Source organism: Bombina bombina, chromosome 4 (genome assembly GCF_027579735.1).
Source record: "Bombina bombina isolate aBomBom1 chromosome 4, aBomBom1.pri, whole genome shotgun sequence".
NCBI lineage: Eukaryota > Metazoa > Chordata > Amphibia > Anura > Bombinatoridae > Bombina > Bombina bombina.
In genome coordinates this window covers 697149378-697221466 of record NC_069502.1, presented here as the reverse complement: position 1 = coordinate 697221466, position 72089 = coordinate 697149378, and the positions used below count along the sequence as shown (strand labels likewise).

The 72089-nt window shown below is 36.8% G+C and overlaps 1 protein-coding gene across 1 annotated transcript; it reads left to right on the top strand.

Moving 5' to 3' along the window:
- Positions 1-38701: 38701 nt before the first annotated feature.
- HS3ST5 (heparan sulfate-glucosamine 3-sulfotransferase 5) lies at positions 38702-47597 on the top strand. The gene is made up of 2 exons (XM_053709151.1): positions 38702-38808; positions 46667-47597. Exons 1-2 carry the CDS (start codon positions 38702-38704, stop codon positions 47595-47597), a joined length of 1038 nt encoding a protein of 345 aa, XP_053565126.1.
- Positions 47598-72089: the final 24492 nt, after the last annotated feature.

The following is a 72089-nucleotide window of genomic DNA, read 5'->3' as shown; positions in this document are numbered from 1 at the left end:
TGGTGGGGTGACATTGGATCCCTGGAAAAATTTGTTAGAGAGGTAAATTCATCTGTTCAAGGTCTGGAGTTGACTATCACTTATAGTGAAGAAAGTATAACGTTCTTAGACACTAAGGTTATAAAAGCTGGCAATATATTAGAATTTGATTTGTATACTAAAAATACTGATAAAAACACCTTACTTAGATTTGACAGCTTTCACCCAAGACCTTTGGTAGAATCTCTCCCTAAGAGCCAGCTTCTTTGTGTAAAAAGAATAGTGAGTAACACCCAGAAATGTAATCAACGTATAGATGAAATGGCACACAAATTTATTGAAAGAGGCTACCCAGCAAGGTTAATTGAAGAAAAGAAACATGAGGTATTAAAGCCACATAATAAGAATAATACCACTAAACAAAAAGAGAACAGGATGGTCTTTGTTTCTCAGTACAGTCACTATAGTAAAGAAATTACTAAAAGCATAAGAAAACATTGGCATATACTTAGTGACTGTAATGACAAAATACCTATCTTCAAAAATCCTCCCCTAATGGCCCACAGATGTGTAAAAAATCTGAGGGATCATTTGGTAAAATCTGATGTGGGTCCTAGCAGAGGTAGTATTCAAACCCACATAGGTAGTAAAAATTATGGCACATACCCATGCTTAAATTGCATGAGCTGTAGCTCTATAATTAAAGGCAAATTTTTCCATCATCCCCATAATGGTACAAGATATGATATCAGAGGTTTCTATACGTGTGATACTACACACGTTGTATACTTAATTAAGTGTCCATGTTCTCTGGTTTACTTGGGAGAGACCACCCGTAAAGTAAAAGATAGGATGAGCCAACATCGCTCTAATATACGCTGTAAAAACAAAGAGGCCCCAGTATCTAGTCATTTCATAGAAAAAGGCCACAATATCAGTCAAATGAGATGGCAAGTGATTGATCAGATAAAACCCCAGAGAAATGGCCAAGATAGGGAAACTTTATTAAAGCAGAAAGAATCATGGTGGATTCATAAACTAGAAACATTGGCTCTTAGAGGCCTAAACAGAGAACTAGATCTGTCAGTTTACCTTTAAGTATGCTATAGTATGTTCAAATAAAGGTTACACTATATGGGCCCCATAATAGTTTCATCATCAGTAATATTAAACTAGTCATATAATACTCCTATCCAATATAATTTAATAAAATAATTTTCATAAGATAAATTAAGAATTAAACTTTTATCTTAGTTTAATATTGGATCAGTACATAATAGATATCCTTCTATAGCTAGAAATTTCCTTGCTTACATCTCATGAATTATCTTTTTTCATTATAACAAGTGTACTATCTAAATGGTTTAAGATCAACCATGTGAACTTCTTTAAAATTCAAAAAAGATACAATCTTGACTTGTTTCATCAGTAAACATACAATTTCTATAAGCATCCTATATTATAAAAGACAAGAGTTTGTCTGAAGCCGTCATGCGCAGTTCAGACAAACTCTTGCAGCTGATCGCACGCGCACCCACCCGGCAGCAGCGCGAGGACCCGGCAGCACAGCTGCTCAGTGAAACAAAGCAGCGCGAGGACGAGAGAGAGAGAGAGAGAGAGAGAGAGAGAGACAATTAAATATAACACAACACGGCCCGTGTGAACGGGCTTTAGGACTAGTGTGTATATAATTGTGTATAAATGCTTTTTTAATGTAATACACAAGAACACCAGCAGGTGTCACTATTTTTAACAGGTTGTGGGCCCTGTGGCGCCAAACCAACAGGTATATAAGGTGTGATAAGTTTGTAATAGCCTATGCATGATTAAGAGGCATTAGCCTCGAAACGTCGCTATTTTGTCCTAATAAAGAAATTTTCTAGCATTGGAGAGCTGTGGACATTTTCATTCTACTATATTCATTTGGTGAAGTGGCAGTTCACCTGTCTTCACGAGCACTCCTGTCCTCTAGTGCTGTTCCACATTGAACTGTTTAAGTTATACAGTAAATACACAGTATAGCACTTTATTAAATATCAATATTGTATAAATAAGCTTTTTCATGTTGTCATCTAAACAGCAAAGGGCTCCAATGCACTTCTATATATGTATACATATGCATTTATGTGTTTATATGTGTATATATGTTAATCTGTTATCTGTTATCTCTTAATACATATATACATAAATAAATACATACAGTATGTACACATTTGTAAACACCTGAAACCTCATATCAGTAAACACACAGTATAACACTTTATTAAAAACATGTTTTCATCTACTTGAAGGGCTTAAATGTTCTAATTAGTTAGAGAATGTCATTTTAAGACTTTTGACCCTGATTGGATCAGCATCGGTTTCTGCTCGCGACTAGCAGTGTTTCTGGGCGCTACGTTTACTTTCTGTTTAACCCCTATGTGAGGGTTAAACACACAGCATTGTGGGGTCGATAGAGTTTGTGATTGAATTTGTGACTTCATAAATAAATCTCTTGACAGGTATCTTTGGTAACTTTTTATAAAACTTTAAAGGCTTGGAGCAATAGATATTTCAGTGGGACCTAAGATACAAGGAATGCACATCATATAGTAAAAAATATAGTAAGGGCAATGCATTTAAGCAGAATGAATATTCTTTCTAAAAGGTTGCATGCACAGAATATAAAAAACTGCTAGCCTGAGGTATGTATATGTTTTATATTAGAGTTTGCTTCTTGTATGCCAAGTACTCCTTATACCATACATAATAAAATATGACTTAAATATACAGGTTGATGCAAATGGACGTGAGTATAACTGGTCTAAACTACGAAGTGAAATAAATTATTCTAGAGGAGTAAATAATTCAAGTGGGTACTTTATAGATAATAGTTTGCACATAAAGAAGACATAAGGGTAGATTTATTAAGTTTCGGGTGGACATGTTACGCTGTAGCATACGCTGTAAGCATTTAACATTGCACAAACATTTCTGGTGAAATGCTTGTGTAATGCCGCCCCCTGCACATTCGTGGCCAATCGGCCGCTAGCAGGAGATGTCAATTATCCTGATCGTATCTGATTGGGATGATTGCTGTGGGTGGCGGATGAGCTAAGGAGCAGCAGTCTTACAACCCTGCTTCTTAAAGGGCCATGATACCGAAATGATGAAACACTTGAAAGTGCTGCAGCATAGCTGTAAAAAGCTGACTAGAAAATATCACCTGAACATCTCTATGTAAAAAAGAAAGATATTTTACCTCAAAAGTTCCTCAGTAACTACATCCCATTGTAAAGGACTTCTAAGCAGCAAATCAGTATGTCTGTCCCGGGACAGCTAAGGGAGTGAGCTTTCGTGCACACACATTATTTCCCTATTCAGTTTAAGGAAGTTTACTATCACAATAAAGAGTTCATGACCTCAGCACTGTTGATGCAGATTGGCTGTTACTCATTTCTTCATTTTTTTTAATTTTTTTTTACCTGCAGGTGAGTATAACTTTTTACACAGAACTTACTCTGCTGAGCTGAGGAGATTGTGAGGTAAAATATCTTCCTTTTTTACATAGAGATGCTCAGGTGATATTTTCCTGTCAGCTATTTACAGTTATACAGCATCAGTTTCAAGTGATTTAGCATATGAGTATATGTCCCTTTAACTTATATTTGAGCCTTAAGTCTCGCACGGAAACAGCTGCATGTGCAGCATGTTAAATTGGCCCCATAGAATTCACATTTCTTTTGGCTCTGTACTACCTTATAAGACTCTCTGAAGCTAGGTAAATTGGTTTGTTTGAGAGACAAAAATGTTTATAAAAATAGCCAATATTTATCATACTTAGAGCCTCTATTTTTATAGTTCAGCACTTTCACAGCATAATTAGCAAATGCCAGAATTCACTCAGCTATGATACTTTATATCAAACGTGCATTCAATAGTAATTGAAACTGGCACTGTATTAATAACAGTTCTGTAATTTCCATGCAGTGCATGAAGTTTATGAATTCCTCTCATAATCTGTCAAAAATGCATTAAGCTTATAATGGCAAAATAGTGATAAAAGCTGCTCTCTTTTTGAAGTACAGTAAGCAGTTATGTGTACAAAAGTATGTAACATGCCAGAAAACCAGCTTCAGGCATAACATGTAAAATAATACAATGTTTCTGCTCGTCAGAATTTGTAATTGAGAACAGAATATGTTTTTCTTTCCCTCTTGCAGTGTTTAAAATGTGTTACAATAACCGATTTCAGCTTAAAAACAGAATTCGGGATTGTAGTAAAAACAGTCATTAAAATAATTTAGATGGACTTTATAATGCAAACATTACATGGGCTAATTTGTTGAAACATGTAATTATCACTTTAATAACCCTAACGCACAATGGCATAGATTACCAGTAGAGCGCAATTGATAGCGTAGGGTGCGTTATCTTGAGCTCATTCCTACGCTAAGAATAACACAAAATGTTATCCAGAGAATCCCAATGTGGACAACATTTTTTTAGCGTGCCTCTGAATTTAGTTAAAGGCCCATGAAACCAAGAATTGTAATTTAATGAATCAGATAGAGTATAAAATGTTAACCCTTTGAGTGCTAAGCACTTTCCCACCTGGGTGCTAAGCTTTTTTTAAAAAGACTTACACTGTTGGAAAGGTTAGGCGATTACCTTTCCAATGGTGGGTCTTGGGGGTCTGTAGCTGCTTAGATGCCTGAGATACAGGCTTCTAAGCAGCATGCCCCCCGCTCCTATATTTAACATTGTTAAGAATAAATAAAGTTGTGCGGTGACGTCATCACGTTATTGCGCGTGATGCCACCACGCAAAACGGGAAGCCCCGGCGATGCCTGTCACTCTACAGGCATGATTGCCGGGGTAGGAGCGGGTGGGAGCACCCAGATCTCCCTCAAGGTGGGAGAGTACTAGTGACGGCTCTGAGCCGTCATTAGCACCAGAGTGGGAAACTCTGTGACGGCTCAGAGCCGTCATTAGCACTCAAAGGGTTAAATAACTTTCCAAATCCTTTCTGTTGTCAAATTTGCTTAATTCCACCTGCATAACAAAGATGCAATGTACTACTGGAATTTAGCGGAATCTGGTGAGCCAATGAAAAGAGGGATATATGTGCAGCCACCAAGCAGAAGCTATTTCCCAGTAGTGCATTGCTGCTACTGAGTCTTCCTAGGTATGCTTTTCAATGAAAGATACCAAGAGAAGAAAGAAAATCTGATAATAGAAGTAAATAGAAAAGCTGTTTAAAATTGCATGTGCTGTCTAAATCATGAAAGAAAAAATTGGGATGTCATGTCCCTTTAAGTGTTTTAAGTAATCATTGTAATATAAAATATTGCTGAAAACATTTGTGCTTTTGGAAACATGAGGTAAATCATTATCTCTTGATAGCATAACAAAACACAAGAAAATTAGACAGAAATCAATTGTTCTAATTTGTGTATATATGTACAGTATGGGGCTGATTTATCAAGCTCCGTATGGATCTTGATGCCCCTTGTTTTCAGCGAGCCTTTAGGCTCACTGGAAACAGAAATTGTGAAGCATCAGTCTAAAGACCGCTGCTCCATAACTTGTCCGCCTGCTCTGAGGCCGCGGACAGAAATCAACCTGATCGAATACGATCAGGTTGATTGACACCCCCTGCTAGTGGCCGATTAGCTGCAAATCTGCAGGGGGCGGCATTGCATCAGCAGTTCACAAGAACTGCTGGTGCAATGATAAATGCCGACAGTGTATGCTGTCGGCATTTATCGATGTGCAGCGGACCTGATACGTTACATTGTATCATGTCCGCTCACACATTAATAAATATATCCCTATGTGTGAAGTGTAAATTGTATTTAAATGCTATAGTACATAACTATAAATATATATAAAAAAACATATATATATATTTATTTATAAATAACAACCATCTTTGTTAGAACGCTTAGATTTCAAGTGGCGCGCTAACATTTGCTGGTTGGAATATCGGGTCCACGTTAATTTGCGCTCATTTTACAAGTTGAAAGTAAACATGTTCACATGAGTGCAATTAAATTTAAGACCTGGGTTTAAAGGGTAGGGATAAAGTAAAAGTTACACCAAACACAACACAAATACATTAAAATATACTGTTACACTCATATCAACACATTCTTATAAAAATTATTTACACATTTTTTTTATAAGGGTTAAAAGGTATACAGTATATATATATATATATATATATATATATATATATATATATATATATATATATATACACATACATGGGTCTAAATAGGAATTCTATAATAATATTTAATAATGTGTTTTACTGTGTATTGACTGTATATATATAAAACATTACAATCTTCACATACAGGGAAATTTTATTTTTATTATACATATATATATTTATATTATTATTATTATACTTTATTTATGAAGCGCCAACATATTCCGCAGCGCTGTCCATGGATACAATTCATTTAAATAAAACAATACAAGACTTGTAAAAGACAGGACAAAATTTACAAACACATACAGGAGGGATTGAGGGCCCTATTCCCGTGGGAAGTTACAATCTAGATATATATATATATATATATATATATATATATATATTCTGTATATACCTATACATTATCAGATGTATAGATGTAAATTGAAATATATATTTAATAATAAAAATGGCATTTCTTTTTATATGAAGAACATTAGAATGTAAAATATGCGTAACACACTTTGGGTTGTGTGCTTTAGGTCTAAAGCAGTGTTGGGTTAGCGCATAAAAAGAATGAGTTATCTTAAGACGCGTTTTGAAAGACATTAAATATAAAATATTTTAAAATAATAAATATTATAGATACTGTGATATATATATATATATATATATATATTTATTACATTATTAATATTTACATTAATTATCAATATTTTTAACTATTTTATATTTAATAAATACATAACACACCTTAATATAACTCATGGTGGGTTAGCACACATGAAAATTTAGTGTACTCCAGTGGGGTTTGCGCGCTAATTCTTCATGTGCGCTTACTCAACATGAGTTATATTAAGGAGAGTTATGTATTTATTAAATATAAAATATTGAAAATATTCATGTAAATGACTACTATAGATGTACTAATATATATATATATATATATATATATATATATATATATATATATATATATATATTACAGTATCTATAATAATTATTATTAATATTATTAAATATTTTATATTTAATAACCGGGCACTGCTTTAGATCTAAAGCACGCAACTCGAAGCATGTTACGCACATTTTACATTCCAATGTTCTTCACATAGATTTTTTTTTAATTTTCATTATTAAATATGTATGTCTATACATATATGTGATAATGTTAATGTAAAATATACTGTATATCTTTATATATATCTATGGGATCAGATATATAGATATATCTATATATAGATATACATAGGAAAATATATTTAATAATAAAAAATATTGTTTATGAAGAACATTGGAATGTGAAATATTAACTCCTATATGGTTAGCGCGTGAGCAGTAAGTGTTAGTTGTTTTTAATCTGCACTCTAAGTGAGCAAGGTTGTGGTAACCGAAGTCCTTTAGTAAGCGGGCGTTAGGTTTTGATAGTTTTCGCAGGAACGCTAAATAGCCTGCCACTTGTAATCTAGCCATTCATTTTTAATATTCAGCTCCATCATGTTCTCATTTTGTAAATACTACACTTCCTTAACCAGGATTGCTTTATTTAATCACAGCTTCTCTAATAACCCCAAAACAATGGACTGTAAGACAGGTAGAAAAAGTGACCAGAATAACACACTGGGTAAATTGCCATCTCCAGTAGAATTGAGGACAGAGTTCAGAGCATTTTCTAAATCACAAAGTCACAAAAAAAATACTAGTTTTAATTCACTTTGTTCAGTGCATACAATGTGTTGTTGACACTTCTCTGTTCATTTTATTATATTGAATGCCGAGATACAGATATCTGACAACTCCGAATTTGAAATGTATGGATTTCTTTCATATTGCTTCTTTGTAAAACATGCTCTTTGTGGTTATTATGATCATGTGTTGAGAGCTGTAGTGCCTGTTTTGCACAAATATGATTTTAAAATAGGGGTCTCCAGGCTGAGTTTGAGTTTAATATATATAACATATTATGTGAATATTACTCCTATAAAAATTCTTCTGCGTAAATCATGAATAATATTTATTCCTCAGTCTGCCCCAATAATGTATTTTTTAGAGGGGGGGGGGGGAATTCAGCCCTTATTTTCATGTTGTCCCTGGAGTAAAGTATCTTAGACTTTGTTTTTAATAAGGATTGTATCTTATACTGGGTATTTTTTTCTTCTTTCCTGTTAATCACAATTTCACAGAAAATATGCCTTGGGAATAGTCACTTATTAGTAGGAAATCTGCAGACTGCATCACTTTAATGGAATAATTAGTTCTCAAACTCTTTAGCTACCAAATTTTGTATTAGGATAAAATAAAGATGCAAAAGTTTAACCCTCTAGCTACCTGAGAGTTTGGCAACAGATTTCTACACAATATGCCATAGCTCTCTAGAGAAGCAATGAAGATAACACTCTGAGTCAAAAGGTAAAGAGGCAATAATTGTTTAAACATATTAATTGGATCACTGGAGCATATTATGGTAACATATGCTTTAAGCATCTTGGCAGCTCAGAATTATCTAATAATATAGAATATTAATGCATTAGGAATACTATACACACTAAAAAATAATGGATAGCAACAAACCATCGGCTAGATTACGAGTTTTTTTGTTTTGAGCTGTGCGGTGCTAACGAGCAGTTTTCTCTCACTGCTCACTTTCCTACAGCGCTGGTATTACGGGTTTTTACAAACCCGGCGTTAAAAGACAAGAAGTGAGCGTTGAGCAAAATTTTGCTCCTTTACCGCACTCCAATACCAGCACTGCTTAAGTAAGCGGTGAGCTGGTCGTACATGCTCGTGCACGATTTCCCCATAGGAATCAACGGGGAGAGCCGGCTGAGAAAAAGTCTAACACCTGCCAAAAAGTAGCGTAAAGCTCAGTAACGCAGCCCCATTGATTCCTATGGAGAAATAAAAATTATGTTTACACCTAACACCCTAACATGAACCCCGAGTCTAAACACCCCTAATCTTACCCTTATTAACCCCTAATCTGCTGCCCCAACATCGCGGACCCCTAAATTATATTTATTAACCCCTAATCTGCCGCTCCGGACACCGCCACCACCTACATTATAGTTATGAACCCCTAATCTGATGCCCCCAACATCGCCAACACCTACATTATATTTATTAACCCCTAATCTTCCGCCCCCAATGTCGCTGCAACCTACCTACATTTATTAACCCCTAATCTGCTGCCCCCATCGTTGCCACCACTATAATAAACATAACCCCTAAAACCGCCGCACTCCCGCCTTGCAAACATTAGTTAAATATTATTAACCCCTAATCTGCCGTCCCTAACATCGCCGCCACCTACCTACATTTATTAATGCCTAATCTGCCGCCCCCAACGTCGCCGCCACTATACTAAATGTATTAACCCCTAAACCTAAGTCTAACCCTAACCCTAACCCTAACACCCCAAATTCAAATATATTTTAAATAAATCTAACTAAAAATTCCTATCATTACCTAAATAATTCCTATTTAAAACTAAATACTTACCTATAAAATAAACCCTAAGCTAGCTACAATATAACTAATAGTTACATTGTAGCTATCTTAGGGTTTATTTTTATTTTACAGGCAAGTTTGTATTTATTTTAACTAGGTAGAATAGTTATTAAATAGTTATTAACTATTTAATAACTACCTAGCTAAAATAAATACAAAAGTACCTGTAAAATAAAACCTAACCTAAGTTACAATAACACCTAACACTACACTATAATTAAATAAATTAACTAAACTAACAACAATTAAATAAATTAAATAAAATTAGCTAAAATACAAAAAAACAAAACAAATTACAAGATATTTAAACTAATTACACCTAATCTAATAGCCCTATCAACATATAAAAAGCCCTCCCAAAATAAAAAAAAACCTAGCCTAAACTAAACTATCAATAGCCCTTAAAAGGGCCTTTTGCGGGGCATTGCCCCAAAGTAATCAGCTCTTTTACTTGTAAAAAAAAATACAAACAACCCCCCAACAGTAAAACCCACCACCCACACAACCAACCCCCCAAATAAATTACTATCTAAAAAAACCTAAGCTCCCCATTGCCCTGAAAAGGGCATTCAGATGGGCATTGCCCTGAAAAGGGCATTTGGATGGGCATTGCCCTTAAAATGGCAGTTAGCTCTTTTTCGGCCCAAACCCTAATCTAAAAAATAAAACCTACCCAATACACCCTTAAAAAAAAAATAACACTAACCCCCTGAAGATCGACTTACAGTTCTGAAGACCGGACATCCATCCTCAAGGAAGCGGCAGAAGTCTTCATCCAACCGGGCCGAAGTCCTCAACGAAGCCGGGAGAAGTCTTCATCCAAGCCGGGCGAAGTGGTCCTCCAGACGGGCAGAAGTCTTCATCCAGACGGCATCTTCTATCTTCATCCATCCGATGCGAAGCGGCTCCATCTTCAAGACATTCGACGTGGAGCATCCTCTTCTTCCGATGACTACCCGAGGAATGAAGGTTCCTTTAAGTGACGTCATCCAAGATGGCGTCCCTTAGATTCCGATTGGCTGATAGAATTCTATCAGCCAATCGGAATTAAGGTAGAAAAAATCCAATCAGTCAATAGAATGCGAGCTCAATCCTATTGGCTGATTGGATCATTTTACAGGTAAGGGTTTATTTTACAGGTAAGTATTTAGTTTTAAATAGGAATTATTTAGGTAATGATAGGAATTTTTAGTTAGATTTATTTAAATTATATTTCAATTAGGGGGTTAGGGTTAGACTTAGGTTTAGGGGTTAATACATTTAGTATAGTGGTGGGGACGTTGGGGGCGGCAGATTAGTGGTTAATAAATGTAGGTAGGTGGCGGTGATGTTAGGGACGGCAGATTAGGGGTTAGTAATATTTAACTAATGTTTGCGAGGCGGGAGTGCGGCGGTTTAGGGGTTAATATGTTTATTATAGTGGCGGCGACATTGGGGCAGTAGATTAGGGGTTAATAAGTGTAGGTAGGTTGCAGCGACATTGTGGGCAGCCGATTAGGGGTTAATAAATATAATGTAGGTGTCTGCGATGTTGGGGGCAGCAGATTAGGGGTTCATAAATATAATGTAGGTAGTGGCGGTGTCCGGAGCGGCAGATTAGGGGTTAAAAAAATTATTTTAGTGTTTGCGCGGCGGGAGTGCAGCGGTTTAGAGGTTAATATATTTATTACAGTGGCAGCGATGTCCGGTCGACAGATTAGGGGTTAAAAACTTTATTTACGTGTTTCCGATGTGGGTGGCCTCGGTTTCGGGGTTAAAGGACCAGTCAACACATTAGATTTGCATAATCAACAAATGCAATATAACAAGACAATGTAATAGCACTTAGTCTGAACTTCAAATGAGTAGTAGATTTTTTTATAACAATTTTCAAAGTTATGTATATTTCCACTCCCCTTGTACCATGTGATAGCAATCAGCCAATCACAAATGCATATACGTATAGTCTGTGAATTCTTGCACATGCTCAGTAGGATCTGGTGACTCAAAAATGGTAAATATAAAAGACTGCACATTTATTTTAATGGAAGTAAATTGGAAAGTTGTTTAAAATTATATGCTGTATCTGAATCATGAAAATGTAATTTAACCCGAGTGTCCCTTTAATAGGTAGTTTATGGGTGTTAGTGTACTTTTTAGCACTTTAGTTATGAGTTTTATGTTATGGGGTTGTACCATTAAACTCTTAACTACTGACTTTTAAATGCGTTAGGACTCTTGACGGGGTAGGGTGTACCACTCAATTTTTGGCCTCCCAGGACAGACTCATAATACCGGTGCTATGGAAGTCCCATAGAAAAAAGACTTTACGAAGTTTACGTAAGTCGTTTAGCGGTAAGGCCAAAAAAGTGTGCGGTACACCTATACCTGCAAGACTCGTAATACCATAGGCATAAAAAAGCTGCGTTAGGACGTGTTAACGCTGCTTTTTTACCCTAACGCACAACTCGTAATCTAACCGCATGTTTTTTTCAGTTTATAAGAAATATATTTCTGTTTGTGGAGTTTTGAAACTCACAGTATTCACCAATTCTAAGAATGGAACAACAATAAAACCCAATAATATTGTAAGCAACCATAATATATATTGTTGCATGAAGGTTCTTTATGGATTAAAGATAATTGCTAAAATCCATATACTTTATATCTGGTCAATCTTTTATACATCATTAATGAAGTATAATGTAACCTTTAGATTAGTTCCCAGAACTGATATTTGTGTGCAGCAGCGTATTTAGAATCTAACATTTCAAACACATTTACCTTTGCTTTATTTTGTTGGATGTGAACCGAATCATTATTTATTTCTAATGAATATTATACAGCTGTTATAATATATTCCAGATGATAATGTAAAATGGCTGTATTTTATGAAGCCATTTGAAACATTTTGGCCACAGAACATGTAGTCTTCTTCAGACTGACATAATCACTTTTCAATTGATCAGAGCTGTATTGCTGAAGAGCAACATTTATCATCTTACTGTCAGATATGCTACCCTCTTGAAGAACAGTTGCACTATACCTCCTCTCCATTAATTCTAAAGCATTTAGCTAACTGTGGATAGACACTAGTAGAAAATTGTGACAATGCTGAATCTCAGAACTACAGTATGACACTTGTGTATGATATATCCTCATCTGAATAACATTAACATTTGTTAAATGGGAGAGCTGATTTCAAGTGTAGAAAAAGATCTTAAGGTCTTAAAGCATATTTATTTCCTATGAGCTGATGTATCCTCTAAGAATAATGTCAAACGGACCAGCATCCTAATCAAGAGTTGCTAGTGGCAATATGTATATTTTAAAAGCTTCATGGGAGAAATATTTCCAAGAGGACACTGACAACTATCTAGGAGATCATTTTATTGAAAAGTATTGTGAAAACTAATTGTTTTAAATGATGGCCATTATTTCAAGTAACTAATTCCACTGGAAAAACAGAAAATCAATCTTAATAGTAAATAGTAATCAGACAACTGATGTAGACTTCCAGTTAAAGGCATAGGAAAGTTAAAATTAAAGGGACATTAAAGGGACACTGAACCCAATTTTTTTCTTTCATGCTTTAGATAGAGCATGACATTTTAAGCAACTTTCTAATTTACTCTTATTATCAATTTTTCTTTGTTCTCTTACTATCTTTATTTTAAAAGCAGAAATGTAAATCTTAGCAGCCAGCCCATTTTAGGTTCAGCACCATGGATAGCGCTTGCTTACTGGAAGATTACATGTACCCACCAATAAGCAAGCATAACCCAGGTTCTCAACCAAAAATGGTCCGGCTCCTATGCATCATATTCCTGCTTTTTAAATAAAGATAGCAAGAGAAAGAAGAAAAATGATAATAGGTGTAAATTAGAAAGTTGCTTAAAGGGACATAATACTCATATGCTAAATCACTTGAAACTGATGCATTATAACTGTAAAAAGCTGACAGGAAAATATCACCTGAGCATCTCTATGTAAAAAAGGAAGATATTTTACCTCACAATCTCCTCAGCTCAGCAGAGTAAGTTCTGTGTAAAAAGTTATACTTCACCTGCTCCCTGCTGCAATAAAAAAAAAAAATGAAGAAATGAACAGCAGCCAATCAGCATCAGCAGTGCTGAGGTCATGAACTCTTACTGTGATCTCATGAGATTTGACTTAACTCTCATGAGATTTCATAGTAAGCTTCCTTTACCTGATTGGTGAAATAATATGAGAGTTCACGAGGCTCATCCCCTAAGATGTCCCTGGACAGACACACTAAAATGCTGCTTAGAAATCCTTTACAATGGGATGTGGCTACTGAGGAACTTTTGAGGTAAAATATCTTTCTTTTTTACATAGAGATGTTCAGGAGATATTTTCTAGTCAGCATTTTACAGCTATACTGCATCACTTTCAAGTGTTTAAACATTTGGGTATTATGGCCCTTTAAAATTGCATGCTCTATCTGAATCACTAAAGAAAAAAATTGTATTAAGTGTCCCTTTAAACTGCTGTGCACAACTACAAAAGAATAGAAACTATGCAATATATTATTGCATTGTATCCTGTTCCTGTAGCCCATTTTAGTTCAGTTTATCCATTTTAAAAGCTTAAAGGTTTGGGATACTGAAGCTCCGCCTCTTCATACTGGGCCACACCCTCTTGGAGCTCAAGTATTCTCACAGCCTGTGACAGAAGCAGTGCCCCATCACAGATCAGTAATAAATGTCCTCTTTTTTACAGCTGTATTATTTGCTTGGAGTTAGTGTGCATGATACATTATTTGAGCTTTATTTGTTTGCATTTTTACACAGTTTCACAGTTACAAAAAATATATTTTAAAAAGCACTCATATAGAGAAATGCAGCCACAGCAAAAAGGTACAGCTCCTGTTTTGTATCATGCACCCTAACCTGAAGCAGATTATACAGTTGCCAAAAAGTCGACAACCTCATTGTTCTGTAAATACACACTGCTTCTGTTACAGTATGTGAGAATACCTGTGCTCCAAGATGGCAGCCCCCAATTCAACGAGGTGGAGCTTATCCATTGGACAACATTTCATGGGTTAAAATAGGAACACAGCTCTAAAAAGAGCTGCAGCAACACGAGGGAAAGCAATAGCATAGTGAGTGGTAACCATTCTAGGGCAGTTGTGCTCAGCAGTTTAATGGGACATGAAAGCCAACATTTTTCTTTCATGATTCAGATAGAGAATACAACTTTAAAGAACATTCCAATTTACTTCTATTATCTATTTTGCTTCATTCTTTAGATATCCTTAATGAAGCAATAACAATGCACATAGGTGAGCCAATCACACGAGGCATCTATGTGCAGCCACCAATAAGCAGCTACTGAGCCTATTTAGAAATGTTTTCAACAAAGAGAATGATGTAAATTAGATAATATAAGTAAATTGGAAAGTGGTTTACAGTTGCATGCGCTTTCTAAATTATGAATAATTGGGTTTCATCTCCTTAAATCTTGCATGATTCTGACAGACCATACAAGTTTAAGACACTTTCAAATTCCCTTTTATTATGACGTTTTCATTGTTCTGTTGTTGAAAAGCATATGTACATATCCTCAGTAGCAGCAATTCCCTACTGCTAGTTAGTGATTTTTTTGGCTACACATGTGTCTCTTCTCATTGGCTCAACAGATATGTTACAGCTAGCTCCAAGTAGTGCATTGCTGCTCTAGAGCAGGTCTTAAACTACTGTATCTATTTAATCGCTTTGCAGATTTTAAACACATAGTTATATGCAAACAATAGAGCAATGTCTTTTTATATCCCTTTTACCTTATTTAAACATGTAGGTTTAATTAAAGGGACAGTCAACACCAGAATTGTTGTTGTTTAAAAAGATAGATAATCCCTTTATTACCCATTCCCCAGTTTTGCATACCCAACATGGTTATATTAATATACTTTTTACCTCTGTGATTACCTTGTATCTAAGCCTCTGCAAACTGCCCCCTTATTTCAGTTCTTTTGAAAGACTTGCATTTTAGCCAATCAGTGCTGACTCCTAAGTAACTTCACATGTATGAGCTCAATGTTATCTATATGACACACATGTACTAACACCCTCTAGTGGTGAAAAACTGTCAAAATGCATTCAGATTAGAGGCGACCTTCAAGGTCTAAGAAATTAGCTTATGAACCTCCTAGGTTTAGCTTTCAACTAAGAATACCAAGAGAAGAAAGCAAAATTGGTGATAAAAGTAAATATGAAAGTTGTTTAAAATTACATGCCCTATCTCAAAGGTCAAAGTATTTTTTGGACTATACAGTCCCTTTAAGTATAGACTAATTTTACCAAAATTATAATGAAAATAATGCTGCCAAAAAGCAATGGCTGGTTTGTGATTGCGTCAATATTGTAAATGGTTCATCATCAACCATTAACATAATATGTATAATCAATGATAGATTATGATTAACCACTATGTTACCCAGTAAGTAGAACTTCCAGGAGCCAGGGACCTGAGTGTCCTTAAATCTTACCCCTGGATACTATCATTTAGATTATTCTTTTTACATATCTAAAGCTTCCTTTATTTCCTAAAAAGTTGTGTTAGTTTAATTCTCATGCTTGCTCTGAATTATATTATCAATGTATCAGGCCTTCCTATAAGAGAATATTGACTCTGACATACACAACTACTTATGTACAGTACGCAAGTAAACAGAGACATACATTGGAATATCACAATATATAAAAAACACTATCGCCTAGATTACGAGTCTTGCATTAGCCTTAAAAAGCAGCGTTGAGAGGTCCCAATGCTGCTTTTTAACGCCCGCTGGTATTACGAGTCTGGCAGGTACAGGTGTACCGCTCACTTTTCTTCCGCGACTCGAGCATACCGCAAATCCCCTTACGTCAATTGCGTATCCTATCTTTTCAATGGGATTTTCCTAACGCCGGTATTACGAGTCTTGGAAGAAGTGAGCGGTAGACCCTCTCCTGTCAAGACTCCAACCGCATTTAAAAGTCAGTAGTTAAGAGTTTTATGGGCTAACGCCGTAACATAAAACTGTTAACTAAAGTGCTAAAAAGTACACTAACACCCATAAACTACCTATTAACCCCTAAACCGAGCCCCCCCCCCCACACACACACACATCGGAAACACTTAAATAAAGTTTTTAACCCTTAATCTGCCGACCGGACATCGCCGCAATGGGTAGCTTAGGGGTTTTTTTTACTTTTCGGTTTTATATTTTGGTGGGTTGGCTGAGGGGTTTACTGTTAGGGGGACTTTGTAATTATTTTAGGTAAAAGAGCTATTTAGGGCAATGCCCTACAGAAGGCCCCTTTAAGGGCTATTGGTAGTTTATTGATAGGTTAGGGGGTGTTTTTATTTTGGGTGGCTTTTTTTGTTTTTATAGGGCTATTAGATTAGGTTAAATTTTTGCTATTTTGGATAATTTCGTTTATTATTTTTTGTAATCTTAGATTTTTTATGTTTTTTTCATAATGTTAGTGTTTTTTTTTTAGTAATGTTAGATTATTTTTATTTTTTCGCAGTGTTAGTTTTTTTTAATCTTGTAATTTTTTTTTTTTCGTTTATTTTCTTTTCTTAAAATAGTTATGTTAGGTTTATTTATAGTTTAATCTTAGGTTTTTTTATTTCACAGGTAAGTTTTTATTTAAGATAGTTATATTGTAATTTAACGTATAGGGGATAGTTAGGTTTAGGGGTTAATTGTTTAATTTAGTGATTTGCGATGTCGGGGTGGCGGTTTAGGGGTTAATAACTTTATTTAGTTTCAGCGATCTCGAGGGCGGCGGTTAATGGGTCAATAGGTTTATTTCGATGTTAGCAATGCGGGGGCGGCGGTTTAGGGGTATATCACTTTATTTAGTATCAGCGATGTCAGGGGCAGCGGTTTAGGGGTTAATAACTTTATTTAGCTATTAGCGATACGAGGGGGCGGTTTAGGGGTTACTAACTTTAATTAGTTTCGCCGATGTCGGGGGTGGCATATTAGGGGGATATTTAGACTAGGATTTATGTTTGGGTGTTAGGTTTTTATATAACTTTCTTTTTCAGTAACTTGTAATGTTAGCACTATGGAGAGTGTGATACCACTCATTTCTTTGCGTTATTTATGCACCCGGTTTAGTGCATAACTTGTAATCTTGGTGTTTGTTAATTACTGACATGATACAAACCCCACTGGTGCGCTGAGCTGCTGCAGTATTTAAAAGGCTGGTGCATTGAGAATATCTAGCTATGCTTCACGTGCAGAGAGTAATTTTAACACTAAAACAGTGATATCTTTTACTAGAAGCATTTTTACCAATACAGGTATATTGCAAATATGTTTCTACTCATAGATATTTTATCTATGTGCATATAAATTTTGACAGGGATGTCCCTTTAAGCTTTAAAAAACAATTATTACAGGTTTATTGTACAGTTTAAGTTTGTTGAGAGGTTCCGCTATAAACTTGATTGTGATGATACATTTGTCAGCAGTTTTGTATATTGGGTTCTGAGTCACTTTTGTGAAAATGTGGAAGTCGCTAAAAAATGGAGCTATGGAGTTTGAGTGTCTCAGCAAACATAGGGCTCGTTTCCATTGAGGTGGTAAATTGTGGAAACTGGTGATAAAAACCTTTATCTCCATTAAAGTCTATGGAGATTTTTTATGTTACCTCCAGTTTCCAAACTTTACCACCTCAATGGAAACTAGGCCATAGTCTGTGTTATCTATAAAGAGCAAATGGTTAAAACTCTAATGGAAATTACTTTTTAAAGGGACACAAAACTTTAATTATTTGTTTAAAATGTATGGTTGTAGAAAAAGCTAATGCCCCATTATCTTAAATAATATTTTAGCACCTGCTGTGGTGCTGGCCTACGCACTGTTGACAGCCACTGAAGTAGGGTTGCCACCTCAGCCATGTTTTCCTGGACAGTAATGACTTACACATGCTACAGGTTATGCAGGGAAGCATATGAATAGTGCTGTCCAAGGTCAACATTCAGCTGCGCAAAGCATGTTGTCCACTGCATGCCCTGCAGCATGTGTAACTCATAAGTGTCCAGGAAAACATGGCTGAGGTGACAACCCTATACTGAAGGCCCTTGTTTTACCACTTTTTTTTCTCTCTAGATAAAGAAGGTGGCGGCTGGCAACTAGAATGCACTCACAACGCTGTATCTTATAAGTTTAATAGCACCATTAGCATCTTCTAAAAGCAGTGATGGCTGAGAGTAGCATGTATATGAGCACCACAGAGGTGCCAAACGTTATTTAGTGATTAGATAGAAACAAAAAAGATGATATGTGTAAAAAAAAAAATTCTTTAGTGTCTCTTTAATGCATATTAAGATTCTGACCCATTTGTTTTTATATATATACAGTATATATATATATATATATATATATATATATATATATATATATATAATGAACATTAACAAAACAATGATCTGCAAGTGATAAAGCAATGAGCTTATTCGCGTACATTTTTCCAATTCCACAGCTGAACAATATTTATCATACAAAGAATGGAGCAGTACAGCATACTTTATAATCCTCACACAGCCTTATTGTTTAAAACTAAACTGGAATGCATAAAGAAACACAGATCAATATACTCAAAGATTCATAGCTGAGGAAATGATTCAATTGAAATACTGCATCATTTTTATTTATTTTTTGAGGGGGGGGGGATTAAAAATGTCATCATTATGATCCTCACACAGTTCTAGTGCCTAAAAATAAACTGGAACAAGTTTGTAACTAGTCTGTTCTAGATGAATATTATTTATGTCCTCTATAATTCTGTTCTACTTAGCTTCATTTCAGATGATCATTAATTTATTTTGAATCATATAAATCCTAGTGATATGTAATAAATAGAAAATCGGCTAGCAATGAATATACTTATCCCTTTCCAAGTTGCCAGTTGCTCTGAATAAATTAAATTATTGTGTGAATACTCTGCCAGAGGACAACTGCGACATATGATAAATATTTTATACACAATATCAAAAGCAGGATCATCTCAACACATGGGATTGGAAGGAATACGCTCAGAGCAAACCTTAAAGCCTTCACTTTATTAATGCAATGAATATGATTAACATAGATATTTCAATAGCCAAATATTTAAATGGCAATTCCAAGCTCAAGCTATTGTGAATGATGGGCTATTTTGAGGAAACAATTTAAATTTGGATAACTGTGTTGTAGTTTAGCTACAGTTTGAATTGTTAAACTTGATAAATGAGTTTTCACAATAACTGCACAGCTGTAGAAAGAAACATGATGAAGTATAAACAAATAGAAATTATTTAGGCTTGTAATAAACAATTTATGCAAATTGTGAAGATACTTATGTGCAAATAAATTAACAAGTATTTAAAGGGACACTCAATCAAAATTAAACTTTCATTATTCAGATAGAGCATGCCATTTAAAACAACTTTCAAATTTACTTCCATTAACTAAATGTGCACAGTCTTTTTATATTTAAACTTTTTGAGTCACCAACTCCTACTGAGCATGTGCAAGAATAAGTGTGTATGCATTTGTTAGTGGCTGATGGCTGTCACATGGTACGTGTATGCATTTGTGATTGGCTGATGGCTGTCACATGGTATAGGGAGAGTGGAAAAAGACATAACTTAAAATTGACAGAAAAAAAATCTACTCATTTGAAGTTTAGACTAAGTACTATTGCATTGTCTTGTTATCTTGCATTTGTTGATTATGCAAATCTACTGTGTTGATTATTTTGTGCAACATTTTGCAAAATAAACACATTTATAGAAACAGTGACAATAGTATAAAATATGCATAATATCTTAAACACTTTATTTTAAAATGTAATATTAAAGCGATACCTAACCCAAATTTTTACTTTCATGAATCAAATAGAGCATGCAATTTTAAACAACTTTCTAATTTACTCCTATTATCAATTTTTCTTCCTTCTCTTGGTATCTTTATTTGAAAAAGCAGGAATGTAAGATTACAAGCCGGCCCATTATTGGTTCAGAACCTAAATGTAGCCACCAACCAGCAAGCTCTATCCAGGGTCCTGAACCAAAAATGGGCCAGCTTGTATGCTTACATTTCTGCTTTTTAAAATAAAGATACCAAGAGAACAAAGAAAAATTGATTATAGGAATAAATAAGAAAGTTATTTAAAATTGCATGCTCTATCTAATTCATGAAAGAAAAAAATGGGTTCAGTGTCCCTTTAAAATATATATATAAATATATATATATATATATATATATATATATGAGACAAAGGTGTACAGGAAACGGCACACACCAACCTTCCATATAGATGCACATATAGATAATACAGGTAAACCCCCCTGCCTGGCTCCAGCGTTCAGAGGATACCACAAAGCAGGCACAAACAACGGGAATTTGCAAAATAGCCTTTATATAATCAAACTGCAAAACAAGGGCCTTGACCCAAACATTTCGGCTCTTGAAGGAGCCTTTCTCAATGGAGGCCGTATCCTCTGAATGCTGGAGCCAGGCGGGGGGATTACCTGGACTCTCTCTCTCTTTCTCTCACTTTCTCTTCCTATTTTTAAAGGAAATTTGAAACATATACTCTTTGCATCCCACAATACACTACCTACATGCACAAGTGGAATGACCACACCATCTTACATAAGGGAGACTTTGCTCCTACTAATAAAATCTTAAAATAAACAACAGATGGTTTAGAAAAAAATAAGTTTGCAGTAAAGAGGTTAAAGTTAATCAAATCTTGAATTGTCTATATATAAACCATGTTAGCAGAATCTGCTCTTCGTGAGCTACAAGTCTTTTCACAAGTTTTGAATATTTTTTTTTGAGCTCTAACATGACTGTTAAAAAAAGGAAATATATTTCCTTACCGGAGTGTGTTTTGAAAGAGCCACTGTAAAAATGACATGCTATAATTCATTAGAATATGTCATTTTAGTTATAGTGACCTTGCAGCTCTATATATTTAAGCTCTTCAAATGTGTTAAACACATAGTTAAAGTACCATTCCGGGGCTGCAGTAAAATGTAGGCGATACAGCTGTGTGACTGCTGCTGCTGTTTGGTTCACCAGCAGTTTCCTGGTCCTGAGAGACTCTGAGTAGTGCTTTAACCATGGGGCCTATCTATCAAGCTCCGAATGGAGCTTGAGGCCCCGTGCATTTGGCGAGCCTGCAGGCTCGCCAGAAACAGCAGTTATGAAGCAGCGGTCTAAAGACCGCTGCTCCATAACCCTGTCTGCCTGCTCTGAACAGGCGGACAGACATCGCTGGAATTCAACCAGATCGAGTACGATCAGGTTGATTGACACCCCCTACTGGCGGCTGATTGGCCGCGAGTCTGTAGGGGGTGGTGTTGCACCAGCAGCTCACAAGAGCTGCTGGTGCAATGCTGAATACGGAGAGCGTATTGCTCTCCGCATTCAGTGATGTCTGTCGGACTTGATCCGCACTGTCGGATCAGGTCTGACAGACATTTGATCAATTGGCCTCTATGTGTTTAACACATTTGCAGGTATTGTGGTGCTTTATTTTAAAATTAAATTGCCCTTTAATGCAAATTTCAGCATTCTATAAGTAGATATTTCACTGAACATTTGTCCATAAGACTTGCACAAAATTAGGTGCGAATCTCTTTGTCAGTTTAGACAATTTGTCTAAGATATTATTGTTTCTATTTTACACTAACATTATAAAGAAAAGCAGAGCTTTGGTCCATTATATACACAGGTGATACGTGTTAACAAATTAACATTCCATGCAAAGTATCTTTATTTGAGACCTATTTGCCCAAAACCAAATTCAAATTCTTATATTAACTCTTCTAATTCTCAGACTTTCACATTGAAAAGTGTAAATTTTTCACATATAAATATCCCAGAAAGAATTCAACTGATTTACATTTTCAGAGCTTGTAGTGACAGCCAGTCTGACTTGAACTCTCCTATTCACTGAGCAATTTCAAAACAGAACACTTTGAAAACCTGCATTATATTCTAAAAAATAAATGCTCTAATTCATTAGTGTATGCAAGTTTAAGACTAGAGACCCTGTACCAGAGCACTGCTGGTCCTGAGTGGAAACTTCTGCTGATCCAATCAGCAACATGAGTTGCACAACCCAGCTGTGTAACTAGAGCTTCTGATTGGACCAGGATATCTCTGTAGGTCCAGAGCGGTACCTCTACTATGTTTTAACCCCTTTGCAGAGGTTAAACACATATTTTGTATTAAAAATCCCTAGGTTTCTAAATAATATTTAGACATTAGGTTGCATATTAGTGAATTAAACTCCATACAACAAATATTGATCTAGTAGTTACAGTAAAAGGCATAATAATTGATTGATACACTCACTTATGCATTCAGTTTTTCCCTTTAAAGAAACATTACATTTTTAGAGTATATGTTGCTTATTAAATGAATTATGCATCATGCTACTATTGTATTGTTGAATAATGCGCCAAAAGCCACTTTCATTCTTACTGAAGAAGTATGACCTAATCACTTGTGCACTTGCAGTGTTCAGGATTGTTTATTCATAGCTATTGTTTCATCTTTAGATATTATGGAACGTGCAAATGGGATATTTCATTGTATGCTCTTTGGTTATTTTATTGGTTTTAGTTGTCACCTTATTTATGCTATGACACACGTAATCAATGTGAGCGATCCATTTCATGAATGCAGTTTAGATTTTTATATTGTTTAATGCTTGTATTGCTCTAAATCGTCTAATGTATGGTCTTTTTGTTTCAAATTTATTTAGCTTATATACAGACCAAATATGTATCTAATACATTTGCTACACTAACCACATTTTTTAGAGTAGAAAGAGTTGGCACGTAACTTAAAGGGACAGTCTACTCCAGAATTGTTATTGTTTAAAAAAGATAGATAATCCCTTTATTACCCATTCCCCAGTTTTGCATAACCAACATTGTTATACTATATTAATACACTGTTTACCTCTGTGATTACCTTGTATCTAAGCCTCTGCAGACTGCCCCTTAACTCAGGTATTTTGACAGGCATGCACTTTAGCCAATCAGTACTGACTCTTAAATAATTCCACGGGAGTGAGTACAATGTTATCTATATGACACACATGAACTAATAGTTTCTAACTGTGAAAAATTGTCAAACTGCACTGAGATAAGAGGTAGTTCAACGACTAAGCCAATTTGATGTTAAAAGTAAATTGGAGGGGACGGAGCCTAGCGGAAGACGGAGATAGCCGCATAGTACAAGCGCTCTGTGCAATGGACCCAACAAAGGGATAACCATCTCACTAAAATCTGTCAAAAACAGCTCTACACATCCGGACAGTGTAGCGTCAGAGCCGTGTTCAAGGCAGGAAGAACAGGGAACATTCTGGCTGCGTGAGAGGCGACGCCATCTTGTTTGACCACAGGGCGTAGTAAAGCTTACCCGGCAGCATCGATACCCACCCATACCAGGCACCCTGCATGTAAGTGGGAAAAATGCATGTAATAGGTCCCCTAAGCCTCACAATCGATTCCAACTCAAATAAGGCCCATTAAATCCAGCGGTGGGGGCTAGAGCATGTCGTCTATGAAGCTGACTGCAATGAAACACATTCGCTTTCCTTTTCCTTTTATTTATTACACAGAGCAAATAAGGCAATATGGCCATAGTAATAGCGGACATAAGATATGGTCATTACCTTTGCAGCAATATATAAGGGGGCCTCAAGAGAGAGGAAATCTAACACTATAAACTGCCTAAGTACATCCTGGAATTCAGATACTAACGCTACTTATGCATACTAAGGGATATTGTAACCTGACAAAGCATACTCCCTGAACGGGTAAGGAGATAGAAGCGATTACACTACATGGGATATTGGCAGCACTCTGAGGGTAAACTATATGACATGATATACGCCACTAAGAGATAACTCCCCCTTACTATTAAGCAAAATAGTGAACCTGCCTCTTGGGATACTTCATAAAGCATCGCTGTGGGGCTTATTCCTAGACCTCAAACTATGCTATGCAAGATGGCTTCTAGACAAATTAAAAAAAACTACCTCTGTCAGTAAATCTGCAGCAACTGATATGTTTTTTAAATCCTCTAAGGGGGACAAAACTTCAGAACCTCAAGAGTCAGATTTAGAGGGGAGTTTGGATCTAACTTCCTCTGACAGGGGCTTCAGGGAAGACTTAACACCTGTCACTAAAGCGGATATAAAGGACCTAGTATCTAAACAGGATATTAATGTGAACTTCGAAAAAATGTGGACAAAAATAGACTCCATACAATCTACATTCACCAATAGCCTGGCAGAAATAAAACAGGACATGCAAGAACTAGGCACGAGAGTCTCCACACTAGAAGACAATGAGAACCTTAGGGAAGAAATTATAGATAAAGTATCACAGCAAGTCCAAAATCATAAACAAGGATTAGAGGACCTCCATGACAAAATGGAGGACTTAGAAATTCGCACAAGAAGATGCAACATCAGACTCAAGGGAGTCCCAGAATCTATAGCACAACCTGAACTGCAGAATTACCTAAAGCAATTGTTCCAAGCTATTACAGGGCACACCGACGAGGAGAAATTTCATATAGAAAGAGCACATTGGGCCCTTAAAGAAAAACCTAAGGGAGATTATCTGCCAAGAGACATTATTGTTAAACTATTACGCTTTTCAGATAAAGATGCAGTCCTTTTAGCAGCAAGGAAAAATCCAACTTTTAAATTTCAGGGTATGGTGGTTCAGTTTTATCAGGACATGTGTGTGAGAACTTTGCAGAGGCGGAACTCTCTAAGACCCCTCACCTTACTACTACACAAGAACCAAGTTAACTACAGATGGGGATTTCCATTTGCTTTCCACATACAACATGAAGGCACGGTTTTGTCAATCAAAAATCGACAAGATATACCTGAGATCTGTACTTACCTGAACCTGGAACCTCCAGACCTACCATCTACTGACCAGGATTCGACAGGGGACACCAGATCAAAGCAGGAAATCACCCATCAAAAGGGCTAAATGGACCACAGTTAACAAAAAGAAGCCAAAATAGATCCTCTTGGCGAGCAGAAAAGACGGAGATACCTCACCAATCGGACTAATGGAAGTTTACAGACCAGATGAGTATACTTAATTACACCTTTTCTCCTCTTACAGCTTGGATTACACAAGATGTGTACTTCCCTGGTATAGGAAGTAACCTGTTGGGGCCTTTTTCTCTTGAACTTAAGAAACAAGGTTACTCTCCGGATATCTAAACCATTGAGTTACATACATGAGACAATGACAATCACTTTATATATGTTACTTATAACACCAGGAAGTGCACATTTCCTCAAGACACTCAGGGTTAAGAAGAAAAACCCACACTGTATGCAAATATGTTTCTATTATCTGTTTAATCCAAAAATGGTTAACTTTTGTTATTTTCAGAATGTTTTAATCTGTTATACTGCACAACTAGTTATGGTTGTATCTTTCTCAGACATATGTTTAATGTTCAGGTATTATACCTGTATTTTTATTGTTTTATTTTTCGACTGTTAAGTGGTTGTTTTTGTAATGTGGTCATTTGGTCTATTGAAGGTTCACTGACAAATTTCAGACTTCAGGGGACACAATCTCTCTTACTTTTTCCTGCAATAATTAGGTTAACACATAGCAACACTTTTAGCATTTACAGTATGTCACCTAACCTAATAATACTCTCACATAATGTGAGAGGCCTCAACATGGATGTCAAGCACAAGATAGCACTCAACCAATACACAAAATTAAAAGCAAAAATAGTATTCCTTCAAGAGACACACTTTACGCATAATCTGATTCCTAAATTCTAGCATAAACAAATTCCCCATTCATTATCATTCCACGACCGACCAAAAGAGGAGAGGAGTCTCGATTCTCATACATTCTTCCCTACAATTTGAGACAGAGGAAATTATAAAGGACCCTGAGGGTAGATTTCTCATTGTTAGGAGGCGCATGCAGGACACAAGAGTTACCTTGTGTAATGTGTATGCTCCAAATGAGGGTCAGCATTCTTTCTTCCAACAGATTTCACACCAGTTAACACAATGGTCACACACTAGAGTAATACAAGCGGGAGACTTCAACATTAATATGACATCTCATGCCACTAAGGAGGGAACTATGCCCACATACATACAACTTAGGCAAAACTTTATATCAAAATCGATACGAGACTCACTTTCAGAACATAACCTGATGATACCTGGGAAACATTATATGTCAAAACATCTGATCATACTTTTTATTCACATGCCCACAAAATTTATTCCAGACTAGACTACATTTTGGTAAGTCAGATTCTGATCCCAAATATTAATTGCTCCCATATCCATCCATGTGTCTGGTCGGATAATTCAGTATTTCAATTAGAAATGACGGGCATAATCAATTTCCAACGACAGAAATCATGGGTATTTGACCTGACCATTTTAAAAAATACAAAATTCCATACCGAAATATTAAAAATAATGAAGGAATATTGGCAACTTAATGAAAACACCACAATTTAACACATTAGAGCATGGGCTGCACACAAGCCATATATTAGAGGGTTACTGATAAAAGAAAAATCCAGGATTACCAAAATAACAAATAAGGCCATTGATCAACTCCAATCAGACATTTTAACACAAGAAGACCAACACAAAAGAATGCAATCTACCATCACATTTAGGACTCTTCAAACCAAGAGAAGATTACTGACGAAAATAACTCTGCAATGAGGGCCATTCAAAAATTAAAAGCTAACTATGTTTTTATACTCCAATAAGCCAGACAGATATTTAGCTAATAAATTAAGAAACAGGACAAAAACATACTCTATACCCAGACTATATGCACAGGACGGTACCCTGACGTCAAACCCACAAGACATTTTAAATACTTTTGTGGTGTACTATGAAACTTTTTACGACGGACAAAAGGTGACAACTAACAATCAGACACAACTAATATTGACACAGTTTTTACAAAACGCTAATCTCAATACCATTAGCTCCACAGACAGGGAGGCCTTAAATGCGGAGGTCTCAACACAAGAGATCCTCAACATGATTAAAGAATTAAAATCAGGCAAAGCTGCAGGACCAGATGGCCTACCTAGCGAATATTATAAATTGTTCAAAACAACCCTTGTGCCATACTTGAATAAATTTTGTAACAACATTATAGAAGGAACTGAAATCTCCACAGATATACTCAGGGCTAAAATCATAGTTATACCCAAACCAGGGAAAAATCTGGCCTTCTGTCAAAACTGCAGACCAATATCTTTGATCAACCAAGATATTAAAATTCTAACAAAGATTCTGGCCAACAGACTCCAGGCAATACTTCCCCGCCTGGTACACCCAGACCAAGTGGGATTTGTTAAAGACAGGGAAGCCCCAGATAACATTTATAGAACTGTGGATCTGGTGGAGTGCTTAAAGGAAATGGGAACGCCTTCTCTGCTCCTCTCTTTGGATGCAGAGAAGGCATTTGATCGCATTGACTTGACATATATGTTTGAAGTACTGTCTAAAATGGGATTTAGAGGTTTGTTTCTGCAGGCACTCAAGGGCATTTACTCTACTCCAAAAGCCACTATTAGTGCAGCGGGTTTCCCATCTAGATCTATAGCCATAAAAAATGGTACTATACAGGGTTGCCCCTTGTCACCGCTCTTATTTGCCTTGTGCATAGAGGCATTGGCTTCTTGAATTAGGAACTCCGAAGGTGTATGTTGGGTCAACATTAAAGATTCAGAATATAAACTCTCACTGTTTGCAGATGATATCTTACTCACTTTGACCAACCCATTGCACTCTCTAACCATTCTGTATCAAATCATACAAGACTTCTCGGAAATTTCAGGGTATAAAATGAATACTGATACGTGTGAGGCATTGCCTATGGCACTTCCTCCCCATACAAAAAAATTAATAGAGGTTGATTTTTATATAAAGTGGGTTAAAAACGCCATGGCGTACCTAGGCATCAGAATTTCGGATTCCTATGACAAACTCTATAAATTAAATTACACCCCATAATACAACTCTATTAGAAGGGATCTTGGAATATGGAGAAAGTGCGCTTTCTCATGGTATGGTCGCCTTTCGGCTATTAAAATGAATGTACTTCCTAGAATCTTTAGAGCCCTCCCGATTCCAATCAGCCTATAGAATGCCAGCTCAATCCTATTGGCTGATTGGATCAGCCAATAGGATTGAAGTTCAATCCTATTGGCTGATTGCATCAACCAATAGGATTTTTTCAACCTTAATTCCGATTGCCTGATAGAATTCTATCAGCTAATCGGAATCTAAGGGACGCCATCTTGGATGATGTCACTTAAAGAGATTTTCATTGTGGAAGAAGACGTCGATTGAAGAGGATGCTCCGCGCCGGATGTCTTGAAGATGGAGCCGCTCCACGCCAGATGGATGAAGATAGAAGATGCTGTCTGGATGAAGACTTCTGCCCGTCTGGAGGACCACTTCTCCAGGCTTGGATGAAGACTTCTCCCGGCTTCGTTGAGGACTTCTCCCGGCTTCGTTGAGGATGGATGTCGGATCTTCAAAACTGTAAGTGGATTTTCAGGGGTTAGTGTTAGGTTTTTTTAAGGGTTTATTGGGTGGGTTTTATTTTTAGGTTAGTGCTTTGGGCCGCAATAGAACTAAATGCCCTTTTAAGGGCAATGCCCATCCAAATGCCCTTTTCAGGGCAATGGGGAGCTTAGGTTTTTGTAGTTAGGGTTTTATTTGGGGGGTTGGTTGTGTGGGTGGTGGGTTTTACTGTTGGGGGGTTGCTGTTTTTTTCAGGTAAAAGAGCTGATTTCTTTGGGGCAATGCCCCGAAGATAGGCCCTTTTAAGGGCTATTGGTAGTTTAGTTTAGGCTAGGTTTTTTTTATTTTGGGGGGGCTTTTAATTTTGATAGGGCTATTAGATTAGGTGTAATTAGTTTAAATATCTTGTAATTTGCTTTTTATTTTCTGTAATTTAGTGTTTTTTTTGTAATTTAGGTAATTGTATTAAATTTATTTAATTGTTTTTAATTTAGGGCATTTATTTAATTGTAGGGTTAGGTTAGGTGTTAGTGTAACTTAGGTTAGGTTTTATTTTACAGGTTAATTTGTATTTATTTTAGCTAGGTAGCTAGTAAATAGTTAATAACTATTTAGTTACTATTCTACCTAGTTAAAATAAATACAAACTTGCCTGTAAAATAAAAATAAAACCTTAGCTAGATACAATGTAACTATTAGTTATATTGTAGCTAGCTTAGGGTTTATTTTATAGGTAAGTATTTAGTTTGAAATAGGAATTATTTAGTTATTAATAGTAGGTTTTCTTTAGATTTATTTTAATTATATTTAAGTTAGGGGGTGATAGGGTTAGGGTTAGACTTAGATTTAGGGGTTAATAAATTTAGTATAGTGGCAGCGACGTTGGGAGCGGCAGATTAGGGGTTAATAAATGTAGTTAGGTGGCGGCAATGTTAGGGGCAGCATATTAGGGGTTAATAATATTTAACTAGTGTTTGCGAGGCGGGAGTACAGCGGTTTAGGGGTCAATATGTTTATTCTAGTGGCGGCGATGTCGGGAGCGGCAGATTAGGGGTTAATAATTTTATTATAGTGTTTGCGATGCGGGAGGGCCTCGGTTTAAGGGTTAATAGGTAGTTTATGGGTGTTAGTGTACTTTTTAGCCCTTTAGTTATGAGTTTTATGCTACAGCGTTGTAGTGTAAAACTCATAACTACTGACTTTAGAATGCGTTACGAATCTTGACGGGATAGGGTGTACCGCTCACTTTTTGGCTTCCCAGGACAAGCTCGTAATACCGGCGCTATGGAAGTCCCATAGAAAAAAGACTATACGCAATTTGCGTAAGTTGATTTGCAGTAAGGCTAAAAAAGTGTGCGGTGCCCCTAAATCTGCAAGACTCGTAATACCAGCGGTAGTAAAAAAGCAGCGTTATGAGGCTTAATGCTGCTTTTTTACTCATAATGCAAGATTCGTAATCTAGACGAATAGTTCCAAAAATGTTTACTGGTACATCATCAGGTCATGGAATCAGGAGTACAACCTGAATATAGGAATAAACTTGATGAAACTCCAGGTAGACAAGCTGTAAATACAATAACACACACAGAACACCTCTGATTCAATGTATAACTAATTTAATAGCTTCACCACACAAAATAAATTGTCTTCAGACTACAAACTGATCACGAAGGAAACGCTACAGATCATCAGATGGGACAAAAAGCCTAACGTGTTGAATGTGCAGACTTTCTCAAAGGCTTCTGTGGCTTAACCTGTGATCAATATGGAAAACTTAAATACCCTTATTTCATTTGCAGGGCATATAGAACAAGGTTTTTTCAGTTCGGAATATCCATATACCATTAATCCCCTTTACTGTAAGAAAATGTTACTGTTAAATCCAGTATGGTTCACATCATGCAGTAAACTATCCTGGTGACCATCTAGTCTAACCTAATCTATTACTTCAATGGATACGCACTTGTGAAACTACCGTAGTTTATTCTAAAATGTTCTGACACTCTATGATTTTTAAAGCCGTTTTCTATATTATAAATGTGTTCACATACACGAATCCTGATGTTTCATTAAGTGCGACCTGTGTAAATCAGATTGTAGCTTCATACTGTACATAGTAACACAACAGGTTCTATATGTAATTTTTGTTTTTAATTTATTTAGGTACAAAGCAAACATACAATAAAAGTACGTAAATCTGAGAGCTAACGAAATAATACATTTGCAACGAAAATAGAAAGTCTGATGTGCACATGCATTAGAAATTACAGGCAAATGGTCTAGGATTGTCAGACAATACAGAAAGTTTTTAATCTCATAGCAATAATATTAATATTATATAATACTTAAAAAATAAAAATAATTCTCATTTAAATAAAGTAGAAAACACGGTAAAACTTGAACACTAAAGTTCACATTATTTCAAAAAGTATCATAAGTATGCTAATATAATACCACTTAGACCTTCAGTTTCCATAAGTCACATTTGGTCCTGTCAAGAAGCTTCTAGAAGCTTCCATGTTGGTTGTACCAAAACATAAGAGAAGGATAGGAAGGTAAAATAGAAAAGTTGGGGAGAGGTAGTTAAAAGTAGAGGAAGGGAAAAAGAGGGGGGGGGCGTAAACAGCATATTCCAATATGTTTAAGATTACTGGTTTGAGTGGAATTTCACAGTCAGTTAAGACTGAGCCGCGGACTGAGATTTAGTTGGGTGACTACGCGAGTGTACAGATTAACGTGTAGAAAATGGGTACTTCTGTTATGATTTATATGTCTATATTCCTTGAGAATTAAACATTCCATAACTTGATCCTTCTGCATAGTTTCAGAGGGGGTTAGTACAGTCTTCCAATGACAGGCTATTAGAGACTTGGCTCTATATGTAATATTGAAATATTTTGAAGCATTCCAACTAGGGAACTTCTCTCCCAATTTAACAAATTTGCACATGTTGTGATTAGTTTTACCACAATGGAACATTCCTAGTTTATTAAAGGGATATGGCACTTTATCTATTTTTTAATAGATCTTAATTTTCTGGGTGCTAAAATATTTTTTTAGATTGTTTTCTTTTTGTGCTCCATAGTTTTACACCATCTATGCCCTTTAGGATAGGATTCTTTCTTAAAACGTTCAAGTGCTTAAACAGCACCTTTTTAAAACCCTTAATTACCCTCACTATAGGTGGTAATAGATTTATCATCAAATTTACAATTAAAAGTTTTAGTTAGAAGCGTGTTACACATAATGATAATAGTTATGTAAAAAATATATACGTATATATATATATATATAGGATACAAAGGAAAAAGCGAGGACTCAGGAACTTGAAGCCAGGTGACTTTATTGGATATACAAGGTGATTAGCACTAACACAGGTGTGCAAGGGGTGCTAGATCTGACGTGTTTCGCGCATGCTCACATGCGCTTCATCAGAGATAATATATAGGTAGAGGTGACCCTCGGTTTACAACGGTTCAATTTGCACCGTTTCAGAATAACAACCTTTTTTTCAGTCATATGACTGCTATTGAACAGCATTGAGAAGCAGTGCATTGATTAAAATAGCCAGTAGTTGGAGCTGTCCGCTTGTGTTGCAACAAAGATATGCAAGCCCATCAAGCTGAAATTAATCAGTGTAACCAGACCTGAGCTATCGAGCAGCTTGCAAAGGAACAAGATCTTCCTGTCTGTAAATCAGTCCAGATTGGAAGGCATAGAAAGAACTGTTTGCAGAAAAATGCAAGTAAAGTCTGTGTTGTGTGATTATTTTATTAGGTTTATAATTCTGTTTAGCAAATGTTTTTGTTCATTTAACTTAGTTTAATTATATATTCTGTGTTGTGTGATTATTTTATTAGGTTTATAATTCTGTTTAGCATTTAAAGTCTTAATTTCAAAGCTTTAAAAATAATGTATTAGGTGTTACTTATGCCAATTTTTGAGAGGGGCCTGGAACCTAACTCACTCACTTCCCATTGACTTACATTATAAACTGGGTTTCAATTTACAATGGTTTCGATTTACAACCATTCCTTCTGGAACCTAACCCCGGCGTAAACTGAGGGCTACCTGTATATATATAGACATGCTTATTTAAACATAAATAACATTTTCCTGTATGTGAATAACATTTGAATGTTAAATATTTACAGTAAATACAAACAAAAAAACATTATTAAACACACACACACATCTATCTATCTATCTATCTATCTATAGCCCTTTGCATTCAAATACATGGCCATATACCATATACCTTTGAACCCTTATAAAAAATGTATTAATATTTATATGAATTATTTTTATCAGTTAGTGTTTATATGAGTGTAACAGTTTATTTCAGTGTATTTGTGTTGTGTTTGGTGCAACCTTTTATTTTATCCCTAACTATTTATGCAAGGTCTTCAGTTGTGCTAACGCAATGCCGTTAAATTTACTTTCAACTTATAATAATCGTGCAAATTCCAATATTGTTTGCGCGCAAACGTTAGCGTACCACTTGTAATCTAACCTTTAGTGTGTAAAAAAGAAAGCTATTACCAGTTTGTATGGTGAATACCAGTTTGTATGGCTACTTTCAAGAAACAGGGGGATAACTAGATTTTAGAATTTATTTTATGCTGACCTGCATGATATATATTTTAATTTCTTAATTTTATTTTTTTAAATTCCTGTTTTGGGGGCCTAGTAATAGATTAGAAATTCTGTGTTTAAATTAAAATCTAACCTAGCTTTCTTTATGAAAATGCTGACAGTGTGTGTAATAAAATTGACATTTGGTGCCCTCTGGTGGTATATTTTAAATACTGTCCCAGTTTTGCTAAATTATTCTTTCTTACTAATTATTTATCTGCACCCCAATCTCCTCGATATCTTCCATTAATATTATCTAACTGACATATTTTTCAATCTATTCAAAGAAGATTTTAAACCTTAGATACATTTTAGATATATCTATCTGGCAACTTGAATAAGTAGTTAAAGATTGTTAAAGTGTCACAAAACAAAAATTCCTCTTTCGACACTGAAAATATATCTGTAGCATAACATTTACATGCTTTCTGCATCTGTTGTGCTAGAAAGCATATTTAAAGGGGTGATATGACATGTAGTAAAGCTATAATATGGTGCACAGTAATCATGATGCACGATGTGTACTATATAGAATATTACATCTCAACTCTACCTATTAAATATTGATATATACAGTTAATAGAATCATTTTTAATCGTTAAAACAAGTTATTGTTAGAGAAAAAAGGTATAACAAAGCGCACACTCTTTTTTATTTACTAGTACCCAAGTGTTTGGTTTCTGCGATAGAGAACTCTAAATCATAAAAAATCCCTTTCACTTTTACTTTATCATTGCATTAAAGGGACATGAAACCCAATTTTTTTTTTCTTTCATGATTTAGAAAGTGCAATGCAATTTTAAACAACTTTCCAATTTACTTCTATTATCTAATTTGCTTCGTTCTCTTGATATCCTTTTTTGAAAAGCATTTCTAAATAGGCTCAGTAGCTGCTGATTGGTGGCTGCACATAGATGCCTCGTGTGATAGGCTCACTCATGTGCGTTGCTATTTATTCAACAAAGGATATCTAAAGAATGAAGCAAATTAGATAATAGAAGTAATTTGGAATGTTGTTTTAAATTGTATTCTCTATCTGAATCATGAAAGAAAAAATTGGTGCTATACACAGCATTGCTTTTTTTCCCCTCATATATCATTATGTCAGCTTATTGCACTCTCTGTGTTTTTCACACTTGTTATCAAAGTAACAAACATTTACTTTCGAATCAAGGTCACTATGAATGAAAACAAGTGTTTTGATACCTTGATAAGCAGACATTGCCATACAAGTACCATAAATATATACACAGAAAATATAACATAATATGAGTAGATTCTTTCTGATGTGCACAGGGGAAGATACGTGTTAACAGATGACAATCAGACTCTGATGAATTTAATGTAAATTAGCTAATATTATCTAAAGCTTTGGACCTTAAAATTCTTAAAAAAGACCCCTAGCTAGTGGCCACTTGAAAAGGACTGGTATATCTCATACTGAGAAATAAGTGCATTATAAGAACTATACAAGCGTTAATATGTCCATGCATAATGGGGGATTAAAGAATTATTCATATCACCCAAGCCAATGTTAGTGCAAGGTTCTAGAGATTCCCCTTCAAAAGTTGTCCCAAAGGAATCAGACTAACTAAAGTCCCCTTAAAGGGACATGAAACCCAAACATTTTCTTTCATGATTAAGATAGAGAATACAATTTTAAACAACTTTCCAATTTACTTATATTATTTAATTTGCTTCCTTCTCTTGTTATCCTTTGCTGAAAGGTTTATCAAGGCAAGCTCAGGAGCAGCAAAGAACATTGGTTCTAGCTGCTGATTGGTGGCTGCATATATATATATATATATATATATATATATATATATATATATATATATATATATATATATATACACTGGTTTTTCATTGGCTCACTCATGCAAAAAGCATCTATAGCAGTCAGGATGCAAAAAAAAAAGCTTGATATAGCATTCAGAAGGCTTCTAGCCTCTTCCAGTAATATTATGCAATCCAATGTGACTAAACAGCCAGGTATAGGGATTTCTAAAGCTGTGCCCCTCCCAGTTATATTGACAATTATTTTCCCAGGGGTACCCTACAAAGGATAAATCACTCACCCAAGGGACCCCACTGAGGAAAAACTGTAAGAGAGTGGATCTCACCCACAATGTGAAACAATCCTCCTCATGCTGTTCATGGTCACCATTTGGGAAGTTCATGCATCCAATCAATCTGCAGTTAAAACATAGATAATCCTCTTTCCCAGTATTAGGTGCCACCAGCTGTAAAGAATATACTCATCAGGCCAATCCGAGTAGTGTATAAAATGCTACACTAATTTACTTCTCAGGAAAGTTTACTGTAGCTTCCCCAAGGCGCAACTGAGGAACATAAAAGCATTGTTTAAATGTTAGTGAAGAATTCCATTATTTGACCTTTAGCTTAGCACAGCTTTGGTTTAACGCACCTTCATCTTAGGGTTCAAGCAATAACTAGACATGTGCATGGCGAAAAAATTCGGTTTGGTTCGGATCGATTCGGAATTTTTCGAAGTTCGGTTCGGATCAATTCGAATTCGGAAAATTTCTAATCGATTCATTTCGGATTCATTTCGGATTCATTTCGGATTCATTCGGATTCGAAGAAATTTGGCTGGATTCGATTCGGTTCGTAAATTCAGCATTTCGGTAAGTGTTAGGTGGGATTAGACTAGTATTATACTGTATATTAGGTGTTAACCTAACATACTGTACAATACTAGTGTAATCCCAATGGCCATCCGAATTTACGAATCGATTCGATTCGGTTCGATTCGGAAAATTCGGCAAAATTTTAATTCGGAAATTCGATTCGATCCGAATCGCCAAATTTGCCGATTTGTTACGAATTTCCGAATCGAATCTAACCGAATCGCACATATCTAGCAATAACCTAAATTAGTTTTTTTAGAGTGCCTCCATAGAAGTCTATTATGTGAGAGATTTAGTGCTTCAGCACTGTGCGACATCCATATGTTAGTGCGTTCTAGACTTTTGCTAAAGTGCTATCATAGTACTTTGAACTTGTAATATGAGTGGAAAAATAAAAGCGCTATTAAATTAAATTGAATACAGTTCTAAAACGTAATATTTGGTGTGGGGGGGGGGAGTAATTGGGGCCAAAAAAGTAATAAAAATGATTTCACACAATATATAGAGCCCTTTACAGCTCCATGCATGTTTGGAGATGCATAGGACCCCCACAAAACTGCCACTGCTTGAGTGGTGTTGTCATAACAGGCGCTTGTCTAGGAGAGTGATTTCTGTCCCTGCTGCAGTAAGGTGTGCTTTACTTTTTAAGGAGGCCCAGAAGATTAATTAGGCCTTAATTGTAGTAGACTATATAAGCTTTCTCTTTCCAGCATGAGGCTGTGTCTTTACCAGCATCAGAGAAGTACTGATGTTCCAGAATTTAACAAGCTGGAATCAATTCGGAGAGGCCTAACTCACAACAAACCCTTACTGGGACACTGCAAATAACACACAGTGACCAAACAAAGGCTAGTAAGAGACTAATGAGACTAAATGTAATAGCTGAAATCTATAATTATTGCAGGGTGTCAAAATCATTTGCATAAAGCTGATAATGAAGAATACAATGGCTGATCCATGATATTACAAAAATTATGAGGGGGTGTAGCCTTTGACATAAGAGCTGTATATAAAGAGCCAGTACAGCATATACATTTGTTGTAAAAGTTACCACCTGCCACATATTGTTTATTATTTTATTGTTTTTTGTTTCTTCTTGCTCTTTTTTGTTTTAAGAAAAGATATATATTTAAAAAAGTATTTAGTGTAATCTACATTTATATTCTTTACTGCATTTTCAGTTATATCTGTGAATCATTGTATTACTTTAATTATTGCCTGGGGAGTAAGTGGCAAATTTAACAGGGGTCATGTGCAAGCATAACAATTTTTGTATTTATTATTTAGCCCTGGAGTTAGCTGAAAGGCATAGAGTAACATGGAATAGATGCCCTCCTATATTTGTACAAAAATAGATATTGCTATTGTGCAGTATACAGTGTTATAATCTGCAGTTTTTAGCATTTTAAAATAGATTATTTTCTTTGCAGCATTCCTCTCTAGACCTGACACAGTTGTTTATTATCGGTATAAGGTTTTGTGCTTGAGGTGTCAGCATTGATATTTAAATAATTTAGTATCTAATCAGATAACATTGATTTGCATCTAACCATTTTGAGAAATTAAGTCTGTGCATGTTCTAATTGAAACGACAAAATGCTTTTATACAACATGAAACGATCTGCAATACGTTTTAGTTTCTGCAGGACAACATACACATTGCCTTATTTCATACAGACTATTTCTGAGTACCAAGACATAAATGTGTTATTTAGGATAAGAAAGGTAATCTACTCTCTGTCTTAAATCAATACATACATACATACATACATACATATAACACCATCTCTTTCTGTCATATAAACACATACAGAGTAACACGCACTTACAAAAACACAGACACAAACACATACACATATATATATATATATATATATATATATACAGTATATATATACTGTATGTATATATATATATATATATATATATATATATATATATAGTTAATGGAATAGCATGATTTAATTTCATCCAGAGAACTTTTGAAGAATACTGATTAGTCTGCTAGTGAGTTAGATTTTTCAAGTGTGCCTTAATCACTTGTAAGCATTGATTGACTGCCTGTTAATAAACATTAGCTTGTATACTGCCACTTGCTGACGAGTGGTTTATGTGTGCTGTTCTCTGCAGACTGAAGAAGTCCTGAAGATTGATGGAGGGCCATGCTATTCAAACAGCAGGCGTTGCTGAGACAGAAGCTCTTTGTACTAGGCAGTCTTGCTGTTGGAAGTCTCCTATATCTAGTCGCCAGAGTTGGGAGCTTGGATAGGTGAGTCCTTTTTTATCTAACTATACATTTGATACTGTTCCTTCTTTAATAAATACAAAATATTTGAAGATACACTTGTTTTATGCTATTCCTAGGTCATATATTAATACTTTTATATTACAATACTGTATTGTTAAGTGATCTTTTAGTCTGTATTTACCTGTTAGCTATCCCTATGCATATTATTTTGTACACTGCTTGCACTGATATGTTTTAATTCCATCTTTATTTACTGTTCATGTATTTGCTTATATATTTAAAACAATGACTGGAAAATTCAATTTAAGTTATGGTAACTGCACATTTTGACCCAATTCTTTTAACAATAAGCTGCCACATGCTTATGTGTACAGTAAATTTACGAGTGGACAAAATAATGTGTTCCAGTTGTAGTTAACATTATGCATGAGGCTGTTGAGTAGATAATCAAGTCCTGAATTCCTATTGCACTTGAAAGATTGCTTCAGGGTCTGAGAGTTCCAGCCATGTTAATTACCTAGGAGTTTCAAGAGCCGCTTGAGATATTGATAGCCATGAAAGCTATGTAAAGCTACTTGGAATGAGAATAAAGTGATGTTTTTTGCAGTGTTTATTGGTCATGCACACAGCAAAGCAGTAATAATGACAAGGAGCTAAAAATTCAAATACAAAAAAAAAATCTGCTTTTTTATTGGCTTTTGAGCTGAAAAACGAATGTAAATATATTACCTTTACCTTATAAAATGCAAATGGCTTTCACCTTTGTTTATGCATACACATATTACATGTGGATGCCTTGTGTACAAAAGAATATTATACATTTATTGGGGTGTCAAACTGATTTGTATAGAATTTTAATACAAGAGAAATTCTTTAATAAATATAAAGATGTATCAAAACAACATGCAACAGTGTTTTGCTTGTGGCAAACAAAACCTTGGACTGAATATTAAAGGGACACTGAACCCAAATTTTTTCTTTCGTAATTCGGATAGAGCATGCAATTTTAAGCAACTTTCTAATTTACTCCTATGATCAAATTTTCTTCCTTCTCTTGGTATCTTTATTTGAAATGCAAGAATGTAAGTTTAGATGCCAGCCCATTTTTGGTGAATAACCTGGGTTATTCTTGCTGATTGGTGGATAAATTCATTCACCAATAAAAAAAGTGCTGTCCAGAGTTCTGAATCAAAAAGAAGCTTAGATGCCTTCTTTTTCAAATAAAGATAGCAAGTGAACAAAGAAAAAATTGATAATAGGAGTAAATTAGAAAGTTACTTAAAATTGCATGCTCTATCTGAATCACAAAAGAAAAAAATTGGGTTCAGTGTCCCTTTAAGGATATTATGCTAAACTGTAGTGTCCAACTACTTAAAATGAGGAGCCACACTGGAAATGGCTTTCAACTTTGGGGGCTAGTAAACAAACATTATATATTCCAGTAATCAAAACAAACAATATATCCTCTATAGAAGGAAACAATTATTTAGCAAGAAAAATAACATAAACCTATTAAATGCTCAGACCCAGGAACATATACGTTTGAGCTACACAAGGGCAGAACTGAGCCAGCTGCTAGTCACATAGTGGCAACTGAGTTTTAGGGGCCGTTTTTTTTTAACGGCCGAATGCTGCTATATGCAGCTGTTTCCGTGCAAGCCTTCAGGCTCGTCGGAAACATACGTTAAGAAGCAGCGGTCTTAAAGTGAAGGTAAACTTTGATGAATGACAGCCCAGTTTTAAAAAAATACTATTAAAAACAGGGGCACTTCATTCATCAAAGTTTACAAAGCAGCTGTTTTGATTAAAAACTTACCTTTGTTTTTATCACAGCCAGAGCAGCTTCCCCGCACCCGGAGATCCTCTCTTCACACGTCATCAATGACTAATCCAGCTTCCTCCAATCACGGCATGGCCCCAGGCAATGACTCCCCTGGGGGGGAACCATGATTGGAGGAAGCCGGATTAGTCACTGATGACGTGTGAAAAGAAGATCTCCGTGTGGGGGAAGCTGCTCTAGCTGCCCCTGTTTTTAATAGTATTTTTTTAAAACCGGGCTTTCATTCATCAAAGTTTACCTTCACTTTAAGACTGCTGTTCCTTAACTCATCTGCCACCTCTTAGGTGGCGGACAGCAATCCGCACGATCGCATACAATTGGGTTGATTGACATCCCCTGCTAGCAGCCAATCTGCAGGGGGCGGCATTGCACAAGCATTTCACAAAGAATGCTTGTGCAATGATAAATGCAGACAGCGTATGCTGTCGGCATCTATTGATGTCTGGCAGACATGATCGCTACAGCGGATCATGTCCGCCAGACACATGATAAATCGGCCACTTAGGATGTACGTGCCTGTGCGTCAATTTAAAAAAAAATCTATTTTGTCATATTGTTTCCACAAAGGATCAATACGGTATTATCTGAAAAAAATTAAGTAAAAAGAAATTCTTTGAGCACTAATCATGTAATACAAAATGTAAAGATTATACCAAACTGAATCCAGTACTATTAACACAAACTATAATACAAATGAAATCAAACCCCCACAAAAAACATACATTTTAGTAAGAAGCAAAAATATGGTGCTAATTTATGCATTATAGTGTCTCAGTGGTGCTACGTTAATGCTGTCTGCTGTGTCACTGGGTGACTTGTGAGATGTCTTTATCATATGTGCTAACCTGATTGCATATTCTTATTGCCGCTAACCCAACCGCATTGTCTCATAACCGAAATGAAAATTTGAATATTTTACATTCCGATGTTCTTCACATAGAAGAATATGTTCTATTTATTCTTAAATACATATTTATACATTTATATGATAGTATTTTAGTACAATACACAGTATTTTCATGTTTTCATCTACTTAACTGCAAAGAGCTCCAATGCTTTTATATATATATATATATATATATATATATATATATATATATATATATACTGTATATATGTCTATATGTGTGTACATATGTATGTGTATAAATGTCTGTAAATACATATAAACACATATAAATACATGAATACATATGTATACATATATTTATATATATATACATATACTATATATATATATACACACACACACATATATAGACATATTTAGACATATATATTTATGTATCTCTATGTTAAAGTTCTTTGTCTGACCTTAGACCTCATATCTCCGAGCCCTTACTTTTTTCTCTTGGTAGCCATTGTTGAAGAGTAACCCTAGGTAGGCTGATAAGAGCAAGCACATGTCTTTAGCATTGTATAGCAGCAGTGTTTACAACTATGTATTGCTATAACACTGTAGCAAACATTGGTGCCAGATGACTAACGACACATGCATGCTCCTGAGCTCACCCAGAGTTACTCTTTAACAAAGGGTACCAAGAAAACTTAGAAAAATTGATAATAGAAGTAAAATGGAAAGTTGTTTATATTTTCATGCGTTATCCTATCCATTTAAATTTAATTGTGACTATACTGTCCTTTTAATGATAATATTATTAATAATAATAATAATCATCATCATCATAATAATCATAATAATAATATCATTACTACAAGATTGTAACTCTAAGTACAAAAACAGGGGTGCACAATGACACTAAGGGGCCTATCTATCAAGCTCTAAATGGAGCTTGATGCGCCGTGTTTCTGGCGAGTCTTCAGACTCGCCAGAAACAGCAGTTATGAAGCAGCGGTCACAAAGACCGCTGCTCCATAACCCTGTCCATCTGCTCTGAGCAGGCGGATAGGAATCACCACAATTCAACCCGATTGAGTACGATCGGGTTGATAGACACCTCCCTGCTGGCGGCCCATTGGCCGCGAGTCAGCAGGGGGCGGCATTGCACCAGCAGCTCTTGTGAGCTGCTGGTGCAATGTTAAATGCGGAGAGCGTATTGCTCTCCGCATTTAGCGAGGTCTTGCGGACCTGATCCGCACTGTTGGATCAGGTTCGCAAGACCTTTAATAAATAGGGGCCTAATTCTTAATGAAAATAGATATAAACAAAACAAAGTAATACAAGATATGTTATGTGCATTGTAGTTGCAGCAGTGAGACAATACAGTTTTATTTAGTCCATTAGGATGAAGAGATCTTTTTGAAGGAGAACTGGTAATCCTCTCTAAATAGGTGGGCATTCAGAGCGCTGAAGCTATGCAAGGTGGGAGACAGTTTGAGCAGGGTAGAGTGTTCCAGACGATAAGGGCAGCATGAGGGAAGCAGTGATGATGGGAACGGAACAAAGAAGGACATAGGTAGATTAAAGAGAGCAGTGCAGAGAGGATCTAGATATTATGTAGGAAAAATGGTTGATTATAAGACCTAACATGTATGTTATATTTTATTCATTTAGTCAAGTATTTCAGGATCCTGATAAACAGTCACTGCAGCAAAGCTGCCTGTGTTTGCTGATTACAAGTCTCATGTTTTAGGTTTTAAGATGACACCATTAGCGCTCTCATTGCTTCATTTCCTAATTTGTCTTAGGCATCTTTATGTTAACAGTGCTGATCTGTCATCAATAGTATTTGTTATGCTGGCTTGTTCTTACTATACTGCCTGCATATTGACTCAATTACAGCTCTTTGCTGCCTATACTGAAACTAGAGCATTTAATCATTCTTTAGATGTCTGTTTGTGTTTTCCAGGCTTCTTCATTCTATTCCTTTCACCCATTTATATCTTTTAGAGCTCTTCCTTTTTTAAATAATGCGCCTTAAATTAAGTTTTCATGTGCGCTAACCCGACCCTGTGAACGATAAATGTTAGTTTTTTTCTACAGAGCCACCATAGAAGTCTAAGGGGAGAAGAAGTAAGCAAGGTCACGGTATCCAAAGCTACATTTTTACCTTTACCTTGTAATATGCGCGATAACCCGGCTGCAATAAATGTTTACTTTGATAATAGCATGGTCTTTGTGTTGTAATGAGGATCATATGCAAACACTTAGCAGGATCATTTTTATTGCTATTATTATTATTATTACTATTATTACTATTATCTTTTGGTAATTTTGTTGCATAGAATCAGAGATGGGGAAGCTGTAATAAGAAAACACGACACAAAAAAGTCAGCTTCTATCAGACTAGAGGAAAACTATCAACCAGAGTATATGTCATATATACCTGCCTTACAAATGGCAAATATTTTGTAACATTTAGTGAAAGTAAATCCTAGCATTTTACAAATGCTAGGATTTACTATTGAAACAAATAAAGGGCACTTTCATTCATGAAGTATAAGATACTTCATGTAGAAAGCTCCTTTATTTGATTCAATCACTTGCCGCTCTTAGCTGCTACAGCAGAGCACGGCTAAAAAAATTTTTGGCTAAGAGGTGACGTTTTCACCTCTTAGCCAATAGCAGTGCGGTAAATCTGGCTCCCATGGGCGCCAAACCGGATTTACCGCACGGCTATTGGCTAAGAGGTGAAAACGTCACCTCTTAGCCAAAACATTTTTTAGCCGTGCTCTGCTGTAGGAGCTAAGAGCGGCGATCGATTGAATCAAATAAAGGAGCTTTCTACATGAAGTATCTTATACTTCATGAATGACAGTCCCCTTTATTTGTTTCAATAGTCAATCCTAGCGTTTGTAAAATGCTAGAATTTACTTTCACTTTAAAGGGACACTAAAGTAAAAATTAAATTTCATGATTAAGTTAGAATACGCAATAATAATGCCAAAATCCAGTTGTCTTTCATTATCGAAATGTGCACAATCTTTTTATATGCACACTTTCTGAGGTGGCAGTTCGTACTGAGCATGTGCAAGAGTTCAAAATATGGGGTAGACTTTAAGAGGCGAGCTGACATGATTCCCTGTAGAGAATCATCTTTGCTCGACCTCTCTAAATGCCGACAGTGAAATGCTTGTGCAATGCCGCCCCCTGCTCACTAGCGGCCAATCATCCTGAATATATTGGATTGGGATGATTTCAGTCCACCACCTAAAAGATGCTCCGTTTCAGGCGGACCTGAATTAATAGGGCTCCGAAGCAGCATCCGCTGCCTAATAAATAGATACGTATTTTATAATTAGTTGCTGGCTGTCACATGATACAGGGAGCAAAATTAAAGTAACTTTAAGATATGTCACATTAAAAAAAAATCTACTTTCAAATAAAATTCTGACTAAAGGGCCCAATTTTGTAAAGCTCTCTGGTCTGGTGAAATTATCTAAGAAATCTCATCAGTACTGCGAGGCCTCTTAAACTAATTTAGAAAGGCAAATTTTAGCTGGGGAGCTGTTTATCTCAATGAAATGTGGTTCTGAATGTGAAGGATTAACACATAAATTACAATTATTTGTGTGATTTCTCTCCATGTTGGCGAGTCTTTGATAATTGGGCCTAAGTGTTGTTGCATTTTCTTTTAATTTTGTATTTGTTGATTATGCAGTTCTACTGTATTTAATTGTTCTTTAAAACAATACCTTTTGGAAACAATGATCCATTCTAATAGTACTTAAAATAGCAGACAAGGCAGCCCTAGAGAAGAATTTGATAAAAAATAAAGAAAATAATGACAATTATTATTATTTTTATTTTATTTATACTGTAAGTGATAGTAATTCAATTTATCACTTCTACGTTCCATTCATTGTTAGTGTAAGTTGATGAGAATCAACATTCAGATATTTATCTTGTTGTTTCAAATGTTTGTTTTTTTCCTTAAAGTGATGGTAAATTTCAGGCTATAAGAATATTGAAATGAAAAATATATCAGTTTGCAAGTAAAACCACATAATTATTTTTATTTTTAAAAGTGTATATCTATTTTATGATAAAAGGTTGATAATCCTAATTGGTATTGTCTGTTCCTCTGCCCCCTTCATTTCCTCTTTTGGCTGGGCTGTGGTATATAGAGAAGTAAAATCAACTATCGACATAAGCTTTCTAAGGGCTTTAAAGGGACATTAAACACTAAATACATGCTAAATAGAATGATGCATTTAAAGAAAAGATTAGTCCATGACTAACATGTAGATGTATTTTTTAAAGTTTCATTAGTTGTTTAAAAAGTGACAAAATAAGTGTAAATTTTTAATGTCTATAAAATACTGGGAGCTGCCATGTTGTAACTTGTGTTACCTTCTCTGCTGTGGCCAATTAGGGTCAGTTATAAATAGGTCACTAGAGTTTGCAGCCAATGGTTGTGCTGGATTTAACAGTGTTCTGCACTTCCATTTCTAACAGGAACTGAAAAGCTCACAATTTCAGAATGGAATTACAGGCAAGAGGACAAAATAAATAATGAAAGTATATTGCAGAGTTGTTTTATTATATACAATTTATCATTTTATATTACCATCTCAACGTGTTTAATGTCCCTTTAAAGGGGCTGGACTTCAAGATTGTCAAATGACACACATGTTGATTGGATGTTCACTAGAATTGCCATCCAAGTGGGCCGGCATAACATTGCAATAGAAGCATCACTATATGCATTAATTTAACCTTTAACAGATGGATTAAAAACAGAAAAAGGTACAAATTTACTTTTTTTAATGGCAAAGATTAAATATATGGCATTTGATTAGTTAAGGTTTACCATCACTTTAAATAAAATATAACATTGAAAAATAATTTAACATTTGAACAATAGAAACATTCAGGGGTAAAACATAATATTTTTTTTACACATTCAACAGTGAATGGACATGTAACACATATGATTTAGATATTCTGGTACTCTAAATCAAATTCATTAATTGTAATACTGATTTAGATTGATTGAAATGTATATCAATTGATTTAACTGGGAAAAAAATTAAAAAATAACATTGACATCATAAAATGTATAGTTTACTGATGAAAAAAAAAATAGAAACAATGCAGACTGAAATGTATTTCTGTCTTCTATACTTTTATTGCAGGCTACCTCCAATTTGCTCAAATGATGGTCGGTTTGGAACACACAGTCAGGATGCAATCACTCTTCGAGCTATGCAGTTTAAGAGAGGTCTCCTACACGAATTTCGCAAAGGCAACGCCACTAAAGAGCAAATCCTACTGCACAATTTGGTTCAGCAGCTACCAAAGGCTATTATCATTGGTGTGAGAAAAGGTGGCACCAGAGCGTTGCTGGAAATGCTAAATCTACATCCTGCTGTGGTCAAGGCATCCCAAGAAATCCATTTTTTTGATAATGATGAGAACTATGCTAAAGGAATTGAGTGGTATAGAAAAAAAATGCCCTTTTCCCACCCCCACCAAATTACTATTGAGAAAAGTCCTGCCTATTTCATAACAGATGAAGTCCCTGAAAGGATTTACAAAATGAATTCCTCTATTAAATTACTTATTATTGTGAGGGAACCCACAACGAGAGCTATTTCTGACTACACACAAGTTCTGGAAGGAAAAGAAAGGAAAAATAAGACCTACTACAAATTTGAAAAAATGGCTATGGATTCTAACACTTGTGAGGTAAACACAAAATATAAAGCAGTGAGGACCAGTATTTACACCAAGCATTTAGAGAGATGGTTGAAATACTTTCCTATTGAGCAGTTTCACATTGTGGATGGAGACCGACTGATCACAGAACCACTTCCAGAATTGCAACTGGTAGAAAAGTTTCTTAACCTTCCACCCAGGATCAGTCAATACAACCTGTACTTTAATGCTACCAGAGGGTTTTACTGCTTGAGATTTAACATAGTCTTTAACAAGTGCCTGGCGGGTAGCAAGGGGCGCATTCATCCTGAGGTTGACCCCTCTGTTATTACCAAACTGCGCAAATTCTTTCATCCTTTTAATCAGAAATTTTATCAAATCACTGGAAGGACATTTAACTGGCCCTAATTTCTATTGTATACAACACTATGTGTTGCACAAGGCTTTCCGTAAAGTCTATAATAGAAAGAAAGATATGCACTTTTGTTGAATATGTTTGTTAGAATTAATGTTCTTTGGTTTCTTAATGCTATATGTGACCAAATAAAAGGGAACAATTGTTTTCTACCAATAATTACTAAATATGTAGAGGAAAATTTCCTATTCAATTGAGCCCACATCTTTTTAACTAAAAAATAAAATATAATTGTTACTATTAGAGCAATTAAAACGCTTGGCTGCCATAAAGGGATAGAGCAAATGTCTATATAAGCCATTCCAGTCTTTTCTGACAGATAATGGAGTTAAAAAAGTCAGTGAAACAAAATATTATGTGCACAAATGAAAATAGAATTTCTGCAATTTAAACACCAATATTGTGCTCTACCAAAATTGTATATGCATAATTGATGCAAAGCAAGCACATTAATTAGCATAAAGTAGCAAATATATATATATATACGTATATATGTACAGTATCTCACAAAAGTTAGTACACCCCTCACATTTTTGTAAATATTTTATTATATCGTTTCATGTCACAACACTGAAGAAATGATACTTTGCTACAATGTAAAGTAGTGAGTGTACAGCCTGTATAACAGTGTAAATTTGCTGTCCCCTCAAAATAACTCAACACAAAGCCATTAATGTCTAAACCATTGGCAACTAAAGTGAGTACACCCCTAAGTGTAAATGTCCAAATTGGGCCCAATTAGCCATTTCCCTCCACGGTGTCAAGTGACTCATTAGTGTTACAAGGACTCAGGGGTGAATGGGGAGCAGGTGTGTCAAATGTGGTGTTATGGCTCTCACACTCTCTCATACCGGTTACTGGAAGTTTAACATGGCACCTCAGGGCAAAGAACTCTCTGAGGATCTGAAAAAAAGAATTGTTGCTCTAAATAAAGATGGCCTAGGGTATAAGAAGATTGCCAAGATCCTGAAACTTAGCTGCAGCACAGTGGGCAAGACCATACAGTGGTTTCACAGGACAGGTTCCACTCAGAACAGGCCTTACCATGGTCGACCAAAGAAGTTGAGTGCACGTGCTCAGCATCATATCCAGAGGTTGTCTTTGGGAAATAGATGTATGAGTGCTGCCAGCATTACTGCAGAGGTTGAAGGGGTGGGAGGTCAGCCTGTCAGTGCTCAGACCATACGCCACACACTGCATCAAATTAGTCTGCATGGCTGTCGTCCCAGAAGGAAGCCTCTTCTAAAGATGATGCACAAGAAAGCCTGCAAACAGTTTGCTGAAGACAAGCAGACTAAGGACATGTATTACAAGAACCATGTCCTGTGGTCTAATGAGACCAAGATAAACTTATTTGGTTCAGATGGTGTCAAGCGTGTGTGGCGGCAACCAGGTGAGGAGTTCAAAGACAAGTGTGTCTTCTCTACAGTCAAGCATGGTGGTGGGAGTGTCATGGTCTGGGCCTGCATGAGTGCTGCCGGCACTGGGGAGCTACAGTTCATTGAGGGAACTATGAATGCCAACATGTACTTTGACATACTGAAGCAGAGCATGATCACCTCGTCCCTTTGGAGACTGGGCCGCAGGGCAGTATTCCAACATGATAACGACCCCAAACACACCTCCAACCACTGCCTTGCTAAAGAAGCTAAGGGTAAATGTGATGGACTGGCCAAGCATGTCTCCAGACCTAAATCTTATTGAGCATCTGTGGGACATCCTCAAATGGAATGTGGGGGAGCGCAAGGTCTCTAACATCCACCAGCTCTGTGATGTCGTCATGGAGGAGTGGAAGAGTACTCCAGTGGCAACCTGTGAAGCTCTGGTGAACTCCAAGCCCAAGAGGGTAAAGGCAGTGCTGGAAAATAATGGTGACTACACAAAATATTGACACTTTGGGCCCAATTTGGACATTTCCACTCACTTTTGTTGACAATGGTTTAGACATTAAAAGCTGTGTGTTGAGGGGACAGCACATTTACACTGTTATACAGGCTGTATACTCACTACTTTACATTGTAGCAAAGTGTCATTTCTTCAGTGTTGTCACATGAAAAGATATCATAAAATATTTACAAAAATGTGAGGGGTGTACTCACTTTTGTGAGATACTGTATATATATATATATATATATATATATATATATACACATAATATATATATATATATATATATATATATATATATATATATATATATATTTTATTTATATATATATATATATATATATATATATATATACTTTACTTGTTTAATTAGGATTCAAATATGTAGCTGTGAAAAGAGAGATACTATTTTCATATTATTAAAAAATGCAACGAATATCATATTATTAAGGCATTGTTCCAAAGTTTCTGTGGTGATTTTGCACTATTAATTTTTTTTGTACGGGCAACTGTCACTTGTAGCATGTGAAAGCATAGAAGGACAAGGACAAGGAGGTCAGGTAATTTTCCGCTCAGTGTTTGTCTGTCTGTCTGTCAGAAGAAATATTCTGTATATAATGTACATTTTGGTGTATATACTGGTTTCACATTAAGTAACTATATTTTGTAAAACTAAGTATGGCTCTTTAAATTATTGTGAAAAGTTTTATTGTTGTATTTAACATGGAATGGATTAAACTCACTAAATGTGGCTTTTATTCAGTTTCTATATGTTCTTATCTATGAGGCAGAAATGGTATGCCCATAATAATATTAACTTGCAGAATAAAATCAGTACAAACAAATAATTTAACAGTGATACTTTGATTAAAAGTGGCAAAAATGTCAGCAGCATTGTCACTAAAGAATTATTCTACTTAACCAAAGCACTATATAAATAAATATATACAAACCTACACACATAATTACAGTAACATAAAATTAGAAATAATTTATTATCACCTATGTTAAATACAGTAAAATAGGAAAAATAACCATTAGGAAAGGTACATAAACAGAGTCATCTAACAGAGTATCAATTTGTGTGTGTGTATATGTGTGCGTGTATGCATGTATGTATGTATACATAATAACAATCATCAAGTCCTTAGCAGGTCTTCAAATTAGGTAAATACAACCTCAGATGAACAACAACACATGACATATTATACTGTGTCATGATTTATTAAACAAAAATTAAGCCAAAATGGAGAAGCCATGTGTGAAAAACTAAGTACACCCTTACTGTTACTATAGGAATTAAGAGGCTAAGTAGCAGCCAGGTCCTGTTAATCAACCACCACCTCTATAAAAGCCAAAGTCTGGCGCATTCAGGTGTGTGTTAACACAATGACAAGGAGGAAAGACATCAGCCCATCAATCTGTTAAGGGTTATAAGGCAATTTCCAAACAATTTAAAGTTCATCATTCTACAGTGAGAAAGATTAGTCACAAGTGGAAAAAATTCAAGACAGTTGCCAACCTGCCCAGGGGTGGATGTCCCAGCAAATTCACCCCAGGTCAGAGTGTGCAATGCTCAGAGAAATTGCAAATGATAGAGTTACATCTCAGACTCTACAGGTCTCAGTTAGCATGTTAAATGTTAAAGTTCATGACAGTACAATTAGAAAAAGACTGAACAACTATGGTTTGTATGAAAGAGTTTCCAAGACAAAGCCTTTTATCTCTAAAAAGAACATGACAGCACAGCTTAGGTTTGCAAAATGTGCATCTTTACAATTCACAAGACATCTGGAACAATGTCCTTTGGACAGACAAGACTAAAGAGGAGATGTTTGGCCATAATGCACAGCGCCATGTTTGGCGAAAACCAAACACAGTATATCAGCACAAACACCTCATACCAACTGTCAAGCAACAGTGGTGGAGGGGTGATGATTTTGGCTTGTTTTGCAGTCACATGACCTGGGCACCTTGCAGTTATTGAGTCGACCATGAACTCCTCTGTATACCAAAGTATTCTAGAGTCAAATGTGAGGCCAACTGTCCGACAGCTAAAGCTTGGCCAATTGGTCATGCTACAGGACAATTATCCCAAGCACACCAACAAATCTACAACAGAATGGATGAAAACGAAAAGAATTAAGGTGTTGCAATGGCCCAGCCAAAGTCTAGACCTCAACCCGATTGAAATGCTGTGGCGGGACCTTAAGAGAGCTGTGCATAAGCGAATACCTGCAAACCTCAATAAACTGAAGCAACGTTGTAAAGAAGTGTCGGACAAAATTACTCCACAATGATGTGAGAGACTGATAAAGTTTTACAGAAAATGTTTATTTCAAGTTATTGCTGCTAAAGGTGGTTCTACAAGCTATTGAATAATAAGGTGTACTTAGTTTTTTACACAGGGCTTCTCCATTTTGGCTTAATTTTAATTAAATAAATAATGATACAGTGTAATATGTCATGTTTTTTTGTTCATCTGAGGTTGTATTTACCTAATTTTAAGACCTGATAAGGACCAGATGATTGTTATTATGCCCTGATACCTAAAACCATAGAATTCAAAGAGGGTGTACTTTCTTTTTCACATGTCTGTATGTATATATAATGTAGAAAGAATGGGTTAGATTTATTAATGGTCGAGCCGACATGATTCGCTGTAGCAAATCTGGTGAAATGCTTGTGCAATGCCACCCCCTGCTCACTGGCGGCCAATCGGCTGCTAGCAGAAGCTGTCAATCATCCCAATCGGATCGGATCGGGATGATTTCAGACCGTCACCTAAAAGGTGGCGGAGAAGTTAAGGAGCAGTGGTTTTACGACCGCTGCTTCTTAACTTACATTTCAGGCGAGCCTGAAACGATGGAGCATCAATGCAATATCTGCTGCTTAATAAATCTACCCTAATAACTCATTGTGTAGCCCCTAAACAAATCTAGACAAGTCAGAATGCTTGCTTTTCCCACAAAAAAACCTCTAAATACATTGCAGCAAAGAATTCTTGGGAGACATGCAAATGAGGTTCATAATGACTAGGGATGGGCGAATGTGTTTATATTCAAATTCGAATGTTAGAACGAATGTTATTGTAGAAATTCGATTTACATAATAGAATGTTGATAAGAACAAATATTCTTAAAAATTAGATTTTCGAATGTTATTTACAGTTTTCGAATGTCACATTCAAATATTACATTTATAAAACACAATTGTAGACTAGAAACACTATTTCGAATTTGAATGTCACATTCAAATCGAATATCACATTCAAATTGAATATCACATTCAAATTTGAATATTACATTTAGAAAACACAGTATTAGACTAGAAATACTATTTTGAATTCGAATGTCACATTTGAATCGAATATCACATTCAAATCTAATATTACATTTAAAACACAGTATTAGACTAGAAATACTATTTCAAATTCGAATGTAGCATTCAAATTTGAATATTGCATTTATTAAACACCGTTGTAGACTAGAAATAATATTTTGAATTTGAATGTCACGAATTCGAATATTACATTTCGAAATTGAATGAATACATAGCTAAACATTCGAACAAATATTTTCGAATTTTATTGAAAAATTTGAAAACGAAAATTCGAAAATAGAATGTTAGAATGTTATATAAACATTCGAAATTCGATTTGAACGAACAAATGTATCAAGATTCCTTTTTAAATTTCGAATTTTTAAAAACATTCACCCATCCCTAATAATGACTCACATTTTTACTTCAGTCTGCTTTTCTTAACTAACTCTAGCTAAGCTTAAAAGTTGTGTATGCAGCGATGCTTTGGCATAAAGCGAGCCTTCCTAAAAGCAGACTGAAGTAAAAAATTAATTGTGAACCTCATTTGCATGTTTTACCCAGAATCCTTTGCTGCATTGGAAACAATGTATTCATACATTGAAAAGCAAGCCTTCTGACTTGTCTAGATTTATTAATGGACTACACAATGCTTTATTTTCTCTCTCTTCCTCTCTCTGTCTCTCTTTCTCTCTCTCCCTCTGTCTTTTTCTCTGGCTCTTTTTCTCTCTCTCTTTCTCTCTCTCTCTCGCTCTCGCTCTTTCTCGTTCTCTCTTCAAATAAACATACTGTAACAACTTGATAGGAAAGGTTTGGTATTGGGCCATTAGCGATCTACATTTTCAATTTTTCAAAGTCTACTGAGAATTAAATAAACACTTTACTGATTATGACTGATATAAGCATTAACAATGAATAACAAAAGGTCAATAATCATATAAGAGCTGTTTTCCATCTCTCTCTTTCCACTTACTTTCTCATCACTTTCTTTGTTCTCTATCACTAAGTACAATTTTCTCTCTCGCTATAACTCATCTATGCTTTATCTGTCTACTCTTACTAGTGCAATATTCTTTCAGTTATAAAAATAGGTTGCTGGTTAGTAAGTTATACTATATATATATATATATATATATATATATATATATATATATATATATACTGCGTGTATATGTGTATACTGTGTATATATATATATATATATATATATATATATATAATCCTATGAATTGGTACTACGGTGGTAGATTACAAGACATCAATGCTCTCCAATTTCAATGTGTAGGTGTCACTGTCAATACTGGCCTTGTTGGAAGCTGATGAAAGTTAGAATGAATAAGAAGCAGATCATATATGACCTTAAGCAATTCTTTATCTTTTTTTTTAGGGGGGGGGAGCAGTACAATATCAAGTGTTGGAATTTGGAACTAACTAACAGTTTCTCTAGACAAAAGTGGAGTCTGTAATTACCTCAATCATTTTCCATCCTAATTTGTTTCTTGCTTCTAAGCAATATTTTTCCAGCTTTACAAAATAATTGTTTAGTAGTGTCAGTAGGTCAGCAATTATTCACCACCAGTCAACTACCCAACAATATTAGAAAGTCAACTTCCAAAAATGACTATGGTAATCTTGGCATTATCTAAAAGAATGTTTCCAGTATTAAAAAAAACTTGAATTACCTTTATTGATTTATGTCCAAATATTAACTTTTATACATTTTTTTTTATAGTTGAATTGTAATTATGTGTTTATGTACTCCCTGGTGACATTTTCTTTCACTCAACTTTACCTCTCCCCTGCATCTACAGAATAGAGAGGTGATGAAGTGATGATAAAAGATGAAACAAGAAGATAAAAATGCACTGTAAAATGTAAATGTCACATGACATCTGCAAAATGACGCTGATCTAAATCACAATTATGGAGTGCACTGAATCCCTTACAGCGCAAAGCTGACAGGGCCCTAAGCCAAGGGGGAACTAAACCAATAGTGCTCAACTAGTGGAGTTCTTCATGTAGTTCTGTGCTAAACTATTAATAACAATGGTTTACTTCAGATCTTAAAAAGCGCTACATTTCACAGCTGTATTTTAGATTGTGCTTGCGCACAGCACTTAATTTACCACAAGCACAATGAGCATTTAATAGCATTCCCTTCACAATCCATTAAACGTATAGGTTGCTCAAAAGTACATTAATTTCTTAAACTGAAATCTTAGTTTGTGATTTAGCATCAGTGAAGTACAAAACATATAAAAGTTGTATCTGGTCCTAATTGTGTACATAACCTTATAGAATAAATATCAGATGCTCTGGGGAATGTTTCATTTCATTAGAATTCCACATGTTAACTGCCTCATCTATATTTTGTTTTTTTGCAAGTTTTTAAAATCTGAAGCCATTAGAATCTGTTCAAGAACAGTGTAAAAACCAACATATCATCATGATACCCTGTGTAACTTCCATGGAGACATTTTAACTGAAGTATTCCAGTCAGCTAAAGACTAATGATAAGTATGACAGTTAAAGGGACAGTCTACACCAGAATTTTTATTGTTTCAAATATAGATAATTCCTTTATTACCCATTCCCCAGCTTTGCATAACTAACACAGTTATAATAATACACGTTTTACCTCTGTAATTACCTTGTATCTAAGTCTATGCAGACTGCACCCTTATTTCAGTTCTTTTGACACACTTGCATTTCAGCTAATCAGGGCCCTCTCATAAGGAACTCCACGGGCGTGAGCCCGTTATCTATATGCCACACATGAACTAACCCCGACTAGCTGTGAAAAACTGTCAAATGCATTCAGAACAGAGGTGGCCTTCAAGGGCTTAGAAATTAGCATATGAGTCTACCTAGGTTTAGTTTTCAACTAAGAATACCTAGAGAACAAAGCAAAGAACCCAGTAAGAATATCCCGCCCAAGCGCTAACTCATCTAGAAGTAAGCTTTTGTGTACGTCACGGAGCACTCATATTTCAGGTTAAAAGTAAACTGTTTTCGCTTGCGCGCTAACCTGATGCACGAAAAAAGCCGAACTTAGAATATCATGTGGACAATAATGTAATCCCCTATAGAAGTCAATGGAGCAAAAAAGTGAAGAAAAAAAACTAACACCCTTCACGCACACAAACCTGATCGTATATTCTCAAGTGCACTAACCCAACATGAAAATATGAATGTTTTACATTCCATTCTTCATATAGTAGAATATACTCACCCTCGATAAACCCCTTTCGGCTTGTGTGTAACTGTAAGCGCTCCTCTAGTAATCTGGCTCTTAATGTGCAGACACTGAAGAAACATAAACAGCATATTAGACCACTGTGCCCTAAACTAAGATTCAAGTTAAATATATTATGTTGGGGAATGCAGTCATTAAGTCTTTATATCACTCATGATAAGAATAGTACTTCTAAATTTTGCAAACCATAACGCTGAGTAAGACTAAAGACTTCTATTACACATAGTCTGATAAAATGTGTAATAGAATTAACTTAGCAACAAATCCTTTTTATACAGCATCAATTATTTAGGTGTCCTGAATGTATTAAACTTTTGCCCTTACCCCTTTATTTAGGGTACTGAAACAGTCTTAAACTTAGTTATGTTCAAAATGGAGCCTTTAGCATGATTCCAGAACTGTATGAAAATGCCTGGTTGCTAATTGCTCTTCTGGCATTTAGCTGAATGTCCTTATCAAACTAAGTAATGCATCCAAACAAGGCACAGTGCAGCTCCAGTAAAGTAACAGGAAGTAATCCATCAGAAATCAATGCCAAGTGGGTAAGTTGCCACAGAAATGGAAAACTGCAAAAAGTCAACATACTCCACAAGAATCTAAATTACATATGGCTGTAAGGAAAAGAATGGTGAGACAGGCGATAAATAATGTGCATACAGCCAATATAAAAATCCTAGCTTTGCAGTTGCCCCACAATGTATATGGCAGTGTTTCCCAAACCCAGTCATAAGGACCCTTACTCAGGCCAGATATTCATTATATCTTAACTAGAGCACAGGTAAAACAATCAGCTCACCCATCAGCTGATTATTTGACATGTGCTCTAATTAAGATACAATGAATATCTGGCCTGAGTAAGGGTCCTGAGGACTGGGTTTGGGAAACATTGGTCTAAGGTCTATTCTGTGTTGAGCCATTTCAGTTATGTATGGACTAAGAACTTGACAACATTTTTTTAAAGATACAGAGCCATTTTGAGGCTAGGGAACTACTGAAGGATATTGACTCATATTTGGCCACCATAAATAAGAAAGAAAACAGCCTTCATTTGCATAGAACAGGAAGCAACAAGCAGCAAAAGAAAGATTGACTTTAAGCAGATCGTGGGTAACTTGACCCTAATAATGACATCAAAAAATATCTCTCTCACAGAACAAATTAAAATTTTACAAGGAGAAGAATACACTGTAAGGTAAACAGCGCCAAAGAGAATATCAGTTTTCTGCAAAACAACCAATAATAGCTACTCAACTGAAGCATTATGGGTAGAATAACCCATATTTAACTGTGAACACAGGGAAATGCAAATACAGCAATTCACTCTTCAAAACTATATGGCCCAGATTACAAGTGGAGCGCTACTTATAGCTTTTGCTAGAGCGTTAATTGCGCTAGAAGTAAACTTTGAGTTGAAAGTAAAAAGTTATTGCTCCCGCGCTAACCCTAAGCATTAAAAAAAAAAACGAACTTGGAATATCGATAACCAATTCCCCCATAGAAGCCAATGAAGAAAAAAGTGTAAAAAACCTAACACCCTACCCGCGCGCTTACTTGAGGCGCGAATGTGCAGGGGGCGGGATTGCATAAGCATTTCTGGTATGCTGTTGGCATTTAGCAATGCAGGGCGAACATGATTCGCTATAGCGAATCATGTCCACCCAGGGTACGATAAATCTACCCCATATTCTCATCTGCACCAACTTGACATGAAAATATGAACATTTCACATTCCAATGCTCAATTTTTTAAAATAATTTTTAATAGACAGTGTTATTTTGAGTATAACTGTACTTTTAAATGTATTTTTGATGTGTTTTGTCCCACTTTTTTGTCCCGCGTAACAGTTAACCAGAGCTCTGAAGTCTGGCAAAGTTAACACTTATCTCTCGCGCACAATAGTTAGCTTGCCACTCGTATTCTAGCCCTCTGTGGGTAAGATAACATTCAATTTTATGATTAACAGTGTCAGTGCGTATGAATGGCCTCCGGTTAGCAAAGTTAGATTAAATTAATATTATATTTAGTTAGCAAAACTTTAGTGGGATATTACAGTCATTTATATACAAAGGCATGCACAGCATATTGCATTTGGGTTTCTTCTGAGTTTGAAGAAATAGTAAACACCAAAAACGTTATTGTTTTCATGATTCAGATAGGGCATGTCATTTTAAACAACTTTCCAATTTACTTTTATCACAAATTTTGCTTTTTTCTCTTGGTATTCTTAGTTGAAAGCTAAACCTAGGAGGCTCATATGCTAATTTCTAAACCCTTGAAGGCCGTCTCTTATCTAAATGCATTTTGAAAGTTTTTCACAGCTAGAGGGCATTAGTTTGTGTGTGTCATATAGATAACACTATGGGCGATATTACATATGTGGTGTCCCCCGCAAAGCGGGCGTCGGCTGTTTCTAGTCAGATACAAATGCGGCGCGTATATTTCACCTGTCGGCTGCAATTTGAAAGTCGGTATCACATATTCAGCGCAAGGATTTACGCTGCAAAAATTGAGAAATTTTACTCCATTTTCACCTCGCCACACATAGGCCTAGATTTAGAGTTCGGCGGTAAAAGGGCTGTTAACGCTCCGCTGGTTTTTTTCTGGCCGCACCATAAATTTAACTCTGGTATCGAGAGTTCAAACAAATGCTGCGTTAGGCTCCAAAAAAGGAGCGTAGAGCATTTTTACCGCAAATGCAACTCTCGATACCAGAGTTGCTTACGGACGCGGCCGGCATCAAAAACGTGCTCGTGCACGATTCTCCCATAGGAAACAATGGGGCTGTTTGAGCTGAAAAAAAACCTAACACCTGCAAAAAAGCAGCGTTCAGCTCCTAACGCAGCCCCATTGTTTCCTATGGGGAAACACCTCCTAAGTCTGCACCTAACACTCTAACATGAACCCCGAGTCTAAACACCCCTAACCTTACACTTATTAACTCCTAATCTGCCGCCCCCGCTATCGCTGACCCCTGCATTACACTTTTAACCCCTAATCTGCCGCTCCGTAAACCGCCGCCACCTACGTTATCCCTATGTACCCCTAATCTGCTGCCCTAACATCGCCGACCCCTATGTTATATTTATTAACCCCTAATCTGCCCCCCACAACGTCGCCGACACCTGCCTACACTTATTAACCCCTAATCTGCCGAGCGGACCTGAGCGCTACTATAATAAAGTTATTAACCCCTAATCCGCCTCACTAACCCTATCATAAATAGTATTAACCCCTAATCTGCCCTCCCTAACATCGCCGACACCTAACTTCAATTATTAACCCCTAATCTTCCGATCGGAGCTCACCGCTATTCTAATAAATGGATTAACCCCTAAAGCTAAGTCTAACCCTAACACTAACACCCCCCTAAGTTAAATATAATTTTTATCTAACAAAATAAATTAACTCTTATTAAATAAATGATTCCTATTTAAAGCTAAATACTTACCTGTAAAATAAATCCTAATATAGCTACAATATAAATTATAATTATATTATAGCTATTTTAGGATTAATATTTATTTTACAGGCAACTTTGTAATTATTTTAACCAGGTACAATAGCTATTAAATAGTTAAGAACTATTTAATAGTTACCTAGTTAAAATAATAACAAATTTACCTGTAAAATAAATCCTAACCTAAGATATAATTAAACCTAACACTACCCTATCAATAAATTAATTAAACACAATTGCTACAAATAAATAAAATTAAATAAACTATCTAAAGTACAAAAAATAAAAAAGAACTAAGTTACAGAAAATAATAAAATATTTACAAACATAAGAAAAATATTACAACAATTTTAAACTAATTACACCTACTCTAAGCCCCCTAATAAAATAACAAAGCCCCCCAAAATAAAAAATTCCCTACCCTATTCTAAAATACAAATATTACAAGCTCTTTTACCTTACCAGCCCTGAACAGGGCCCTTTGCGGGGCATGCCCCAAGAATTTCAGCTCTTTTGCCTGTAAAAAAAAACATACAATACCCCCCCCCCAACATTACAACCCACCACCCACATACCCCTAATCTAACCCAAACCCCCCTTAAATAAACCTAACACTACCCCCCTGATGATCTTCCTACCTTGTCTTCACCATGCCAGGTTCACCGATCCGTCCTGGCTCCAAGATCTTCATCCAACCCAAGCGGGGGCTAGACATCCACTGAAGAAGTCCAGAAGAGGGTCCAAAGTCTTCCTCCTATCCGGCAAGAAGAGGACATCCGGACCGGCAAACATCTTCTCCAAGCGGCATCTTCTATCTTCTTCCATCCGATGACGACCGGCTCCATCTTGAAGACCTCCAGCGCGGATCCATCCTCTTCTTCCGACGACTAGACGACGAATGACGGTTCCTTTAAGGGACGTCATCCAAGATGGCGTCCCTCGAATTCCGATTGGCTGATAGGATTCTATCAGCCAATCGGAATTAAGGTAGGAATTTTCTGATTGGCTGATGGAATCAGCCAATCAGAATATAGTTCAATCCGATTGGCTGATCCAATCAGCCAATCAGATTGAGCTCGCATTCTATTGGCTGATCGGAACAGCCAATAGAATGCGAGCTCAATCTGATTGGCTGATTGGATCAGCCAATCGGATTGAACTATATTCTGATTGGCTGATTCCATCAGCCAATCAGAAAATTCCTACCTTAATTCCGATTGGCTGATAGAATCCTATCAGCCAATCGGAATTCGAGGGACGCCATCTTGGATGACGTCCCTTAAAGGAACCGTCATTCGTCGTCTAGTCGTCGGAAGAAGAGGATGGATCCGCGCTGGAGGTCTTCAAGATGGAGCCGGTCGTCATCGGATGGAAGAAGATAGAAGATGCCGCTTGGAGAAGATGTTTGCCGGTCCGGATGTCCTCTTCTTGCCGGATAGGAGGAAGACTTTGGACCCTCTTCTGGACTTCTTCAGTGGATGTCTAGCCCCCGCTTGGGTTGGATGAAGATCTTGGAGCCAGGACGGATCGGTGAACCTGGCATGGTGAAGACAAGGTAGGAAGATCATCAGGGGGGTAGTGTTAGGTTTATTTAAGGGGGGTTTGGGTTAGATTAGGGGTATGTGGGTGGTGGGTTGTAATGTTGGGGGGGGGGTATTGTATGTTTTTTTTTTACAGGCAAAAGAGCTGAAATTCTTGGGGCATGCCCCGCAAAGGGCCCTGTTCAGGGCTGGTAAGGTAAAAGAGCTTGTAATATTTGTATTTAGAATAGGGTAGGGAATTTTTTATTTTGGGGGGCTTTGTTATTTTATTAGGGGGCTTAGAGTAGGTGTAATTAGTTTAAAATTGTTGTAATATTTTTCTTATGTTTGTAAATATTTTATTATTTTCTGTAACTTAGTTCTTTTTTATTTTTTGTACTTTAGATAGTTTATTTAATTTTATTTATTTGTAGCAATTGTGTTTAATTAATTTATTGATAGTGTAGTGTTAGGTTAATTGTAGGTAATTGTAGGTAGTTTATTTAATTATTTTATTGATAGGGTAGTGTTAGGTTTAATTATATCTTAGGTTAGGATTTATTTTACAGGTAAATTTGTTATTATTTTAACTAGGTAACTATTAAATAGTTCTTAACTATTTAATAGCTATTGTACCTGGTTAAAATAATTACAAAGTTGCCTGTAAAATAAATATTAATCCTAAAATAGCTATAATATAATTATAATTTATATTGTAGCTATATTAGGATTTATTTTACAGGTAAGTATTTAGCTTTAAATAGGAATCATTTATTTAATAAGAGTTAATTTATTTCGTTAGATAAAAATTATATTTAACTTAGGGGGGTGTTAGTGTTAGGGTTAGACTTAGCTTTAGGGGTTAATCCATTTATTAGAATAGCGGTGAGCTCCGGTCGGCAGATTAGGGGTTAATAATTGAAGGTAGGTGTCGGCGATGTTAGGGAGGGCAGATTAGGGGTTAATACTATTTATGATAGGGTTAGTGAGGCGGATTAGGGGTTAATAACTTTATTATAGTAGCGCTCAGGTCCGCTCGGCAGATTAGGGGTTAATAAGTGTAGGTAGGTGTCGGCGACGTTGTGGGGGGCAGATTAGGGGTTAATAAATATAACATAGGGGTCGGCGATGTTAGGGGTAGCAGATTAGGGGTACATAGGGATAACGTAGGTGGCGGCGATTTGCGGTCGGAAGATTAGGGGTTAATTATTTTAAGTAGCTTGCGGCGACGTTGTGGGGGGCAAGTTAGGGGTTAATAGATATAATACAGGGGTCGGCGGTGTTAGGGGCAGCAGATTAGGGGTACATAAGTATAACGTAGGTGGCGGTCGGCAGATTAGGGGTTAAAAATTTTAATCGAGTGGCGGCGGTGTGGGGGGACCTCGGTTTAGGGGTACATAGGTAGTTTATGGGTGTTAGTGTACTTTAGGGTACAGTAGTTAAGAGCTTTATAAACCGGCGTTAGCCAGAAAGCTCTTAACTCCTGCTATTTTCAGGCGGCTGGAATTTTGTCGTTAGATTTCTAACGCTCACTTCAGAAACGACTCTAAATACCGGCGTTAGGAAGATCCCATTGAAAAGATAGGCTACGCAAATGGCGTAGGGGGATCTGCGGTATGGAAAAGTCGCGGCTGTAAAGTGAGCGTTAGACCCTTTAATCACTGACTCCAAATACCAGCGGGCGGCCAAAACCAGCGTTAGGAGCCTCTAACGCTGGTTTTGACGGCTACCGCCGAACTCTAAATCTAGGCCATAGGCAGGTGCAGCAAGCCTTGCTCTGAATATATAAGTACCGTAACTTTCTGGAAGTCTTAACAAAAACCTAAGGCATGCGCAATGTCAACCTGTCAACTGCCATTCCCCCACCACAATAACTAACTAAAAAGTATTAACCCCTAATCCGCCAACCCCCACATCGCAAAGTACATAATGAAGTTATTAAACCCTAATCCGCCATTCACCCACATCTCAATCTAACTAATACAGTTATTAAACACTATACCACCATTCACCCACAACGCAAATAAGCTAATTAAAGTATTGACCCCTAAACCGCCAACCCCCCACAACTCAAACTACCTAATAAATGTATTAATCCCTAATCCGCCATCCCTCCACATCGCAAAGTATCTAATTACACTATTAACCCCGAAAATACCAACCCCCACAATGCAATCTACCTATTAACGCTATTAAACCCTAAACTGCCAACCCTCCACAGTGCAATATACCTAATTAACCCCTAAACCACCACCCCCAATACGCAAAGCATTAATCTAATCACTAACACCAACTAAATTAACCCCAATTACATAAAGACTACCTTACTAATAAATTAATTAAAAATAACAAAAATAACAAACATCCTAATTTACAATTAAAATAAAAGATCCTAACATTACATTAAAAAAAACTAAGATTAAACTAAAATAAAATCTATTATTACAAAAAATTAAAAAATCGAAAATTACAGAAAAAAATAAACTAAATTATCCAAAATATTTTTTTTTACCTAATCTTATACACCCATAAAAATAAAAAAGCCACCCCAAAATAATAATTTGGGTGGCTTTTTTATTTTTATAGGGGTATTAGATTAGGTTTACATCTACAATATTTTATTTTTATACATCTACATTACATGTACATTATACAGTAATATATGTAATGTAGATGTATGAAAATAAAATATTGTATAGAACAAATCTCCAGGAAAAAGTATTTGCAGCATGAGTTATTCAGTCTATTTTCTCCCACAGACTGGAGTCTCAGTCTCTCTGTTCTCTCTCCCCCCTCATCCCCTCCCTCTCCAGACGGAGCTTGTCAGAGATGAGAATGATTTACATTTATAACCCTGCCGAGTGCTGTGCATTCACACACATTAGGAATGTCACAATGTCAGTGGTAACGTTTGAAAAAGTAACCTTTATTTACATAGAAAAGCATAATAATAAAATGTTTTATTCCTGTACAGATTTGTAACATAAACTGCAGCACAAGCTCTGTCTGCATAACATTGAGTGCTGTTGCTGTGTTTTTTATATGCACAAATTATAGGGACTCTAGGGAGATATGAAGTGCATGTCATGTGACTCTGCATTGAGTCACATGACTGCTGTGACCCAGTGTAACGTGCGTTCTAAGATGGCACCTTACATGGGAGAATCAAGCACCTTATTAGCATTCATCTTCAAATCGATTTTTTTCAAAACTTAGGGGTAAGGTGAACAAATAAACTAGACAGTAGTGATTACTTGATTTTAATTCATAATAAAACATTATTTTTAATGATTTTTATCAGGTGTTAAGTGTCCCTTTAATGTGTTCCCAGCAATCATTTTAACTGCTGGAGTATATTAAGTGTTTAAAAATAATCCCTTTACCATTATTTTGTCTTATATGCTGCCTGCATGACTACACTGTCTTTTTAATTCTGATTAATTAAAGAGGCAAGTTCTATAATTTTCCTGTTCAAAGTTTTTAATATATATCTAGCACAGTACATTTCATTAATATGTCAACACTTTTTTGTTACCAAAGAAAATATGCCATAGCATTTTGTGATGATAATGTTATGGTCACACTAGGTAAATCAGTGGGTATGTTCTAGTCAATTTTCCTTTTCATTCTATGATGCCCTGAAGATTGGGGTACGTTTATTTTGCATACAGTGATCTTACATCTTTATTAGGTGTGCAGCAATGAAGTGTATTTTTTTTTTCAAAAAAGCTTTATTTATAACAGATTGTTATACACAGTGTAGGTTAGCTGAGCAAAGTATACATCAACTAGTCCTAAAGCCCGTGTACACGGGACATTTTTTGCAGTACAGCGGTCCCACCCCTTGCTCTCTCTCCCCTATCTTTTACTCTCTCCTCCCTCTCTTTTACTCTCTCTCTCTCCCCCCTCTCTTTTGCTCTCTCTCTCCCCCCTCTCTTTTGCTCTCTCTCTCTCCCCCCTCTCTTTTGCTCTCTCTCTCTCCCCCCTCTCTTTTGCTCTCTTCCCCCTCTCTTTTGCTCTCTCTCTCCCCCTCATTTGCTGTCTCTCTCCCCCCTCTTTTGCTGTCTCTCTTCCCCCCTCTCTTTTGCTCTCTCTCTCCCCCCTCTCTTTTGCTCTCTCTCTCCCCCCTCTTTTGCTCTCTCTCTCTCCCCCCTCTCTTTTGCTCTCTCTCTTCCCCCCTCTCTTTTGCTGTCTCTCTCCCTCTCTTTTGCTCTCTCTCTCTCTCCCCCTCTTTTGCTGTCTCTCTCCCCCTCTTTTGCTCTCTCTCTCCCCCCTCTCTTTTGCTCTCTCTCCCCCCTCTTTTGCTCTCTCTCTCTCCCCCCTCTCTTTTGCTCTCTCTCTCTTCCCCCCTCTCTTTTGCTGTCTCTCTCCCTCTCGTTTACTCTCTCTCTTCCCCCCTCTCTTTTGCTCTCTCTCTCCCCCCTCTCTTTTACTCTCTCTCCCCCCCCTCTCTTTTGCTCTCTCTGCCCCCTCTCTTTTGCTCTCTCTCTCCCCCTCTTTTGCTCTCTCTCTTCCCCCCTCTCGTTTGCTCTCTCTCTCCTCTCATTTGCTCTCTCTCTCCTCTCATTTGCTCTCTCTCTCCTCTCTTTTGCTGTCCCCCCCTCTCTTTTGCTGTCTCTCTCCCCCCTCCTTTTGTGATCTCTCCCCCTCTCTTTTGCTGTCTCTCTCCCCCCTCTCTTTTGTGCTCTCCCCCACTTTCTTTTGCTGTCTCTCTCCCCCCTCTCTTTTGCTGTCTCTCTCCCCCTCTCTTTTGCTGTCTCTCTCCCCCTCTCTTTTTCTGTCTCTCTCCCCCCTCTCTTTTGTGCTCTCTCCCCCTCTCTTTTGATATCTCTCTCTCCCCTCTCTTTTGCTGTCTCTCTCCCCCTCTCTCTTTTGCTGTCTCTCTCCCTACTCTCTTTTGCTGTCTCTCTCCCCTCTCTTTTGCTGTCTCTCTCCCCATCTCTTTTGCAGTCTCTCTCCCCCCTCTCTTTTGCTGTCTCTCTCCCCCTCTCTTTTGTGCTCTCTCCCCTCTCTCTTTTGCTGTCTTTCTTTTGCTGTCTCTCTTCCCCCTCTCTTTTGCTGTCTCTCTCCCCCCTCTCTTTTGTGCTCTCCCCCTCGCTCTTTTGCTGTCTTTCTCCCCCCTCTCTTTTGCTGTCTCTTTTCCCCCTCTCTTTTGATGTCTCTCTCCCCCCTCTCTTTTGCTGTCTCTCTCCCCCTCTCTCTTTTGCTGTCTCTCTCCCCACTCTCTTTTGCTGTCTCTCTCCCCTCTCTTTTGCTGTCTCTCTCCCCATCTCTTTTGCGGTCTCTCTCCCCCCTCTCTTTTGCTGTCTCTCTCCCCCTCTCTTTTGTGCTCTCTCCCCTCTCTCTTTTGCTGTCTTTCTCCCCCCTTTCTTTTGCTGTCTCTCTTCCCACTCTCTTTTGCTGTCTCTCTCCCCCCTCTCTTTTGTGCTCTCCCCCCCTCTCTCTTTTGCTGTCTTTCTCCCCCCTCTCTTTTGCTGTCTCTTTCCCCCTCTCTTTTGATGTCTCTCTCCCCCCTCTCTTTTGCTGTCTCTCTCCCCCTCTCTCTTTTGGTGTCTCTCTCCCCACTCTCTTTTGCTGTCTCTCTCCCCCCTCTCTTTTGCGGTCTCTCTCCCCCCTCTCTTTTGCTGTCTCTCTCCCCCTCTCTTTTGTGCTCTCTCCCCTCTCTCTTTTGCTGTCTTTCTCCCCCCTTTCTTTTGCTGTCTCTCTTCCCACTCTCTTTTGCTGTCTCTCTCCCCCCTCTCTTTTGTGCTCTCCCCCTCTCTCTTTTGCTGTCTTTCTCCCCCCTCTCTTTTGCTGTCTCTTTCCCCCCCCTCTCTTTTGATGTATCTCTCCCCCCTCTCTTTTGCTGTCTCTCTCCCCCTCTCTCTTTTGGTGTCTCTCTCCCCACTCTCTTTTGCTGTCTCTCTCCCCCCCTCTCTTTTGCTGTCTCTCTCCCCCCTCTCTTTTGTGCTCTCTCCCCCTCTCTCTTTTGCTGTCTTTCTCCTCCCTCTTTTTTGCTGTCTCTCTCCCCCCTCTCTTTTGCTGTCTCTCCCCCCTCTCTTTTGCTGTCTCTCTCCCCCCTCTCTTTTGCTGTCTCTCTCCCCCTCTCTTTTGCTGTCTCTCTCCCCATCTCTTTTGCTGTCTCTCTCTCCCTCTCTCTGCCCCCCCTCTTCTGCTCTCTATTCACCCTCTTCTGTTCTCTTTATCCTCCCTCTTTAGAGCTCTCTGTCTCTCGGCAGCCTCGGCATCTGGCCCCGCCCGGCCACATCCGTGTCAACCTGACCATGCCCACACCACATCCGGTCACGCCCAGCCACGCCCACTCCACTACACAACGCCATGTCAGTTAGAATGCCAGGTGTGTTTGTCCTCGCGCGCAGTCTCTACTGCGCATGACAGCTTCGGACAAACACACTTGGCCTTTTATTATATAGGATAGTAGTACAACACTGCGATATTATTCAGTGGTTAAAATGTTGTCTGTCCCAAAGCATGTTTTCAAACATTGTCAATCACTACTGCATCACTCTTGTCACAATCTTTTCTTGAGGTCCATTAAAACATATATAAAACAATACACATCTCTGAGTAACATGAAAACAATATAATCCCATTTCAATCTAAGAAAGAGCACAACAGTAATGTTTGAGCTATATTAAGTCCCGGTGCTTGTACCAACCAATCTTGGGGTCCAGTCTGAATTTTCTGGACATTGAACATCAGATAATTAATCTTCTAATGAACATAACACATCAAACAAAACCCAAAGCCTGGATAATCTATTGAGCAGTAAATGCCTGGATCTATGAGCTATGTTTAACCTCTGAGGTTTATAGGCCTGAGCCTGTATTTGATTTGAGTGTCTACTTAATGGAGGTTGTCAGTATGTTGTTTCCACCTGTCTAACATTAGTTTGTGTGTTTCTACAGTACCTGTCTATAAGTGGTGATATCTCTCCAGCCAGAGAAGAGCTTCTACCTGTGCCCAATGAAATGCATTTTATATGGGGTTTTCTGAAATAAAGTTTTTTAACTAGCAACAAAATTTAAAATGTTTCATCTCTATGGAAAAAAACAAAACGTTTTATGGAACCCAAACATAAGAAGCCAAAATCTAACAATATTGAAAATGCCTTAGTATATTTAAAAAAGAAAAAAGAAATACTGCAGAAACTGCAACAAAAACTTTGACAGTTTGGATATTATAACAGTTCTTGATAAGTTAAATCTTTCAGAGGAATTTAACAACTCCAAAGGATGAAATTAAAAAAGACACTCTTGACATTTTAAAGGAATTTAGAGAAATGTCAGTGAGTTTAGAGATGTTGGAAATGCTTTGACCCTGAGTCAGAAAATATAAATGTCCAAAAGTGAAGCATTCACCACAGTTTCAACAAATAAAGGTTTAAATCCCCTAATGTAAGATAACAACAATTTCTGCTTTAAAATTCAGAAATGGTTATTAAAAATATTAAACCCTAACTAAAAAAAAGTTCACAATTTTGAAACCCACTTAAAAAAGAATAATTTAAAAGGACATTGTGGGGTCGAATTATCAAAGTGCGAGCGGACATGATCGGACAAGACCGCTGCTTCTTAACTCCTATTTCCTGCGAGCCTGGAGGCTCGCACGGAAACAGCTGCATAAGGCAGCATACTAGGCATGATAAATCTGCCCCTATATATGAACATTAAGGGCTAGATTACGAGTCGCGCACTAACTGTTGCACTCGTAAAAGTTAAAATAAATGTGTTGGCTTGAGCACAATTTTATTTAACACGTATCGGGATATCCCAACTTTAGAGCTCTGGTTAACTGTTACAGTCGACTAAATAGTGGAAAATAAAACACCAAAAATACATTTGATCATACAATCATAATAACACTGTATGAAAATATTGCATAAAAAGGTTATAAAGGCTCATAAATATGAGGTATCATGTGTTGAAAAAAGGCCTGAAAAGGGCTTTAAAATAGGGATACATACATACATATTTCTAAATATGTATATGTATGTGTATATATATATATATATATATATATATATATATATATGTTTATATGTGTGTACATGTATGTATTTACAGAAATATATACAACTATACACACATAAATACATGTCTATACATATATAGACATATCTATACTATAATCGTGTTTGTAACGCGTCCATCAGTGTCGCCAGTTGCGCACGCATCCACACAAGAATGTTGGCCGCAGGTGGATTCTTTCACCACCCTGGCATTTTCGTAATCCACCTGGATGCGACGTAGGCAAACAAAGCCTTAAAAAAGAAAACACGCAACCGCCCGCATGAAATAACGAAAAAACACATAACCGCCCACAAGAAATAAAAAACACTTAACCACCTGCACAAAAAAACAAAATAACCTAACCGCCTGCACAAAGTACAACAAAAAAATAACCTCCCGCACAAAGTATTAACAAACACCTAAAACGCCAACCCCCACATTGCAAAATAATAAAGTAATTAACCCTTAATTCACAAATAACATAATTAAAATATTAACCTCTACACTGCCAACCCCCCACATCGCAATAAAGCTAATTAACCTATTAACCCCTAAACCGCCAAATCCCCACATCGCAATAAACCTAATTAACCTATTAACTTCTAAACCGCCAACCCCCCACATAGCAATAAACCTAATTAACCTATTAACCCCTAAACCGCCAAACCCCCACATCACAATAAACCTAATTAACCTATTAACCCCTAAACCGCCAACCCCCCACAACACAAATAACTAATTTCATTACTAAGCCCCCTAACCTAACACCCCCTAAATTAAACCCAATACTAAGTTACAATTAAAATAATAAAACCAAACGGGGGCGGAGCTACGCCGTGCTGGAGCATGGACGCATTGTCTTAGAGCTCCGGTGTTGTTGGGACCTTGGGGCACTTAAAATGGCACTTTTACTGTCCGATCCTACCACAATCATAGTCTAACTATAGCCTAATTCCACCGGCACTTAATTCATACAATGAACCAGAGGAAGAGTGCACGAGGAATCTCTATGGAGTTGTAACAACGGAGGTCGCGGTCGCCATCTTGCCGCCTACAAACCCCACAGCCGCTTAGCTCAGACTGGATGGGCTGATTTTGCAGGACCCCGCTTGAAACAAACTTACCCCGATCTGGCCTCCGGTCCATTCCTGCACCGCACAATACCTGATGCGGCTGGAGTTGAGCGGAGGGATCTATCCGCAGTTACCGGACGCCCCCGACATTCCCATGTGGTGGGTCCAGGTACATTCCATACTCTGCTACATAATCACCGCGCAGACCAACAGCGCAATTCCAAGGGGTTACACAGTTAAATAAAAGAGGGCACAATATATATAATAGGAACCTATATTGAGTGACTGCCTATGTTAACCTAGAACTGTCTGTTAACGTCCACAGCCTTACGGAAGTACACAGTGGCCATAACTGATAGGAATTACAAGAAACGATAACCAAAGCACAACACTCTCATAACAGCAGTATTCAGTGCCCAGCTATCTTGATCAGTTGATGAAACGCAGCATTATTATTGCTACAGAAGCTACTCCTAAGGTAATCCGAGCCTGACTTCACAGTTAACCTGGGGCCTTCCTAGCTCTCTAGCTATTACAAGCAATACCATCTTAAGTGGCATGGGTTCCGGTGGGGAAATATAATAACTCATTCTTATACAAGCCCACAACCCAGTCTACACTCTTACTTGGTCAAATACCCCTATAAAAGACACAATAACTCTGACACACTAGTGTCTTATATATATACCTAACTGGCCAGGGGCTACCACCCCACATTCACAATCTCTTGGTGAAGTCAGGCGGAATACAGATCTCTTGGATCCCATTACTACGGGAATCTACCAACTATCCATCCTCACACAGAATGACAAGCAAAAAGGGCAACAAGCCTGACAAACAAGCAAAATCACAGGCCCTGGGCCCCTCCATTTCTTCATTTTTTCATCCACATGAAGTGGCGGCTACTGATACAGTGCATCCCCCGGACCCTTCTCCTAATACCCCAGGATCTACTGCTCCACATGACCCTCTTCAGTCTATACAGTCCCAGATAGCGGGGCTTCCCTCTAAATCTGATATTGAATCTCTAAAGAAGTTTATCAAGGACGAAATTAAAGACCTAAAAAAAGACCTTAATGACCTGGGGTCTAGGATGGAATATATAGAAGAAGGCCAAGAACACCTCAACACCATGGTCAGTTCTAACACTCAGCAAATTTCCATACATGACTCTATGATTCAAAACTTGAACGATAAAATTGAAGACCTCGAGAACCGAGGCAGAAGAAATAACTTGCGCCTGAGGGGAATCCCTGAGGATATCCCTTCGGACCAACTCAAATCCTATGTTATTGAACTTTTTCACTTTCTTCTCCCACAAGCTCCCCCACTTCAACACGATGACATCGAGAGGGTGCATAGGGCCCTAAGACCTCCCGCCAAACCACCGGCCCCGCCAAGGGATGTAATCCTTAAATTCCTAAAATATACCATTAAAGATGAAGTCTGGCAAGCGGCCAGATCTAGAAGATCAATTCAATTCCATAACCACACTCTACAAATCTATCAAGATCTTTGCCCCCAAACGATTCAACGCAGAAGAGAAGTCCGCTTTATAACCAAAACCCTACAAGAAAACAACATTAGGTATCGGTGGGGCTTCCCATTTAGCCTGATCATCTCCCACAATGGAGCCCAAGTTGTATATAAAAATTTCTCTGACTTAAATAACATCTCTAAAAAACTTAACATCACCTTTGAGCCCCCACCTGAGTCAGTTATTGAAACCCCACCTCAGGTGAACCAATTGGGCGATGAAGCCCCAAAGGATCAGAGACTCATTTGGTCAAAAATAGCACCCAAGAGGTGCAAGACAGGCTCTCCCTCCACATCTTCAGGACTGTGACCCATCTAGTGTTCCCTGGAGAACACCTCCTCTTTTCTCTAACTCAACGTTAACAGACAAAGAATGCTACCCTTGACTCCACGACTCCAGGGGGTCCCTCCAGGACCGTACCC

Coding starts and splice junctions, on each gene's coding strand:
- HS3ST5 (XM_053709151.1), top strand. CDS start 38,702: ATGCTATTCAAACAGCAGGCGTTGCTGAGACAGAAGCTCTTTGTACTA. Junction 38,809..46,666: donor AGAGTTGGGAGCTTGGATAG/GTGAGTCCTTTT, acceptor CTTTTATTGCAG/GCTACCTCCAATTTGCTCAA.